We start from the raw sequence: 50,808 nt of genomic DNA on the forward strand, positions 1-50,808 counted from the left end.
CCTCAAGAAAGACTTCTCCAGGAATGAGTAGATTACATAATATGTTTATGTCACCACCTAAGGATGCCCGGGCAGGATAATATTCAGTGTGGTGAGTTGAAATGTCAACTAAATGACCAAGCCTTTGATCCAATCTTGCTGGTTATTTAAGGTAGGGATTCTTTTTTAAAGGCATAAAACAAGTTGGTTTGTTTGCTTTGTTTTGTTTTACATTTTAAACAGTCTCTTCAACATTTTTCAGAACTAAATCATTCAATTGCTGCTGTCACATTGTGCAGCTAATTTATTAAGCAGAGTATAGAATTATTTGGGTATTAAGCAATGGGGCCATGTTAGTTCATAGTGATGCTTTCATAATGTTTTCCATATTTTATTTTAAAGACACAGTATTCTTGATGACTCTGTAATGGACCTCCGAATGCATCAGATCCATGCAAAATATTTTGTCTCTGAATTTAAGGTTTGTAATAAGTCCAGCATTAACACCCACCTTCGCAGGAGCATAACCATTTTGATCAGCTTACATTGAAACATTTAATTCACATTAAAACATTAATTACATTAAAACATTTTCACAACACAGGATTAAGTAGATAAGGTCCAAGGATTGAGCCCTGAGACACCCCATGATTCAGAAATGAAGAGGATGAAGAGGAGACAGCAAAGGAGACTGAGAAGTGAAGTAGAGGGAAAACTAGGAAGTAAAGTGAAATACTTTAAGAAGGTAGGTGGAATCAATGAGGTCAGGTGCCACTGATAAGTCAAATAATAGGACCACTGGGACCATTGGTTTGAACAATGTGGAGGTCACTTATGTGTCTAAGAAACTGAGAGGTGTAATTTATTGCATTTATAAATCTAATTGGAAATATTGTTGCTCAAGAGTTGAGAAAATGCCTGAGAACTTATAGGACACATTGCATGGAAATTTTCACTTATTTGTGGTATTTCCTAAAATGGTCCCATATGACCTGGACTCCACTGATGCTCCGACCTTAACTCCAGGACCTTTTTCTCCCCCACCTCCCACTCATATTTGCCTTTGCTGTACTGGCATCCTTGATGTTCCTCAAGCATACTCCCACCTCATGGCCTTTGCACTTGCTGTTCCCTCTATCTAGAATGCTTTTCCTCCAGATATCACCATGGCTCAATTTCTTCCTTTATGTTTCTGCTCCAATGCCGTCTTATTGAAGAGGATTTCCCTGACTCCTTTCACTAAAAGAGTACGCCTAGCCACTGACCCCCTAACCGTTTATTCCTATTAACTAACTTTTTATGTAACCATTATTGCCATATTATAATTTATCTATTTATCAAGAATATAAATTCAATGAGATCAGAAGCCAAAACAGTGCCTGACACAGTGGTTATTCAATAAATATTTTGAATGAACCTTAATTAAATAAATGAAATGAATGAAAAATAACTGGCCAGGATATTTTCACAGTAACTAGATACAGCATAATTATTCATCTGCTAAGAACGGTGAAAACACCAACTTTGGTTAAGGGGCATATTTTTAGAATCTACAAGGCAAATGTCTTGCAAACATCCCCCCCCCACACACACACTTTTATCTATCAAGATGTAAATGGCTACCTGAGAGCATTCTTTTCAAAGCTCTAGTGTGAATTCTTTCCCATTTTCTGAAGACCATCCAGTAACAACTGTTTCTGAAGTTTTTGATTCCATTTAGAATGAATAAGAAAATATATACTATATAAGCTTTTGTTTAAACACTGGTTAATAGAAGAATTATACAATAATAATGCCTATATATTCCTTTCAATTTTCTTTCTTTTTATATGGTAATTTGCCTAAGTTAACTCTTTAATAAACTATACATCCAATATCTTATTTCAAGGTTTCACTATAATAGCTTCCCTTTAACTTTTTTCTTCACTTTTTTTTTTTTTTTTTTAATGCGGTACGGGGGCCTCTCACTGTTGTGGCCTCTCCCGTTGCGGAGCACAGGCTCCGGATGCGCAGGCTCAGTGGCCATGGCTCACAGGCCCAGCTGCTCCGCGGCATGTGGGATCTTCCCGGACCGGGACACGAACCCGTGTCCCCTGCATCGGCAGGCGGACTCTCAACCACTGCACCACCAGGGAAGCCCATACCATAAGCTCTTTTAAAAAAAGAAGTTTAAGTCAAATCCAAGCTTAGGATTTTTTCAGCCTTCATCCCATTGCCTTATTTGTGATCAAACTGCGTGTTGGTTTTCTACTTCTAAATTACACAGGATTACAAAATTACCGTCATAATAGCGGTGCTTCACCGATGGAACATTCGAGATTCTATGTAGTTAAGAGAATGAGGACCAGTCAACCTTGCTTAAAATTAAATGCAGCATAAACAACCTTAATTGTGTGCCTTATCTCACCCAGAAAATATGTTTTTTATAAGTGTTGTCTAAAAATTTGGAAACTGCCCCATATATACTGAATCATTACCATTGAAGAACTTTTGCTGGACTGTCTCACCAGGAGAATGGCATAACAGGCAAAGGGCAGAAGTCTCAGAAGACAAAGGCCCAGTCCACACCAAGGACAGAGCCAGCCTTCTGGGTTAGTCAAGGAGGTCGCTGCGTATTTGTGATGCTTCTGGAAAGGTCCTTCTCCATCAAAAGGAAAATAAAACTATTTGAGGGTTGAGTTGAACTTGGTGTTTCTTGAAATGGAAGTCACAACCGATTTTTCTTTCTTGATGTACATTTTGCCATTCTTTTCCCCACAGAAACCTCTGTTTCTTATTCTTTATAGCTGAATTTTCTCTATCATATTTCAAAGAATGGCCAGGACAAGGAGGTTGGATCGTCATGAGGCATGTTATCAACATGAGAGCACTAAGTAAGAGGACTCTTTTATCCAAGAATAATCGGTACTAGGAAAAGCCCATTTAAGGAGATGCCACTTGAAAATGGGATCAAATTTGATGGTGAATAGTTAAGAAATTTTTTTGATTGGGACTTTACCTTGAAAACTTGAATTATAAAGTAAGAAACTATCATAGAATAATAATTGTGATAGGCAGGATAAGAGCCCCTTCAAAGACATTCATATCCTATTCCCTGGAACCTGTGAATGTATTAGGCTACTTGGTAAGACTCTGAAATAGAGAGACCACTGGATTATTCAGGTGGGCCCAATGCAATCACAAGGGTACTTAACTGGGGAAGCAGAAGACAGAAGAGTCAGAAGCAGGCAGATGGCGTCAAGTGGCCATTTTTGGCTTTGAAAATGGAAAGGGATTCTGAGCCAGAGAATGTGAGAAGCCTCCAGAAATTCAAAAAGGCAAAATAAAACACAGCTTGTCCCCCTAAAGCCTCCAGAAAGGAACGCTGCCCTGCCAACACCTCGATTTTAGCCCAGTGAGGCTCATCTGGGGCTTCTAACCTCCAGAATTATAAGATAATAAATTTGTGCTATTTTATTTGTTTTGATTTTTTTTTTTTTTTTTTTTTTTTTGCGGTACGCGGGCCTCTCACTGTTGTGGCCTCTCCCGTTGCGGAGCACAGGCTCCGGACGCGCAGGCTCAGCGGCCATGGCTCACGGGCCCAGCCGCTCCGCGGCATGTGGGATCTTCCCGGACCGGGGCACGAACCCGCGTCCCCTGCATCGGCAGACGGACTTTCAAACACTGCGCCACCAGGGAAGCCCTGTGCTATTTTAAACCATTAAATTTGTGGTAATTTATTACAATAGCAACAGGAAACTAATATAATAAATTTTTATTGAAAGACAACATACAATTAAATTCAAAAAGCACATTAATCTTAAGTGTGCCGATCAAAATTTTGTCTTCCACATATTAATACACAACTCCCAGTTATAGAACCTTCCAGCATCCTATAAGATTCCGTCCTGCAATTTCCCAGATTATATACCACACCCCTAAAAGTAATCAATATTCTGAGTCTCATGAACATTAATTTTGCCTGATCTTAGACTTCACATAAAGAGAATCATACAGTATATATTCTTTGGGGACCAGTTTCTTTCTTGCAACATAATATCTATGAGGGGAATCCATGCAGGGTAACAATTTGAAATATTGTCAGAGCACATTTTATTCCTGGCAATTTTTATTACTCCCTTAGGCTCTTCAGAGGGGTGAGCAGAACCCAGCTACAGAAAAGGGAAACAGTGTTCAGCTTTTAGTTCCAAACTAGGCTTTTGATACCCATTTTCGAGATAATAGTTACGAAAGCCAATGTTTTCATTAGCAAGTGCTCGGTTTTATTGGGAGAAGAAAGGAATTTTATGTTCAATTGAGTCAAAGCTGCAAGACGAGATGGAGTTCATTTAAAAGTTAACTAGACACAAGGGAAATCTCAGGGTAAGGTATAGTAGGACATTTTCTGAAATGCTTTTTCAAAAATCCATATAGGTAGGCCAGATACCTTTCCCCAACTGCTGTGGTGGTGCATAGACACCACAGCCCTCACACAGGCAGATATCACCTTAGGGAGAGGCAGGGAAACAGCCCTGAGTCTGAATCTTGAATATTTAGTGCAAATGAAAAGAGAATCCAGGGATGATTCTTTTTTAAGGACCTAATTTTTGTGACTAAAGAGTATGTTTGCATAACACAAGATCCTTCTTTTCAGTTTACTTTTTCAGCATGAACTTAAGGTGTTCTGTAGAAATCTTTGTGGCCTCAACATTTTGATCTTCAAATCATTCTCTTTTGAAGTGTCTATCTCGCATCAACACCGCTGAATTTTGCATCTTCCAATATAATCTTTTTTTAACATCTTTATTAGAGTATAATTGCTTTACAATGGTGTGTCAGTTTCTGCTTTATAACAGAGTGAATCAGTTATACATATACATCTGTCCCCATATCTCTTCCCTCTTGCCTCACCCTCCCTATCCCACCCCTCTAGGTGGTCACAAAGCACCGAGCTGATCTCCCAGTGCTATGTGACTGCTTCCCACTAGCTATCTATTTTACGTTTGATAGTGTATATATGTCCATGCCACTCTCTCACTTTGTCACAGCTTACCCTTCCCCCACCCCATATCCTCAAGTCCATTCTCTAGTAGGTCTGCGTCTTTATTCCCATCTTGCCCCTAGGTTCTTTACCGCTAGCTTTCACATTCTTTGAGCCACTGTTGAAACGCTTTTATCGGTTTCCTAGAACCCTGCATCCTTTGGGATTCCTGCAATTTTTTTTTTCACTCTATTACCAGATATTTATCCCAGCCAACATCCTGGCTGACCAACAACACACTCATGTGATGTGAGGCCATGGACATTAATATTAAGTGAGAAGGATGTTTGAGAGGCATAATTTTATAAACGGTCTGCTTTTTAGTTAAATTTTTGTGTTGTATTGGATTTGTATCCAGTAGAACCTTCTGGATTTGGTGATTGAAATAAGCAGTGCTTGACTAACGAGGACTCCCCATAGTTCACTAGTGTTTATCACAGAGTTTAAGCAAGGGAATGGTTAGAGATGAGGCTGAGACTTGGGAAACGGGTGGGATTAAATTTTCAAGAGTCCTTCATCCTAAGTGGAGGAGTTTAGAGTTAAAATAATTGACTCTGTAGGTACAGAAAATATGTTGAAGGGAGCCAATAATAAGACAGCAAAACCAGTTAGGAGGCTCTTGACAAAATCCAGGCAAGCTAATGACAAGAATTGTGAAGATGGAGAGAAGAGGGTGGCTTCAACGTACATTAAGGACTTGGCAATAGTTGGACTAGGATAGGCTCAAGAAGGACAAAAGGGGTTGGGGGAATGTGTCAGTTATCAATTTGTTCACTCTCAGCCCCAGATTCACCCTTCATTGCCTGCTCCGTGAAAATGGAATGGTCCCTTTAAATGATTTTCTTTGCCAGCTGGTGTGATGCTAAACTTTGTCAGCAGAAGGGAGTGGACACTTAGGTTTCCAGTGTGTTCTCTCTGCAGGTTCCTGCCACACGCACCCTATCTCCAGCATCAGGCACCTACGTGCAAGATGATCAGCAGTGCCCTTTGGCCAGCATCTTGCCCTAGAACCACCTGCAGGCCATACCCTAGCAGAATCCCTCCTCTGAGACCTCCCTGTGAACAGCTTTCCCCAGCATCCTGGAGGGTGGATTTCCAGCAAGTTCTACCAGTGGGGCACCTGAGTGAGGAGTGAGGTTACTCCTCTTCCACCCCTTGGTTCTCAGACACAGCATCATATAGATATCTCTGATTCAGCTGATATTTGGTATCCTTTTATGGACCCCATCTTTGCAGAGTATTACCTCTGAACTGTCATTTCAGCTATGTTTTAGCAGGTCATTCCAATGTTCTACCACTCCAGCAGCTTCTGGATAGTATAGCATGTTATATGACTAATGGAGCCCATGGCCATGGGCCCATTTCCTCACTTGCCCCACTGTAAAGTGGGTCTACTGGTTGGATGCTATGTTGTATAGGACCCCATGCCTCTGATCAGGTACTTTGTAAACCCTTGGATAGTGATGCTGGTTGAGGACTCCAGGGTTAGAAAAGGGAAACCCACACCCAGAATCAATGCCTGTTTGTATGAGACTAAATCATTGGTCCTTCCAAGATAGAAGGTGTCCAATTAGTCAACTTGCCCAGTGGCTGGTTGGTGTCCTTGAAGAATAGTGTCATACTGGGCACACAGCATCATTCTCTGTTGCTGACAGGTTGGGCATTCAGAGGTGACATTAGCTAGATCAGCCTTGGAAAATGGAAGTCAATACTGTTGACGCTATGCATAGCCACCATCTCTGCCACCATGGCCACCATCTCTGCCACCATGACCACTCTATTCATGTGCCAGTTATGCCAGTTCTGTAGTGACTTTAGACAAAGACAGGCAAACATCAACTGGCCAACTAATTTTAGGGTGGATGCTCTTGGGGTGTTGACATACGTACAGAAATCTTCCCACTTCGGGCCACTCCCATATGACCATACGCCACTACCCCAGAACTTCTTGTCTCTGATCTTCCAGTCTTTTTCCTTGCAGGACCCTGACTACCTGTACAGGCCATTTGCCACTGTTCACGAGCGCATATGTATCATCACCTTGGGCTGTTTCTTCTTCCACATGAAGCTCAAAGATCTGTCCATTGACCACGTCTTTCAAGGCCACCCTAGACGGATTTGCATTGCTGTCTGAAGGCTTTCCTTACCCAGCTCTGCTTTCTTCTCCTTTTATCTTTCATGAGATTCCGCCCCCTCCTCCCCAGTAAACCTCCACCACTCCTGATTCTGTCTCAGTTATCTGCTTTCCAGAGAACCCAGCTGATGCCTTAGACCTTTGGCAGCGGGGTGTGTGAGGGAATGGAGGAGGAGGAACTGTGCGCACCTGTAGGATGAGGCTGTATGTAGACAGTGAATAACAACTGCTGTATTTTAGGGGGCAGGTGATGAGACCTAAGACAGGAGAAGAACTCAGAATGAGAAGGGATGAAAGAGTGGCAGTCTTCTCCCCTACCCTTGAGAATTTTTGGAAAAATTGGTGAGGTTGCTAAAGAAAGTTATACAGGGTTAAGTCATTTTATTTCGCTGCTAAAAGAAAGGGTAACCTTAGAGGCTAGAGAATTCCTGCTACAGTGGAGGCTAAGGAAAGCGATGCATTTGAATGACATGCCCAGGAAGAGTGTGAGGGGTAAAAAAAAGAGAAAACGTAACATTGATGAAAAGTGCAAAATCTGGGTTTGAATCCCATTTCTGCTAGTCTAATCGTGTAACCTTACTTCACCCTTCTGTGCCTCAGGTCCCTCACCTGTAAAATGAGCATCATAGGAGGAACTACCTCAGAGGTTTAGAGGGAGTTTGAAATAAAACAATCCTTGCAAAGTCCTTAGCAGAATTCCTGACCCAGGCTACATATTCTGTAAATGGCTGTTATTTTTTCAAACCCTAGGAAACTCCAGTATCACATGTGTCACACCTCAAGGAAAAAAATGATAGCGTGCATTTTCCCCCAGAAGAACTGCAAGCATGTGCTTAATATAGTGCCCACCCAAATTGTACCACCTTTGCCCTTGCAAACAAATCTGCCAGTCCACAAAATAACTTCAATCCGTCATTCGTCCCCCAAGGAAGACAAAGGACATTAAAGAAGCAAGACCAGGATCCTTCATTATTCTCTCACGCATATACACAGTATCGCTATAGCTCAGGCAGAGCCTATAATCGGACGAAATTTCAAAAAGAAGGACATATTCACTAAATGTCTTAGAAGGTATGCATTCTTTCTACCCTACATGTGCCGCATGGCAATTTAAACATTTCATGTAGCCTCACACATCATTACTTTGAACACGTAGCATAGTGTTTCATCAGTGCTCATTTAAATGTATGGACACGCCACCATCAGGAAATGGGAGATTTCCAAATTGCTTACCCTCTAGTCAGGGGCAGTGGAGGGCAGCTCATTCCCTTACTTCCTGATTTTTCTGGTTTTCATTTGTAACCGGGTTACTACAAAAGCGATTTCATTGCTGCTATGGGCTTATGTAACAAAAAGAAAAGATATAACAAGTAAAAAGTTGAAGAGGCTCCAGGAAAACTTTGAGTTCCATCCCAGGACCTGGGCTTTCCCTCTGTTGCTTCTAATTATCCACATCAAAATTTCCACATCTTGTTCGCCTCTGCATAGACCTTGGTTTTTGTTTCCTCACCAGCGCCTTCAGATCAGGGGTGTATCTTGTCTCCTCAGTCCTCCAGGGTTCCAGGGTTCTCCTAAACTGGCATGGCTGGTGAGGACCTTCAAGGCAATAGTCTGTACCTGAAGTGGCCCAAAGACCTCCAAGCAGGAGCATCTGTTACATTGTGCTAAAAATTTGCTTTGTTAGTGATTTCTCATCCTGGTACAGTCTTATTATATAATGATAACTTTTTTTTTTTTTTTTTTGGATTATGTGCTGGGAACTGTCCTAAGGCATTTACATGAATTTTTTTTTTTTTTTTTTTTTTTTTGGTGGTACGCGGGCCTCTCACTGTTGTGGCCTCTCCCGTTGCGGAGCACAGGCTCCGGACGCGCAGGCTCAGCGGCCATGGCTCACGGGCCCAGCCGCTCCGCGGCATGTGGGATCTTCCCGGACCAGGACACGAACCCGTGTCCCCTGCATCGGCAGGCGGACTCTCAACCACTGTGCCACCAGGGAAGCCCTACATGAATTTTTAATGGAATTCTTACATTTATCCTATGTGCTATTATTTGCATACCCATTTTTCTGATAAAGAAACTGAGGCTAGGGTAAGTAACTGACAGAAGGTCACCTACCAGGAAGTAGCTGCTCTGCGGCTATACCACCTTCCAGGGATACTTCTTGGGGGAGACGGAACATCTGAGCGACCCTCCCAGTTATTATTCTGTTCATTCTACTGCTGGAACAGGCCCTAAGAATGTGGCTGAGCGTCCGCCTCTCTGCACATATCCATATTTCCCACTTCTAAAACAAGAGTATGTTCTTTTTTTGTAAATTTTTATTTTATATTGGAGTATAGTTGATTTACAATGCTGTGTTAGTTTCAGGTGTACAGCAAAGCGATTCAGTTATACATATACACATATCTATTCTTTTTCAGATTCTTTTCCCATATAGGTTATTATAGAGTATTGAGTAGGGTTCCCTGTGCTATACAGTAGGTCCTTGTTGATTACCTGTTTTATATATAGTAGTGTGTATTTGTTAATCCCAACATCCTAATTTATCCCCCCCACACCTTTCCCCTTTGGTAACCATAAGTTTGTTTTCTCCATCTGTGAGTCTGTTTCTAATTTGTAAACAAATTCATATGTACTATTTTTTATATTCCACCTAGAAGTGATATCATATAATATTTGTCTTTCTCTGTCTGACTTACTTCTCTTAGTATGATCATCTCTAGGTCCACCCATGTTGCTGCAAATGGCATTATTTCATTCTTTTTTATGGCTGAGTAATATTCCAGGGTGTGTGTGTGTCTGTGTGTGTGTGTGTGTGTGTGTGTGTGTATACCACATCCTCTTTATCCATTCATCTGTCAATGGACGTTTAGGTTGTTTCCATGTCTTGACTATTGTAAACAGTGCTGCAGTGAACATTGGGGTGCATGTATCTTTTCGAATTACGGTTTTCTTCACACATATCCATATTTTCCACTTCTAAAACAAGTATACGTTCTTTTTTAAAATCAGAAAAACATAGATATATGTAAAAGTAAAATATATTAACCTATAAGAAAGATCCTCTGATCTGCAGCAGAAATACACAGATCTTATTTTTAAAAGTGTTTAACCTTTGAAAGCTCATTCCCTAGAGCAGCTCATTACAGATTGTAATATGCATAGGACATCACCTGATGAGTCTAGTTAAAACTCATGTTCTGACTCAGAAATTTGCGTTGGAACTCTAGCTTCTGCATTTCTAACAGACTTCCAGCGGTACTGATGCTGCCAGTCCGTGGACCACACTTGTAGCCACACTTTCACATCTCTACCCCACAGAGGATTCACCCAGCATTTGCCTACATCAGGAACCTAACCCCTCAGCCCCACTCAGCACACTGAGGCTCTTCTGGCTACTCCAGATCCCCTCCCCGGATCCCACACATGTCCTTAACCTAGTCTATCAACACGCCCTTGACCTCCTTCTAGCGTCTCTACCCCAACCTGTGTGCCCAGGTCATTTCCATTGGATTCCTTGTTCTTGTCTAGGGTCACTAAGGACTTCTGAAAGATGTCAGTTGCTTTCCTCCCTCTTTGCACTACCTAGAGATTGATGCTCTTTACTCTCAACTGAGTCTCCAAAGTACCTCTTCCAAACCTCTCTCCTCAAGCTCCCAACAGTTCCTCTCACTCAAATCCCCCTCTGCAGGTGACTTCTTCTCTTGCTTTAGAGAGATGGCAAGGGCAGTCAGCATAAGCTCTACCCTCTTTCTTCCTCATTTCCTCCTTTCTTTTCCTCTCCAGCATATTCCTACCCCCAGTCTACGATTTACAAATATTCGGTGTTCCTCTAAGAAAAAATTCTTTCACTTGGTTTTAACCAGTCCTTCGGACCTCACCTCTACTTTGATGACTCAGAGCATGCCGCATGTGAGCAAAATGAAACCCCTGATGCTACCACACCCCACATCTGCACTTCCCCCAGTCTCCCCATATCAGCAAATGGGTCTGCCATTTGTCCAGTCTCTCAGGTCAAAGACCTAGGAGTCATCCTTCATTTGTCTTTTCCCCTTGTCCTAACGTCGTTTAGCAGATCTTAATTGATCATCCTACCACCAAAACATATCTCAAATCTGACCCTTTCTCTCCATTTTCAGTGCTACCCGTCTCGTCTAAACCAACCTTACCTCTTGCCTGAACTAGCCGGCAGCTTCCCATGTCTGCAAGCTTTAATTCTTGCCTTCTGTAGTCCATTCTTGATGAAGCCAAAGAGAACTTGAAAGTTGTCAATCTGATCATGTCACTTCTGTAAAATCCATCAGTGACGTCCTCTTGCACTTAGAATAAAACCCAAGTTCTTTCCCTGTCTCTCTGATGTCTCCTATCACTTCCCCCCAGTTTATCAAGCATCAGACACACTGGCCTTCTTTTTGTTCCTTGATCATGCGGCGCTCAATCCTGCCTCAGGATCTATACACTCTCTCTTTCCACAGACTGGAATGTACTTATTCCTTGCCTTGTTTTATTTTCGTCAATAGCGCTTTCAGTATCTGAAGTTGTCTTGATTGTTTATGGACTATCCCTCCACAGTAGAATGCAAGCTGCCTGATCGTGGGGATCTTGCCTGCCTTATTTACCTAGCAGTGAACAAGCACTAGTGGACTCTAATTAATATGAGCCTGTTGAACAAATAAATGAATGAGTTACTATGAGTTACTATACTTCTGGAAGCTACAGCCCAATCCTCTACCCTGTAACGCACTGTAACAAACTTCTAGAATGAATCAATCATCTGCAACCATTGCTTCCCCTTTTAACTACCCGCCCCATTTTCTCTGTGTTGCGACTTTTCCCCACACCATCCTTCTGAAACTTCTCCCTTGAAGGTCACCATGTGCTTTCATGACCACACCCAACTGCATTCTGGAGGCCTCGGCCTTCTCACCCACCGTGTTTTGACGCTGTTGAAGGCATGTCACACGGGCCTTCTTACGGAATCACGCTTCTCCCTAGGCTTCTGACAGTCTTCTTCTCCTGACCACACCTTGATCAACCCTTTTGCTGGCCCCTCTTCCTGCTTCTGATCTCCATCCATGGCTCTTCCCAGTTGCCCGACATAAAGCTGTGTTCATCTTAATTCTACATGTTCCCCTTTGGCGAACCCACCTCCTAGGACTGCAGGCATTCTTTGCTCATGACTCTAAGCAGACCTACATCTCCAGTCTCTCTCCTTACAACAAACTCATGTCCCAAGGCCACCCTCATGCTATGATTTTCTTTTTTCTGCTAATGAACTGCTATTCTCAGAGGATCGAAATACTACAGTCCTCTCTGAGTACCTCTCAACTCTCACCATCTTATTCAGTCACTACCATCTGTGGATTCTTCCTTTGAAATGGTTGTGTTCATCCTTATTTCTACTGCCTACACTCTAATACCTGCCATACAGATAAAGGACGAGAGTCCACTAACTGATTTCCTAGCCCCTGAGTCACCTGCCCTCAAGCTACCTCCAATCCAGGCCCCCTTGAACAAATGGCTCCCCATTGCCTCCAAAGAAAAAGGGAAAACTCTAAGTCTTTCGTTATTCATTCAGTATAAACAGAGCTTCAAGCCGGTGTTCTAGACTTTTCTCAACCATTCCACTTTCTTACTTTTTATGGTATTAAATGAAAGTATAATCTCGTCACAGGGATCATCTATACAGTTCACGCATAGTAAGCTTTATATACAGATGCTGTGGCCCAGAGGGCATGACTGGGTCTTGACTCTTCTGCCCCTGCATAAGGAGATGGTCAATTAAAGTTTGTCTAGCAAGTTTCTTTTGAAGCAGAAGTCTTCTATGTCCATTTGCAAAACAGAAAAATCAGGTAAGACATAGATGTGAATTATTATTATAATCATTAATAAAGATTGAAATTTCTGCAGATTTAACAACTACGTGTACAATCAACTGAAATTTTTAAGCTACATTTCTCTCACTGGCAAAAAATTCTTTTTCACGTGTAGGCGAAATTCAACTAATTTTTCAACTACATAAAGTCTCTCTCATCCTTAAAGGGTGTTCTCTTGGTTTTCTATCCCATTTCTAATTATTAGCTATTTATCTATTTCTCTGCACCATCAAGAGTCTTGAAAGAAGAGTCTATAGTCCTGTTTGTCATTAAAGTACTGACCCAGGCTGAACTCACATTTCTTCAGTTACCACGAAGTGGACACACAGTAAACATTGAATGTGTGAGTGAATGAAGACACGGGCTCTTGTTCTCCCTGGACATTCTCATTCGTTATTACAGCTTCAAATGTACACAGACAAGCTCATGACTCCAAAACCTCAAATTCTACTTTGACCCTTCTTCTTTGCTCCTGTCCTGTAGATCCCTAACTGCTACTGGGCAGTCATTCTTAGATTCTAAGTAGGACTTTAAATTCAGTATTTTTCTATCTAAATAGAAAAATTATCCTTTCCACTAACTAGGCTGGGTTTTTTTGTATTTCTTACACTCATCAATGAAATGATCATCTTCCAGGTCGCTAAGTCAGAAACTGGAAATCATCTTAGATTTCTTACCTTCCTGTTGGTTCTTCCTCCTAAGTATCTGTCAAATCTGTCTCCTACACTCTTTGCCTACTAAATCTTATCCATCCTTCAAAACTTCACTCAGTTATCACGATCTCCGGGAAGTGTTCCCTAAACAGCCCATTTCCCCTTCTTTATCCACCCATAATAGCACTCAGCAATCACAGGGTATTGAAATCATCAGCTTAGGGGCTCTCTGAGGGCAGAGAGTAAGGCTAGGCTACTTCTCATGCCAGCACAACTCCAGATATACGATGGACCTTTTGTAAATATTTGTCCAACTGTTGACTGAAATGAACTCTCACCTGCTTTACCTTCACGTGAGGCTGTGATTCAGTTACCTCTCACCTGGATTACGATAACAGGCTTGACTGCCACTGTTCTCTCAGGGATACTCAGCTCCAAATACCCTCCACACTGCGGTCAGAATGAGCTTGCAAAATGCTAATGCAAACACTTCACAGAGAGGGCCTAGAGAGCAAGAGGAATAGGAAGGGAGGCATAACAGAAAGAGTGGGCTGTTTATCCAACTGGATCACTCACTGTGGCAGGAAACAAATGACCAAACTGGGACACTGAGTCTTCGGGCCTTATGTTGACCTCATTTACTAACCCAAAGACGAGACAAGTGGAAGGTTATCTTCCTGTGCGTCAAGACACTGCCAAAAAAGAAAAATCCACACAATGTTATTGGATTTGCCATTCTCTTCTAAATGACTGCTAGACCAGAGTCCACTTCAGAAGACAAGGAAAATCCTAAAAGATTCTGACATTTCTGGTCGTTGATCATGGAGATGTGGAGTCCAAAGAAGAAAAAAAACTTTCATGGAAATTTGAGAGGATAGGAGAGTCAGGAAATTCACTTCTGCTGCCTTTTCTTTTCCATGTTGACCCAATCAGAACAGCTAGGTTATTAATGCTGCCATAACAAACAACCCCAAACACCAATGGTTTAAAAGAGCAAACTTTTATTTCTTGCTTATACTACACATTCATTATGGTTTGACTGTAGGAGCTTCTCCATGTTTTTGACATCCGCACTTTAGGAATCCTCCAGGCTGATGGAGGAAACACACTATCCAATAAAAACATTATACACTTTGCTGTACAGCAGAAATTAACAAAACACTGTAAATCAACTATACTTCAATAAAATAAATTTTTAAAAAACATAAGGCAAGTCACATGTATATTTAAAATTTTCTCATAGCCATATTTTAAATAGTAAAAAGAAACAGATGAAATTACTTTAAGGATATTTTCATTCAACCCACTATACTCAAAATAGTATCTTTTCAATAAGTAACAAATGTAAAAATTATTAGTGAGATATTTACAAGAATTTGGGTGCTACTAAGTCCTTGAAATCTGATATGTCTTTTACATTTACATCTCAGTTTGGACTGGTCACTTTCAAGTGCTCAGGGCTTCCATGTCACTACACAGTGGCTACAGGGTGGATGTGGACGTTGATAGAGAAAAGAGAACTCCGGAGGGTCTTACACCACAATGAAATGCTCCATCCAGAGCAGGTCACATGACAATACCCAACCCCGAGGGGCTGGGAAATGGCAATCCTACCAGGTTCCTGGAAAAGAGAGAGCAGGGACTATGCAGTGAACAGCCTTCAGGACTGTCACATACGCCTTTAGGAATAATATCTTCCTGTCATAACCATAGCTACTGTAACCATTATGTTGGAAAGCTGGTCTTGTAAGAAGCAAACAGAATAAGTCTTTATTTTTTCTCTCCTATAACCCATTCAAATCAGTTCTCTGTTTACAACAAATGCTAAAGGAACTTCTCTAGGTGGGAAACACAAGAGAAAAAGACCTACAAAAACGAACCCTAAACAATTAAGAAAATGGTAATAGGAACATACATATCCATAGTCACCTTAAATATAAATGCTCCAACCAAGAGACACAGACTGGCTGAAGGGACCCATATATATGCTGTTTACAAGAGATCCACTCCATACCTAGAGACACATACAGACTGAAAGTGAAGGGATGGAAAAAGATACTCCATGCAAATGGAAATCAAAGGAAACCTGGAGTAGCAATACTCATATCAGACAAAATAGACTTTAAAATAAAAGCTGTTACAAGGGACAAGGAAGGACACTACATAATGATCAAGGGGATCAATCCAAGAAGATATAACAATTGTAAATATTTATGCACCCAACATAGGAGCACCTCAATACATAAGGCAAATGCCAGCAGTCATAAAAGGGGAAATTGACAGTAACACAATCATAGTAGGGGACTTTAACACCTCACTTACACCAATGGACGGATCATCCAAAATGAAAATAAATAAGGAAACACAAGCTTTAAATGATACATTAAACAAGATGGACTTAATTGATATTTATAGGACATTCCATCCAAAAGCAGCAGAATACACTTTCTTCTCAAGTGCACACGGAACATTCTCCAGCATAGATCACATCTTGGGTCACAAATCAAGCCTTGGTAAATTTAAGAAAATTGAAATCATATCAAGCATCTTTTCTGACCACAACGCTCTGAGATTAGAAATCAATTACAGGAAAAAAACTGTAAAAAACACAAATCAGTTCTCTGGGGCTAGAACTTTCCCCACCCTGGCTGGACTCTCAGGCCGGTTCCATCATATTTTCAGTCTCTGGGGTAAAGAAAAGTCCTCCAGTCACTTCAAGTCACAAAACCATCTCAACTGAGTAATTAAAATGTAGCCTTCCGTACAATACTCTAAAACGCATTTAGAGGTAAGGAGTCTGCCTTTCACGGATCAGGCCTGGGGGCCTTGAGAACCCTGCAGGAGAAAGGGTGACAGTATGGCAAGTTCTGCTCCATTTCTCTGCCTCGTACCCCTGCCCCTGCTTCTTCCAGCTCCTCCAGAAGTAAAAAGGGTTGGGAGAGGGGTGGTGAGGAAGGCAAGGGACAGGAAAGGTTCTACTTTCCTGTTACCAACCTTATCTTGTGTTACTCTCCTCTCAACTTGTGCAAGTTCAAAGCTGCCTCTTCAGGGAGGTTTTGGTGGGTTCCCAAAGACACTGCCCCCCATCTACCCCAAGCAGCATTAAGATGCACTTCTCATGAAGCTGGCCATGTGTGTTCCCATGGCTGGCTGCCTACATTTTCTCCTTCAGCCCCTGAGGATCCAATGGTCCATTCCATTTGTTGAGGTCATATCCCTCCTGTTCAGGCAGTCCTCTCTGGCAGAATCTTTTAAAGGCCCACGTGGCCCTGTGACCCACACTGGGACGCACTCATTCAAACAGGCTTTGCCCCAACAATCCAGGAGTAGAGGATGATTCCAGAGTAGCCTCTGTTCCTTGTCTCTGCCACCAGGGCACACCAGTCACAGCCTCTGGACTTAGGCTGTTTCCAGGCGTGATCTGCCACTAGCTTCCGGGCTACATGGATTCCATCGGATACAGGTCAAGGTCAGAGACTTCTTAAAGCCTTTCATGGTCTACTTAGGCTGAAGGGAAATACCCTCACGCCACCCCCATGGAGTCAAAAGGAAAATTCCATTGCGTTGCAAGTGCTTTCCCCAAAGAAGCAGTCTCCCTGATTTCCAACTGATCTCTCCAAATTCTTCTCGTTTAGGTCTTCCAGATGGGAGAAGAGCAAAGTGTTGTACATCTGGCTTTCATCCTTCCTTTGCAAGTCCCATGTTGTTTTGTTTGTTTGTTTGTTTGTTTTTGCAGTATGCGGGCCTCTCACTGTTGTGGCCTCTCCCGTTGCGGAGCACAGGCTCCGGACACGCAGGCTCAGCGGCCATGGCTCACGGGCCCAGCCGCTCCGCGGCATGTGGGATCTTCCCAGACCGGGGCACGAACCCGTGTCCCCTGCATCGGCAGGCGGACTCTCAACCACTGCGCCACCAGGGAAGCCCCCTATGTTATTTTGATGTGGGAGTACCTGGACTTTTTAAGGGCATCAGCCAAATAGAGCAAAAAAGAATCCCATTTTAACATCTTGCTAAACTATTGTATGTTGACCATCCATGCCCGCCTAAGTCATTTTACTTCCATGATCTCATTTAATCCTCAGGTCAACGGTGCAATGTTGGTGCCAGCCTCCCTATATTACAGATGCATATGCAAGGCTCCCTATATTACAGATGCATATGCAAGGAACTTGTGAAGGAGGTCTGGCATTTGATCTGCCTACTGACTAGGAGATAAAACTCCCTTCTGTAGTAGGGGTAGAAAAATTCACAGTCATTTAAAATTATTTGACTTCAGTGGGTTGATCTTCTGTCAAAAGTGCCCTGTTAGAAGGAACTACAGTCTTCCTTGTCTGAACATGAAGCCAACCACACTTCAATTTTAATGTGAGCTCATCAGCTAACCCATCATTTTTTCTGTCATTCTGGCCTTTCTTGGAAGTGTGTTCAGCTTCACAGATTTGCACACATCAGACAATCTATTTCCTCTGAGCTGCCATTCGAAGGGAAATTTGATTATGGGAATTATAGGAAACACTTTGACTGGACGAGACCCAACTGATCAGCACTCCAAAATAACAGGAACTTTCTTCCATATTACAGTTTAAAATAAAGACACAAGTCACAAGACAGCAGGTCAATGTGAGAGATTGGGGGCGGAGAGGGGGCATGGGGTGTTTCAGAGAAAGCTTCCTAGTGGTGCCCTGACTCCGTCCAGTTGCAACCACTTCCTTCCGCATTTGCCCATTCCCTTCTCCTGCCCCACCCCCGGCACCGGTAGCTGAAGCCCAGAAGGCCCACCTCCATTAAGGCAAGCTCCAGAGTCAGCAAAGAGAATCTCAGGCAGCTTCACTGCACTTCTTAGGAAGGCAGGAGCCTGGCCTTACAGCTTTAGGAAGGTTATCAAGTTAAACACTTGATATTAGGAAGCTGCCCGCTTAATATGCAAAGAGCAAGAAATCTGCATTCGCTGGAACACTCCCAAAGCATTCTGGGTATCCAGATTGTACTCTCAGCTGCTCCTCGTTCCACTAGGAAAGGAAACAAGGGAAGGTGCTTTAAATTCTGCTGACTTCTGAACTAGCCCCTCAGGAGTGCTGAGAGCAGGGGGGTCCAGCTAAAAAAGTCACGAGCAGCTACTCATGCTACAGGACACTTGTGTCTGCCAAACCCCAAATATAAAGCCTCTCGTGTGCGAAGCATGGCTTTATTGAGATAAAACTGACATACAAGGAGCTGCGTACATGTAAAGTACACAGCTTGGTAAGTTTTGACCTATGTGTGTGCCTGCGAAACCATCACCACAATCAAGATAAATGGACACATCCGTCGCCCTCAAAAATGTCCTTTTCCCTTTGAAATTCTTATCCACCTCCACTCCTCTCTGCCCTCCTCCGCGTCCCCAGGCCACCACTGTTCTCTGTCACTGTAGATTCATTTGCATTTTGTAGAACTTTATATCAATACAGTAGGTACTCTTTTTTGTCTGGCTTTTTCCACTCACCACACTTATTTGGAGATTCATCCATGTTGAATATTCATTTCTTTTTATTGCTGAGTAATATTCCCTTGTATAAATATACATCATTTGTCTCTTTATTAACCTTTCATTGTGTATCTGGGTTGTTTCCAGGTTTTGATTATTACAGGTAAAGCTGCTATGAACATTCCTGTATACGTTTTACATAGTCATATGCTTTCATTTCTCTTGAAATATATCCAGGAGTGGAATGGCTGGCATATGTTTAAGTTTCTTAGAAACTCTCAAACTGTTCTCCAAAGTGGCTGCAAATATTTTACTTTCCCACCAGCAGCCTACGAGAGTTTCAGTTCCTCTGCACTTTTGCCCACACCCGGAGTGGTCAGTCTTTGTAATTCTGGACATCCTACTAGGCCTGCCTTGGCATCTCATTGCAGTTTTAATTTACGTTTCCCTCATGACTAATGACTCTGAGCACCTTTCCATGTGCTTATCTGTCAACCACATGCCTTCAGTAAAATGTCCCCCTTTTTATTATGTTTTGCTTTCTTATTATTGACAAAACATGGCTTTTGACCACATAGCAGTTTTTCCGGTGATACACCCGGTGATATCAGTAGAGTTAGGTTAAAAAAGTTTAAATACACAAATAAGCGCACAAGTATATATGTGTGTGTATATACACACACATATAGACACGTACACAGTAATCAACTCAGGAAAATGTTTCGCCACATGTAACATTAGAGGATACAATCCTCAGAAGCCTCAAAACCAATATCAAGAGGGCAGAGCTATTTGCATAGCTGTATCTAACCACAGAGGTTTCCCTTTAGATAAAGAAAAGCCTAGAGGGTGGCCCTGGCCTAACGGGAAATGTTGCTGCAGCTGACACAGCATGCGTGGTGGGTGTAGTAAGCTGGGTGTTCCCATGGCAACAAGATAGAGCGTCAAATGGTGGTCAGAGCCAGATATATCCATGACAGAGCAGAGCACTTGAGCACCAGGATTCAGAAGCCAGGCTGACCTGTGTTTGAATCTCACTGGGCGACCAGCTTGGGGCCCTTGAGCAATATGATTAACCTCATTTCCTTCATCTGCAAAATGGGGACGCAGCCCAACAAATGTCTACCCCATTTCCAATTGTTCCTCCACTCTCTGCCAATGGCATCACTTCTATAGCATGCAACTTCTCTCTTTCCCTGCCGCCCTTCTTTCCAATCAAAATAATGCCCTTGGGCTTCCCTGGTGGCGCAGTGGTTGAGAGTCCGCCTGCCAATGCAGGGGACACGGGTTCGTGCCCCGGTCCGGGAGGATCCCACATGCCGCGGAGCAGCTGGGCCCGTGAGCCATGGCCGATGAGCCTGCGCGTCCGGAGCCTGTGCTCCGCAATGGGAGAGGCCACAACAGTGAGAGGCCCGCGTACCGCCAAGAAAACAAAACAACAACAACAAAAATAATAATAATAATGCTCTCCATTACCTGTAGATTAAGTATAAGGAAGCTAATATTTATCAAGAGTTTAGCAGATTAATTCGGAAAAGATGATGCAAAATAGCCTTCATCTAGACAAAGGCAGATATGGAATCACAACATGGTTGGGTTAATTCTAAGTGGGGTCATTCTACCATAAACTGCTACTAACTGTAGTGAAATGATGCAAGTTAAAATCAGAACCTGGACTCAAATATATCTCCCAGTTTTTTTAAAAAAATTGATTGTTGTACAAATTAAGTGAAAAACTTGTGTGGTATGTAGCCAAGTTCCTAGCACTCATAGTCAGCACTAATTAAACTTCAGCTCTTATGAAGGGGAAGTCTGAAGTAGGGGTTAAAAGCATGAACTCTGGGGTCAACCAGAGCTGGCTAGAAGTTCAACTCTGACAATTTCTAGCTGTGTGTCCTTGGACAAGTCCCTTCACCTCTCTGGGCCACAATTTTCTCATCCGTAAAATGGGAATAATGTGGGATAAATGTCCTAGAGTTATTATGAACATTAACTGAGTTCATGTCTGCAAAGTCCTTAGAATGGCGGTAGCAGACAGGAATTGTTTGCTCTTACAGCTTCAGTGATCTCCCTAAGCTCAAGGCGATGTATCAGGAGCCTCCTGACTGTGACTAGTGATTACTTCATTCACATTACTTAACCAACAGCTATTTATAGTGTGCCTGCTATGCAAACCACTCAACTAGGTATTAGGAGGGATTGAAAGAGTTGTAAGACACAGGTACGTTTCTTACCCCAAAGAACACAAACCCTAAATCAGGAACCATGGTTGGTAACTTCAAGCAACACAGTATGCAACTGTTCCTAAATGCTTGATTCAAAAGATGATGGAGAATTTCAGAGGTGAAAGGTCTACCATGGACTTGGAGAGAAGGACAAGGGAGAGGCGTGGGGAGCTAAGGCACGGCATCGAGCTGGATCTTGAAGGAGGAATAAGAATGAGAGAGCCGGACTTCCCTGGTGGCGCAGTGGTTGAGAGTCCGCCTGCCGATGCAGGGAACGCGGGTTCGTGCCCCGGTCCGGGAGGATCCCACATGCCGCGGAGCGGCTGGGCCCGTGAGCCATGGCCGCTGAGCCTGTGCGTCTGGAGCCTGTGCTCCGCAACGGGAGAGGCCACAACAGTGAGAGGCCCACGTACTGCAAAAAAAAAAAAAAGAAAAAAAAATAAGAGAGACAGGGAGCAGGGTGCTCTATGCCTCAGGGGTGCCCTTGGGGGTGCTGGTCTCCCAAGGACCAGAGAGAGGGCAGGTGGAGATTAGGGGGCAAAGGAGCAATCAGTTAGGAAAGGTAGGTGGAGGCCGGTTCTTGAAAAGTCTTTAAAGCTAGGCTATTGCTTCAATGTCTACACTAGAAGCAGTGGGGATTGAAGGACTTTATTGGTAGTTTTTAACTTTAATGTTGATTAAAATTACACGTCTCGTTTTTGTTGAAAAGTAGAAGTGCAAACTTATAGATCCCACTGCACACTTAGGAAATCAGAATCCCTGACACTGAGGCTCAGACAAAGAATTCCACAGGCTGTTCTGACATTATTCGAAAGTTGAAAGCCGTTGCTACAGAGCCTTGAAAACCTGGATTACCACGAACAGCTTCTATGGCAGAAAGGTCAGAAGGAAGGAAACTAGGATTTGCTGAGTACCCACACGTGCCAGGGGACTGACAGGTATTCTTTCACTGAGTCCTAACAACAGTCCTATTAGGGGGACGTTATGATTCTCATTTTAGGGATAAAGAAGCCAATAGTTGGACGTGTTGCAAACACAGTAAGCCACAGACAGGGCTTTCAAACCCAGGTCCCAGGCTCCAGGATGACTGTACTTCCCACTGTATCACCTGATTGCCCCAGAAACACCCGTGTGCGTCTTTCTCCTGAAATTTAGTGCAGGTCAAACAAAGTCCAGTAGCAAATGTGGTGTCATAAGCACTCTTCTCCCATCCTCATTTCTCTCCTCCAGTGAAATCTGAATTTACCTTCCCTTTGCCCTGAAGCTGGCCCAGAATCACTGAGGGCCATCATTTCAAGCGGAGTTTATTCTTGTAACCGAGCTTCTTCTAACTTTCTTTTTCCTCCACCCTTTCCTTTGTGGTATCTCCTAATTCACCCTGTGCAGTTTTGTTGTCTTTTATAAGTTTCAGGTGTACAGCATTACAGTGTAAAGTAAAACTCTGGAGAACATCAAAGGAAAATGGCCATGCATTTGCTCTTTCATGTTTTCCTACGATATATTAAAATAAAAACAAAGTATCAGTCTCTTCACAAGTAGTAATTTATATTCTCTGGATTTTTTCAGCCCACAACAACTGGATTCTCTTTTCTCTATACCCTACAGAGTGATCACCATGAGTCTAGTTAACATCCATCACCACACAGTTGACCCTCTTCACCCATTTTGCCCATCTCATAACCCCCTTCCTCTCTGGTAACGGCTAATCAGATCTCTGTATGTAAGAGTTTGTTTCTGTTTTATTTTGCTTGTTCATTTCTTTTTTGGTTCCACATATGAGTGAGATCAGACAGTATTTGTCTTTCTCTGACTTATTTCAATCAGCATAATATCTTCAGTGTGTATCCATGTTGTCGCAAATGACAAGATTTCATTCCTTTTTATGTCTGAGTAGTATTTCACTATATATATACACACATACGTACATATACACACACCATATCTTTATTCATCCATCAGTGGGCACTTAGGTTGCTTCCATATCTTGGTTATTGTAAATAATGCTGCAGTAAACATGGGGGCCAGCACCCTATGCAGTTCTGAAACTCCTCATTCATAGCAGAACACACAATGAAATCTTAAATAATTCCTTTTGTGGTTTCCTTTTTACCCTAAGGGTGACGTGGGGTGGCAGCTGGCGGTGGAGGAGGGTTTGTCCATAGGAGGCTTCCCTTGAAATCCACAGGAAATGATGGGGATGTGCTGTTTAGCGTTCTCGAACGTCTACAAACAAGCCCTGGGACACTGGTTGTTATTTTCAGCTAAGCAAGTTCCTCATTCTGCTTTCGAAAGCCATCTCCCTTTGGTAGGATTTTAGTCACTGTATGTGTGTCTATGAGACACTTAACGTCTTTCCTTAAATTAGTACTCTGTTCTCCACCTGAGTGGAAGATTCTCACCTTACAAGGCCTCCTTCTACTTTTTTTTTCCCAAAAGGGTGTTAGATTTATCAGAATTAATGCTTTATTTTTCTGACTTGCTATCAGTCACATGACGCAAGAAGCCATTTCCCCCCTTTATATATTCTTTCCTAATTCTCCCATAAATGATTCTCTTCCAATTTATTTTTCTCCCCACTCTAAATTGGAACCCTGGGTAAATGCTGAGCAGCCCTTTTTCCAGCTTCTAATGTTCTTCAAATGGAATTGACAGGTAGTACTTTCCTTGACCCATATCACTGAGGGCAATCTCTGTCTCTCTGGGGCTCAGCCCAGTGTGGGTTTGCTTATTTCTGTGCTGAAGGGGCCTGAATATGATTTCTAAGCCAAAGGGGTTCAGACATAATATCTATACCTATACTCTAAGTATTTACTTTGGCAAGTGACACCTTCATTCCAGTTGCCCCTGTTAGGAAGCCATAATGATGCTTTGAATTCTCTGCAGACCACAATATATAAATGTGCAGATTGTACAATGCAAATCCCAAGAGGTGACAATCACCTAGACCACAGTGTGACTAATGCTCCCTGGAGTTAAGCAGTGCACACCCTGCACAACCATACTTAGAAACTTCTTTTCCTCTAATGTAAATCATTTTCTGCCTTCTTAAAAATAATGGTCATTTATAGACTCTTTTGCTTGCCTAAACATTATAATCAAGGTCTCATAAATTTAAAATTACTGATAAAGACTTAGGGAATAGGAAGATATACTGTCTGTATATCTTCCTTTTCCCTATGCCTTATCTTTATTTTCCCCATATTTTATTTTCCCTATCATCTTGCTCCCTAGAATACACTTTGTTTTTTAAAAAATTGCAAAGTCATTGGGATAACTTGAGAGATGACAGATGGTGTTATCCTCAGTAAGGGAAAGTAGGTGGTAAAAAGGGGGAGTCACTAATGTCAGGCAAAACATCAGAGTCATGGTACCAAGAAGACGCTAAACATGGTAACATTTATTTCAAAACTCAAAACTGATTCCATATTAATAAATACTTTTAACACTGAATATAGAAAAACTACTATGCATGTTCTAATACAGTTTACTAAAGAATCAGAGAAAAGGTAGTCTTTCATCTCTCGGCCATTGAGAAAACAGTCTGGAGGTAGGAATAGCTTCAAGGATATTGTGTAGAATTGGGGGAGGTAAAGAGAGGAGCTGATAAAACCAGGAAGAATTTTCTACTCTCCTTTCCTTACTAGGGCCTTAAAATTAAAAATCTGAAGTTGGAAAATACACCTGCACAACGTACCAGATTTCCTTCTCAATTTTGGTTTAGAATCACTAGTTGGTGGACGGGGTCAAAAATTGGAAGCAGGTACCCAATTTGAATCTAGGTCAGATCCCGCTGGCTGATGATGGGTCCATGAGGCCCCTCAGAGGCCAAGCAGGAGACCGGACAGCTTGTCCTTAAAGCATCTGCTTTAAGGCACAACCACAGTATCTTTAACTCAAAAATTGAAGGCATGGCACAATGTGACGGCCACCTCCACGTGCTGTCTAGATGTAAGTCCTTTCAGAGCTGTCTTTGTATAAACTCATCAGCCAATCAGCTGGCCTGTGATCCAGCTCCTCCACCCTCTGGAGCTGGGGGGACACTTCAGGCGGGCAGCTGTCCAGCCCCTTCACCCATGGAGAGACCCCATAGAGAAAACCCCTCTGGCCACTTTTTTCTGCAAACACTCAAATGAAACAGAATCTTGCAGATTTGGAGTTCCTGCTCCTAATTAGAAAAAAAAGGTAGAGAAATGCTCTGGAAAGGGACAAAGATAGCCCCGAGTCAGATCAGTCTCCAGTGCGAGTGGAACACGTCTGCTTTGGGCAGCTTCAGGACGTGGAGAGGACCCTGGTTTCCTCGGGTCTTTTTCTCAGAAGACATAATTTTCCAGGCTGTCGTCACAAGGCTTCAAGCTAAAGCCACCACTGCGGCGCTGGCTCTCAGGAAGTTTCTGGGTAGGGCAAGGAAGGAAGAGGGTTCTCCTTGACCGTGATATATGATCTTGTGGCCAAGAGCAAGGGAAGGCAGCAAAAGGGAAAAAAAGAGGTTTGTACCTAGTGCTCTTAGTACAGGTGGGCAACAGTTTTAAAGGGAAGAGTTGTTTCAGGTTCTGAAGGCCACAGAGGGACTCCAGCTGCACTGCCATGGGTCCTAGAATCGTGGGGCTTTTGAAGCTAGGGAGGACCTCAGGGCTCTCCTAGTTCAACTCCTTCATTTTCCAGAGGAGGAACCTGAGGCCTGGAGAGGGTAAGCAACGTCCCCAGGCCACACAGCTTGTTATATCTGCCTGGGGGACACAGAGAGCGGCAGAGAGGCTTCAGTGAGCAATGCGGTCGGTGTAGGCGAACATCACGCAGCACGTGGTTAGTTACATTCAGGACCCCCGAAGATGACAATGTCCCACCCCTGGGCCCTTTCTCGCTGATCTGTCGCAGAAGTGGCCAGGTCCTGGACCGAGCTTATCCATGAGGTTCCCTCGGGAAGCGGGGTGGTGCAGGTCGCCGGTGTGTCCTCACTTCCCCGTCCGGAAGGCCACCTGGATGGCTTTGATCCACTCGGTACGCTCCTTGGGGGTGGCCGCTTGCAAGAAATAGTGAACTTCATCAGCCGTGATGATCTCAAAGAGGTTCTCGTCTTCACTCTTCTTGCCTGGTGAGAGAAAAAGTGACGGTGGGCATGGACACCAGAAAGGCCCCTAGTTCACCCTCCTTCTGCAAGCAATGAAGTCCCCATTTTTCAAGCGTTCCAAAAAAATTAAATATGTGATTTTCAAACTTACTATCACTGTATGATCATACATATTCATGATATGATTATCTATATAGTGCTTATATATACAGGTATGTAGTATGATTTTGTGCTTGTGTGTGTATGTGTGTTTAAGAAGTAAAACCTTCAAGGAGAAACATTTTATAGTTTATAAGCAAACTAAATTTCTCACTTTTGCACACAAATAGTGTTTAACCCTGTAATAGTGTCCAGTGAGTATCTTTCCTCCACTCACAATATAAACCAAGAGCTGACCTCAATATATTTTTTTAAAACATCAAAAGAACCCCAGATTCACCACCAGTGCCATCAGTATAGCCTGAACTGGTTTTTATCAAGGGCTAAGTGAGACTCTTTGCTGAAAGATCGGAAAGCAGCACACTTTCCAGTACTGTGACAAGACTTAAAACACATCCATCTCAGATCGCAAAGCAGCACGCTCTCCACCCCAACCCTAAGGAAGACCCTACGGGGAGAGGCGAGTGAGCAGATCCAGGAATAGTAAAAATCTCGGCTTTTGCAGCTGCAGTGTTTTCCTGTCAGCCTCTGTAACCTCATAAACCCAAAATGACAAGGAGAAACCAGGGTCTGGATGTCTGAACCACATCTTCCCACTGACACCACTCCTCCCTACACCTGAGGAGACACGGTCATTTCATCACCAAATCATAGACTTGTGACCAGGACCCAAGGGTCATCTGGTGCGACTCCATCATTCTCGGAGGAGACGGGAGAGCCCAGATTAGTTACACAACTCAACGCAAAGTTGTACCACTCACTAACTAGCCTAGACCTAACTCTAACCCAGGAGCAGTTCTTGCTCCCCACACTGCCTCACGGCGCAAATGTTCCTTTTGTTGTGGGATATTTCCTGGTCTGTAAAAGGTCCCCTTTAAGGAATGTCATGGCTCAGTCTCAGGCATCAGGAGGTAACAAATGTCTCCATCTAAGCCGGTTCTGAGGTGATGGATTTTTCTCAGCATTGCACTAGGATTTATTCAAGGCATCCACAAAACCACTCCAAGTCCCCGAAGCCCGGAGAGCCAGTGCAGCAGTTGGGAGAGAATAGCTTTGGGTCTCTCTAAAGTTTTCAGACAGTAAATTCATTCATGCCTGAGTGAGGGAGTGATGGAGTGAGTGCTGTTGACTCAGGGTGCCCAGGTGTGGGAAGGGAGCCTGGGTAGACACACCTCTCTCCCACAAAAATTCATTCTTACCATCTGGGTTGCTCTCCACTGAGGTCACCACACAGCCTCTCAGGCGAATCGCTCCCAAGGGATCTTCCCCCTAAGGAGAGAGGAGTCCTTCATTATGTTTCCAAAGTAAAATGTATGGGTGTACTTTATGCTGTTGGTGCAAAAGCCACACAGACTCACTGTGGAGTAGATAAGAGCAGAAAGAGATGAAAGAGAACCCCTTCTGGAGCCTCCATCCCTCAGTTCACACAGCGGGGGGGTGTGGAAGCTGGAAGACGAGACACAAGTCAATCTGAGCTTCACATCTGGAGGAAAGTGACAGGCAGAGGAGGCAGTGAGCCTGAATCATCACGTCCCATGAGAGAAGGACCACACGTTTCCAGAGCCCTTTGGCCCTAGGCAACAGGCGTAGTAGTATAACCTCCACAGGAGGGAATCGAAGAGCCCTGCACTGCAAGCAGAGGCTGAGGACCCAGTCCAGATAGACATGCTCATTGTACTGAGGAAAAAGCCCTCTTCTGAATAATCAACAGCCCAAATGGCTGGACTCAAACAATGTTCTCACTGAAGTAGGCCTAGAAGAGGAATTATCACTTTTTTGCGTATTAAGCGAAGAGCACAGTGTTGGATTGGTTGAGCTCCTCTGAAAATATCAGATTGGGGCAAACAAAGAAAATTCTGTTGAGTTGACCAAATAAATGACCATATAGTGATATTTTCTTCCATCCCTGTGATTCTGCTGGCCTCAAAGCCTAAGATCTCAGATCTTTGCAATAAGAAGGGGTAGGAAAAGGTAGAGGAGGGTGAGGAAAAAGAAGAGGGGAGCGTGAAGAGGAAAGGGGCTTCAGCAGAGCAGAAAGGGGCCTGGGAAGCCCAGTGGATAGAAGCAGCAGAGGCTTCTAGTGGGATGGGTTTATCGAGCACAGCCTCTCACCCCAGCAGGGTCATAGTAGTGCAGATACGCAGGGTCTTCTCTCAGAATGAATTTCCTCACTTTCCAGTTCTTCCGCCTATGCCCCTGTATCCAAGATCAACACAGAAAAGGAAAGGATGAGTTCTTCGCATCAGTCAGTACACCTAGTACCTACGTGATAAGTCTTGTTGAGTTGAAATAAGAAAAAAATAAAGATGAAATCCTAACTCCAGGAGAAACCAGGCTACAATCCAGACCTTTGTCAGAGAGATAGCAGTAGATAGATGTTATTAAATCATGGATTAAGTTATTTCTAAGATTGTCTTACAGCTTTAGAATTATATAAGACAGTACTATGTACAGTGTACTGTGTTAGGTAATGGGGCGCTATCAAGAGATTTAAGACATGGCCCTGTGCTTCCAAGAGTTTATACCCTATGTGGAAATATAAAATAGCAAATGTCCAAATCAAATAACATGTATAGGTAATGAGTTTCAAAGAATTCTTTAAATATTTATTGTTTATTATTTGGAAAGTTAATTTGGGGTTTTTTTTGGTTTTTTGGGTTTTTAAAATTTTTACTGAAATACAGTTGATTTACAATGTTGTGTCAGTTTCAGGTACACAGCAAATTGATTCAGTTATGTACACACACGTATATATATTCTTTTTTAGATTCTTTTCCATTATAGGTTATCACAAGATATTGAGTATAGTTCCCTGTGCTATACAGTAGGTCCTGGTTTCAAAGGATTTAAATGAAGGGTATGTAATTGTGGGTTTGGGATGTCAAAGAGAGCCTCATAAAAACCTACGTTTATCCACGTGGGACACACAGGAGTTATATAGGTGAGAAAGAGGTGGGTGGGAAGACCACTGACAACAAAAAAAGCAGCGGTGGGAATGTCCAAGGCATATTCAGACCCTGATGAGTAAGACCAGTCAGGCTAGAAGGCAGGGCTCATGAGGAACAGCAGAGGCAAGTTTGGAAAAGTGGAAGCAAACCGTAAAAAATGAAACATGGGGGTATTTTCATTGGTGGCTTTTGAGTTGGAAGCGAAAAGATTACAGTGACATTTTAGGAAGATTAATATGGTGACAACATACAGGATGGACCAGCTGGCTAGATTAAAGATAAGCCAGGGGTAAGATAATATGGTAATAAGAAGATCATCAAGAAATGATTGCAACAATCCTGGCATAAAATCATTAGGGACTAACAATGGGTAGCAGCAATGGAAATTGGAAGCAATAGTGGTTGTGACAGACATGATGAAGAATAGGACTTAGCCCTTCCCCATAGAATTAACCGTTGACATCATCTAGACTGTGGGTTCTGAGGCGGGATTTGTGTCTGTTTATCTTTGTTTCTCCCACGCCCAGCACCGTGCCTGGCACACGGGAGCCCCTTCATATCTGTTTGTAATTGCCTTGAATTACCCAGTTATTTCAATTCGCTGATAGCAGTTGTTTAAAATGTTAGGTTAAACCTGATCCTATGATTTCCCACAGTAAATTCAAATGACAACTCCAGAAGCTAAAAAAATTAGATTAGAAAATACATAGTTTCTATGTTGCCAATATGAAGAATATTGTCTGCTATTTCTGAAGCACCACATGTTAAGAGGCACATATACAAATTTTCCAAAATTTTTCACTGCGCTTGTGTAGAAAGTGATGAAACGTTTGTGATTTTAGCAAACTGTGCCTCCTTCATAATGCCAGGTCAGAAGAGTCTAAAGAGAGCTTTCAGGAATGGGTCTAAGTTATTTGGCAGGTCGTCTGGTCAAGGAGCTCAGCTCCAAAGAACCTTTTACTTGCCTGAAGCATGGAGCGAGGAACGCTGTAGAGTCATATGGGAGAACAGAGAACATTTCTATCTGCAGTATCACATACAGAATGGCTTTTGTAAAGCGTCAGTTTCTAGAATTCTTGTTATGAGTGCCTGCTCTTTGCCTTAGCTGATGCTGCCCACGGGCTGAGGACACCAAGGCTTCTGCCCCACGCCGTTTCCTCCAGATCCACGGATACACAAGTCCAGTCCAGCTGGGACTCTGTCTACCCCTTTTCAACCTTCATGTTCAGTTTCCTCCGGGCTCCGCTCTAAATTAAGGCTCGTCAGATCAACTAACTCAAGAAAAGTCCTTCATGGCTGATAACGATCTAGAACTATAGAAGACATCAACAAAAAGGAAACAATGAAACTCCTTTAACAGCCACCTTTCAGCACCTGTGATGAAAGAGCCAGATAACGTAGGAACGTTTGTCAGACAAATGAGAAATCAGGTGATGGACAAGCTCTGCCTATGGGCAGCAGCCAGATCCTTCCCTGTATAAGGCTGGCCCTGCTCCTATGCTCGTCCTTTAATCTAGTCAGTGAGCACCCTGTCATAAAAGTTATTAGAATCGTCTAGAATCCTTTCTAAACCGTGGCTGTATTATTCCCTAGGACCTCGTTCTCTCAAAACCTGATGTGAAGGTAAGTTTTCCACACCAATGCCCTACTTCCCCTAGTGAAACTCAAAATCCATATCAACGTTCTCTTTTCTAAGTATAAATATACGTTCAACTTTGGTTCTTCTCTCTTCACCCTGGAAGTTCAGGGTCCTATTATAAGTCAAGTCTCTCAGTCCCACGGGACCTATAGACAATGCATGGAAATCTCCTTACAGCAACCAGATTCTCTCTGCTACGTACTGAGAAGTGCCTTTAAGACAGCTCACGGCACAGCCACGAGGGCAAGACCTTGGCCTTAAAAAGCGGCTTTGGCTTCTCGACAACATATACTAGCCTCAGTTGTTTCACCCTGAATATTCGCATATTTTCCTGTAGAGGTGCTGGCCCTGAGTTCTTCACTCAGCTCCACTCCTTGTGTTCTCTTACCTTTTGGCATCCCGTGCCTTGGAGCCCGGTAACTAACCAGAGCTCTTCAGCTCACCCCAGCCCCTGCCTTCCAGACTGACAGTGGCCAGTACTGGTGGACACCTGGTCATGACTGAGTCTGTGCCCTCTGAGCAGATTTGACCTTTGTCTGCTGCTGCTCTTGCAGAGCTGGTCTGGATTTGGTCTCACCGTGACCCACCCACAGGCTGAAACGGTACTTCCGTGCTCTCAGTGGTTTATGATGTTCCTCTTCTGGGTGTGGCCTGTTCCTATTTCCTGGTTACTTTGCAGGGAGGAGGGATAGGCCAATGGAAGTACTTTCACCATGAAACATCCCTGTCTTTTGAAGGCATCTCTTAGCCAGCTGATATCCTCCAGCTAATGAAAGGGTCAGCATTTTCTTGAAACATTGATAGAAGAAGAATTTCCCTATTTTATTTATTTATTTTTAATTTTTTGGGCTGCGCCACACAGCATGTGGGATCTTAGCTCCCCAACCAGGGATCAAACCCACGCCCCCTGCAGTGGAAGCGCGGCGTCTTAACCACTGGACTGTCAGGGACGTCCTGAATTTCCCTATTTTCAGGTGCTTCTGCCCTGTCTGCCTCAGTCCTCCTGACCTAATGCCACGTTGATCATCTACTTAACTATCTATCTATCTTTCACTAGGTGGGTGTCATTTTCTAATTGACTATTGACCAAACAAACAAAATCCCATTTGGTGATTTAGAATACAAAGGACTTGGTAAGGGAGAAAGGTTAGAATGGAAGAGTAGTGACCACTCACCTGCTTCAGTAAACATCCCTGCTTGATAATGACCCCTCTGAACTCTTCTTTCAGAATCACATCATCATCACTAGAATTCTCTTCACAGAAGAACCCACTGTCTGGCTATTGGGGAACCAAAGAGCAAATTTATTTTCCAGTCTTAGGCATATTGCTACGTATACCATCTCCATCTCCCTCTCCCCTCCAGCCACTCCTTCCCCCTGTGGTTTATTGGTTTATTCCAACCTGAACTTTAAAGTTTCTGGGTTTTTTTTTTTTTTTGGCCTTGCAGCGTGGCATGTGGGATCTTAGTTTCCTGATCAGGGATTGAACCGGCGCCCCCTGCCGTGGAAGGTCAGCGTCTTAACCACTGGACTGCCAGGAAAGTCCCATCTAGATGCTTATTTCTTGTTGCTAGATGCTCTCTTGTCTCCGCTCAAGTGTGGTTTTTATCAATATCCTTTCATTTTCTTGAGTTCCCCAAGCTATATTGGAAGTCTAGCTCAGCACATCTTTTTTCAAAGCCTTTCTTCTCTTGGGATCTTATGGCCAAATCCCTGAAAGCAGAGTTGGCTAGTTTATAAGACACTGTGCACACGACACAATCTCCACAACGCCCTCTGCCACTCAGCTCCTCCACTTTGAGAAGACCAAGAGCACGTGTCCAGCCACATCCTCTGAGGTCAGGAGGGAACTGGGCCTTGCTCAGCTATAAGAGAGCAATGAATCACACAGAGGAAGAGGAGCCACTGCGCTGGGTATTTTTAGAGTTCCACATTTAAATGGCTATAAACAACCAGATCAAAATTCTGAAAAAAAAAAAATTCTGACAGGGGAACGTCCCCAAAGTGAAATGAAACTCTCTCTGTGACAGTCACTTCATTTTTATAAGCAGCTTCCTTACTTCTGTGCTCTGACCCCAAATAGAAACAAAATTGCCAGAATCCCCCTAGAAATCCACTTTGCCAGATTTCTCATGTAACCCAAGATTAAGTCCGTATTGTGCAATACAGTGTTTCCCAATCTGTGGTAAGCATGCCACCGGGGATACTCATGGTGCAGGGGGAAGGAACCTGGATGAACACATTTTGTATTGAGTCACATATTTTAATGTTTATTTGGAAATATAAAACTGGCCCATTCTGATTTTACACATCTCCCTCTAGAAAGGAAGCTCCCAGAGGGCCATAATTTTTGCCTGTTATTTTTCTTTCCACTACTGTATCTCCTTTGTCTAGGTGGGTGCCTTTCATGTACTTGGGCCTAATAAGTTTTTTTTTTTTTTTTTGTGGTACGCAGGCCTCTCACTGTTGTGGCCTCTCCCGCTGCAAAGCACAGGCTCCGGACGCGCAGGCTCAGCGGCCATGGCTCACGGGCCCAGCTGCTCCGCGGCATGTGGGATCCTCCCGGACCGGGGCACGAACCCGTGTCCCCTGCATCGGCAGGCGGACTCTCAACCACTGCGCCACCAGGGAAGCCCCTGGGCCTAATAAGTTTTTATAAAAGAATTCTTGCTTAGAATAAGAATAGATATAGCAAATTTTTAAAAGTAAATAAAGAAAACTATTCAAGTGAACAATATTTTCCTTTAAACAATCTCACTGGATGTGACAGGCATGGTGGAGGGGGACAGCTGTCAAGTCAGGACATGGATCAACGCTGTAGGGCTGGGCTCTTTCTTTCACGGCGGATATGAACTGAGACCAACCCAGAACCCGCCCAGAGCAGCCCCCAAGCCAGGAGGAGTAGGTGGGGAGCTCTCTCACTCACAAAGTAGTAGAAGGCGTCGGGGTTGTCGAGGAAAGGGTTCTCAGCAGTTCCGTCCACCGCGTATTTGGAGAGGTCTCCAGCAGGCTGCAGGTACCCTTCGTTGAGCAAGGAGGAGGCTATCACCAGGCCCTCCTGGCGATTCCGAACAGATTTATTGGAAACCAGCCAGTCGATGACACAGTTACCTGGATGGGACCATCAGAGGGAATGTTAGCTCTCTTTACCAAAGAACAAGCCACTGACAGTTGCCCCTGGAGAGCTCCGGATGACCCAAGTGTCGGACTTGTCTCATCTTCCCTGTTACTCCAAGAAGGAAAAATGAAATCCGCGGGACAGATACCTGGAAACAAAAGGAGCCATGTAAAATGTTTTGAAAAACATCTACATGCTCCTCAAGGAACAAGGCGTGCATAAAGAAATGGTTTTTACTAACCCACTCATTTATTCCATTAATGACCTAGAACTTCTGCTAGGAGCTAAGTTCTGTGATGGGTACTGGGGAGGCTTCCTCAGGGAATCTAAAAAGGGGATCTGCGTGATAAGTGTTGTGACAAGTGCTTTGCTGTGGATGGATACAGGGAGCTGCTGGGTCAAATCTGCAGGAAGGCGTGGAGGGGTGGGTGGGGGAAGGGCTACCGCGTGCGTGCGCGCCATCAGGAAAAGTTTCACAGAGGAAGTGACACTGACTGGATGCTTGCCAACCATCTACTCAGGCAGGGGCCGAGAGGAACCAGCAGGGGCTGAGGGAGCTGCAGTGTGAACAGACTCACACAGGCATGAAGCAGCCCCGCTGGTGGGTGGGGGGAGGAGTTGGTGGAAAGAAGGCAAACAATGACAAGAGAGAGAGAGGAAGGCCCAGTGTGAGTGGGGAGAGCTTTGATGGTACATTAGGATATTTGGCAGTGAAGAGCTATTGCAAGTTTTTAAGCAGAAAACACCATGACAGTACGTGTATGTCCTAAATTCGAATTTGGCGATGTCCCTTGCACCGAATGTCACACCTTAGACAAGGGTCTAGCAGAGACCCTGAGAAGCCATTCAAACAGCCTTCTGCCTCAAGAGAGGATGGCAAGGAGCCATCAACTGGATTATTAGCAGGTTATAATGAAACTTTTTATGAAAAATATTCTGTACAACCAACAAGGTCATAGCACAGGGCACTATACCCAATATTTTGTAATGACCTATAAGGGAAAAGAATCTGAAGAAGAATATATATATATATGTATGTATAACTGAATCACTGTGCTGTACACCTGAAACTAACACAATATTGTAAATCAACTATATTTCAATAAAAATAAGTAAATAAATAAAACAAATTTCTTTCAAACATTTTTTATATATATATGTATATATACACACACACACACACACACACACACACACACGTAGTCTGTACAAATGTAGTCAACCAGGGAGCCAACATAACAGGTCCCAGGTCATCAAAGCAAGAGCAGTAGGATACGCCATCCTTGAAACAAGAGTGAAAGCAGTTGATCAGTGTACCTTCCATGAATTTCATATACAAAATGCTTTGCCCACTTTTCTTTCTCTAGAAGGATAAACTAATTAATACTGCCTTTCTGACTTTAATCCTTGTAGTGACCCTGTAAAAGAGGTAGGGTGGTAATTACAGACCTCTTTTAAGAATGAGAAAATTAAGACTCAGAGGGTTTAAGTGACCTTAGGCCCGCGTTAACACCTGCCATGGGCCTTCACTTACGTGTTCTAATCCTAGATTCCATATGTGTTCAGCTAGGCATGCCGAAGCTCAAAAGACAATTTCGGTCTAATCTCCCCATCGCCTGACATTCAAGGTCCTCCATCACATGTCATCAGTGCCTGGGTCCCAGTCTCGGCCACAGACTTGTCTCTCCGCTGAGACCACCCGAGTCCCACAGGAAGGCTCAAGCCACCTGAATTTCTAGAATCCGGTATGATCTTCAATGGATAGAACTTAAGTAGTTCAAGCCCAGTACTCTGGGACTCAGTAAGACATTTCACAGGAAATAAGTCTGACCTGGACCTTGTGCCCAGATCCATATCAGAACTTCCCCTTGGTTTCTTTTTCCAGAGGCTTTGTCTTAGTGACCTCGGTCCTACTTGAGTTAGGGCCCTGCCTTATTCTTGGTATCTGGATTCCAAATCTCAACCCTGGCTTTTCTCATGCTAATGGACTACTGCCTTGACTCTCTGAGGCTGAATTCCCCTGGGATACTACCCACCCCCTCCCCCCATTACCCCAGATCACACCCTTTATCCTCCACCTTCATAACATTGACCTCTACCGTTTTTGTGCATTATCTATTGATTGGACAGCCCTTCGGATTCCATCTGTTGTATCTTCTCAGTGTTTTCCTCTCTTGACCTCTATTGCCACCGTAAGTCAGCCATGTCTGACATCTGACAACCTAGTCCCGAACTGTACTTCCCATTTTTTTTCCCCTAAGGAACCATCAGTCCTACCAGGCTGGTCATTTTCTTTCCCTGATGAATATTCTGGAAATCTCAGCCCCATAACTTTGTCCTCACCATCTGCTCAGCCTAACTATCCTCATCAGAATTCCCTCCCACAAACACTTAAAGAAACTCTACCCACCTTTCAGAGTAGAATTTAGGCACCATCTTCTATTCATCCCAACTACCCCAGAGTTCTTTCTCTTTTCTGAACACACAGAATTGATTGTCTGTGCAGTCGTGTGACTCCTTAATCATAATAACTGCATTGAGAACCTGTACCATATAGTACTTAGAGTGTGTTCTAAACACATTACAGTTACAGCAAGCCTTAATGTAGGTGCACTACGATTATCCCTATTTGATAGACAAGGAAAGTGAAGAGAGGCTAAATTGTTGGCCTAAGCTTTTACAGATAGTACGCTGAAGAGCTAGAATTTGAACCAAGGAAGTCTGCCTCCAAAGAACATGTTTTAAACCACTACACCACCTCCCTAAACCCATAATGCATAATGCCTCACCCTGTGCAGCCTCAGACATCCCGAATGTTTCCACCTAAACTTTACATTGGGTATCTTGATTCCTGTTTATCACCTTATTCACCTCTGTGTCTATTTCCACATCCTGCCATTTACTGGAAAACAAAATATGACCCTTTGATTGACATAGCTGGAACTTCTGAGATTTTTATCTTGAACGACAAAGTTTTGTTTCACCCTTCTTTCTCCTTCCACGCTGGGGAAGTTCAATGATCATGTCCACCAGCCTGCATTCCATGACCCCACTCCCCGCCCCCATGCTCTACATCCATCACCCACACGTGAGGCTGAGCGAGGCCTCCATACCGCCTGCCCCAGAAGCCCCACTTCAGACTCACAAGGCCTTTTACCTGTGAAGCAGTGATTGAAAATCTTCTTGTCCTTCTCTAGGTTCAGCTCTTTTACTCCTTTTTCAGTGTCTTTCATGGACAAATACAAGGCACTGCACAGAGGAAAACACATGGGTGAGTAAGAGCTTTTCAGAATGGCCAGTCCTCTCTGGGATTTGCCGCCTCGAAGGGGCTGCTTCTGAGTACAAGCCTCCCCCTCCCCAGGTGAACCCTGAGCCTAATCTCTCCAGTAGATCGTAAGTACATCATTAGACGGCAGAGTTCATAATCGCATAACTTTGTGGACTGAGCAACATTCAGCAAAACGTACTGGGAAGGTACTTAACGTCTCTTAAATTCGCTAAACTCTGCTGGTTTAATTTTTAGTGTCTGAGATGAAGAGTTGCCCCCAGTTAGGTGCCCAAGATGAAATGTTCTTGGGGCTCAATCCTCATGTCCCATTTCTTTGTGTCCTTCAAGAGACCATCTGGTATAGACATTTGCCTCCCAGAAAGTGAATGTCTTGACTAAGCTTATCCCTTTATCCTAAAAATTAGGAGATAAAGCAAAACAGCGAGACATTCTCATTTTTGTCCTTGAAGTAATAAACTAAAGATAGCCTTATCAGAGAAATTGCAAGCAACAAAACCCAAGGCCACGTTCATGGATCTCGTGGCTCCACATAGCACAAGCATCATTCGCACTTAGCTCTGACAGCTGTGGTTAGAAATGTGGTCACTTGACCACCCCACCCAGCAGCTACAGCTAGACTAGGCAACTCCTCTTGGGTCTTTACCAAAAAGCTTTCTTGGTGAGAGAAAGTGCTCATTCTCTCTAAGCTCAATGCACAAATTTCATCAGACTCCTGTGACCTGCCACGTCCTACAGGAAGCATGCACAGGACTTTTTTCAGTCCCCTCCTAAGGACTCCCCTCACCCATTTTGTAAACCAATATGGAATTTAAGTAGCCAATATGGAATTCTTCCTGGCAGGGCTCCTGTTACAGGATATGTTCCACATAAAAGCAAAAACCAGCAAAAAGTAAAAAGACTCCTAGAGAAAGGGGCTCATGTGATATCCACCTTTAGGCAACAACCATCACCTGCAATTCCAGGCCAGTCAACATCAGAGGTCATTAATCTAGGCCAAGGCACAAATGGCTTCCGGCTAGGAGAGGTGTTCACCCTTGCTGAATGTGTGAACTTGAACTTGAAACCTTACCTGCTAGGACACACAGCCCGTGCCTTTTCCTACCTACCTATAGACCCTGAAGCTTTCTTTTAAGAGTAACTTATTATGGCTACTTCATATATACAATGATGCATCTCTCTCTCTCTGTCTCTTTCTCTCTCTCTCCATCCCCCATCTCTCTCTCTGCCAAGATTACCCAAAATGAGGGAACTTAAATTCCACTGCCCCCTCTCCTCAGCTGCTAGACCTTAGAGAAGCCACAATCACTCCTTCAGACCCAGGTAAACATCTTAGTAAACCAAGGGCCAGTACTATGGACCTGGAAGGGTGGATACAGCCTTCAGAGGTGACCAAAGCAGGCCTTGGAGCAGGATCTGTTGTGAGATTTCCTCAAGAAGCAGGGTGGGAGGAGGGAAGAGTGAAGGGAAGCAAACATAGAAAATCACCCTATGGAATGAAGTGAGAGAGTGGCATGGACATATATACACTACCAAACGTAAAATAGATAGCTAGCGGGAAGCAGCCGCAGAGCACAGGGAGATCAGCTCGGTGCTTTGTGACCACCTAGAGGGGTGGGATAGGGAGGGTGGGAGGGAGGGAGATGCAAGAGGGAGGAGATATGGGGATATATGTATATGTATAGCTGATTCACTTTGTTATACAGCAGAAACTGACACAACATTGTAAAGCAATTATACTCCAATAAAGATGTTAAAAAATAATTTTTAAAAAAAGAAAATCACCCTAAGTCAATGGTTTCTGGCAGTCGGATGGACCTCCTGGTAGATTTCCTGGCAAACTTCTGACCTCCTTCAATGCATTTAATGGCCTTCTTGATGTCCCGAACCCAGCCATCTCTCTCCTCCAGGAAGGCTGCCTGGAAGAAGTGGTCCTGCTGTTTGGTCGTAGTGATCTTAAACACAAACTGAAATCAAAACACATCCCATTAGGAATGACTCCTTTCAAGGGGCTGAGGTCTCTTATGAAGCACAGCAGTTGAGCCAACCCTGTTCTGGAAGTGCTTGGCCAAGAAAGACCCAAATGCCCAGGGTAGAGGGTGGGTGGTGTGGAGAGGGACTGGCCCAGGAAGCTCCATTCACATTGCAGGCTATGCATGGTCTCAAGGGTCAGCCCCTGACAAGGTATTCATGGTGGTTAACGACATCAACTCACCATCCTTTTGCCAAAGTCCTGGCAAGGGCTAGTCAGAGTGCTTCCTTTCAGGGGAATCATTCCTTTGGGGCTGTTATCACTTTTCTTCTTATAGAATTCAACTCCATCTTCTAACAACACAACCCACATGGGTTTCCAGGTGTTGAACATGCTCCCCTGTAATGACAACAGAAAGAGCTGGGTAATGATGTTTTCTAAAACTCTTCTATAGGTGGCAAAGGGCTTGATAAATAGCCTAGCTTTGGCCAGTGTGGACACAGGCGACCCGCATTTGTAACTCAGAGCACAGCCTTGTGTACAGGCATGGCTAAGAGGTATGAAAATCACCTGCAGAACCGTCTCTAATGCCAGCATGATGCTGTCATGTCAGTGTAGCCTTTAGGAATATCCTTACTTAAAAAGTTTTCAGTTTGGATTAATGCCAACTGTCCCTTTATCAACAGATAACCGTTCTGACTACATCAAGGAAGTCTCTCTTTTTTATCTATATTTTGGGAGGGTTTTGGAAAAGGAAGAGAACAGGGTTCTATGCCTCTTATCTTTGAACCCACGATGTCACCCTGTCATGACTACCACAAAATGGGGTTATCATCCAGTTCCCAGAAGATCCTGTTGGTTATCTTAAAATACAAACAGCCTCTATATAAAGGTCCAGTTTCCCAAAAGGAAGACTATTTATGCAAAGAAGATAAATACTTGTGGGACTATCATTTTGCTTGTCCAAGTGTTTCCTTTGTTTTAGTGACTGAAAAAAAAGTGTTAAATTAATACACACTATCTCTTTTCTGAACATGCAGAATAATTATTCATGCTAGCACTGAATTATTTCCCTTTTTGAAAAAATGGGCAAGGTCAGACACTATGCCAACACATGAAATAATTTCAATCAAATGTCCTTCTGTTTTACATCTATCAGAGAGAAACTCAGAATATAAAGAGTTCCTGCAAATCAATAAGAAAAAATACAAATAATCTATTTTTTTTAATGGGCAAAAGACTGGAAGAGGCACTACATTAAAAAAAAAAATCTCTGAAAAAGTGTTTAACATCATTATCCATCAGGGAAATGCAGATTAAAACCACAATGAAATACCTCTGCACACCCACTAGAGCATCTAAAATTTTGAAAGCTTGAGAAGAGCAAGACTTGGCAAGGACGTAACTGGAACTCCCATACGTGGCTGGCAGGAGTGCAAAATGGTACATCCAATTTGGAAAACTGTGGAGAATGTTCTAATTCTTAGAAGATATATTTTGACATATTTAGGCATGAGGGAGCATGATAAGCTGACTTATTCTCAAATATCTCAGCATAAAAATATGTGTGTATATTTATATAGAAATACAGAGATAAGACAAATGTAGCCATGTGTTAACAATTCATAAACCTAGGGAAAGAGTATATAGGTAGTCATACTATTTTCTCCACTTCTCTGTGGGTTTGAAAATGTTCAAAATAATTGGGAAAAATTAATAAATAAATGAACAACACATGATACTACTACATACTAAAATTTGGGATGTGCTTTTAGGGAAATCTATAGACAAGTCTAAAAACTTTTAAATAAATGAAATTAATAAAAGATCTATTCACAGAGCTAGGAGTAAGAAGTTGGACTAGATGACTGCTGAAATGCCTTTCAAGTCTCAAATTTTATATTCCACTTCTGACCTATCAAAGATTTATAACTGCCAGAGTCACTCAGGGCTTTTGACCTTGGAACCGGGATAAAATTAGGAGACGTCAGCCAGCACTACATTCCTTCCGTAGACCATTAAAATAAAACTACTCCCGGGCTTCCCTGGTGGTGCAGTGGTTGAGAGTCTGCCTGCCGATGCAGGGGACACAGGTTCGTGCCCCGGTCCTGGAAGATCCCACACGCCGCGGAGCGGCTGGGCCCGTGAGCCATGGCCGCTGAGCCTGCGCGTCCGGAGCCTGTGCTCTGCAGCGGGAGAGGCCACAACAGTGAGAGGCCCGCATACCGCAAAAATAAATAAATAAATAAAATAAAAATAAAATAAAACTACTCCGGAGCCAAGTATTCAAAATGAGTTTGTGCTTTACTAATTCAAATGCAGCCTCAGGGTCTGACAGCTCACTGGGTGGAGGATGTGTCATTTGGGATTCAGGGGCATTGAGGAGGCTGATACTTGGTAAAACAAGGGAAATCGGACAGCTTATAAAGTGGGACTTTGTTCCAGTCTTGGTAGTGGTTAGTTAGGTTAGGATGATGGAATTCTGGGTCATCTTTCTCCTCTGCACCTGCTGGCTTCTCCCTGGATAACCTGACAGCACCTCCTCTCCATGACCGCTATATTTACACTTCTCTGTCCTTAACCTTCTTGGTGCTCACCCAAGAGCAAACCCAGAAGTGTGATCACGGACTGCCCATGCTAGAAAGGCATTTAGGATCATCTACCAACAGCCTCATCATACACGTAAGAAAGCTGAGGCCACTTTAAGTGACTGGGCCTAGTACACCTGACCAGTTAATGTGGGACTGAGATTAGAATCCAGGCCTCCTGATTCCTAATTTTATGTTCTTTCCACTTCCCCTTAGACGCCATCTTCATTTTGGTTCTCACTGAGTCATTCTTGAATCTAAATCAATTTTTAGGCCACTTAGCCAGCTATATATATAACCTCATATATGTGTATATGTGTGTACATAAAATCATAAAACATATCTAAATTGTAAATCACATCATAATATGATCCTATATAATAATATGTTTTATGATATTATAAATATATAAGGTTTATATATGTAAGTAAATATATATGTGGCATATGCCTGCTTTCCTCCATTATAGGCCCAAACCTATACAATTACATGTCAGAATGGGCAGGTTTTAAATGTTGAGTCAAATTTAAAGTTTCCAAGTGAGTCACTGTACATCATCATGGAAGTGGTTAGTTTAGTGCGTAAGAGTCTGACGTTGCATGATACCAAAAGAAGAAATCTTAAAGCTCAAGATATTTGACCACTTAAAAAAATTGAATTTCTGTACAGTAAAAAAACAAATGAACAAACAACAACAACAAAAAAAACCCTGAACAACTGAAAAGCAAATTAAAAGGTATGAATATTTATAATATAGTGTCATATAATTAAAGGTTAATATCCTTAATATATATATTTTTGGGGGGGGGTTACGCAGGCCTCTCACTGTTGTGGCCCCTCCCGTTGCGGAGCACAGGTTCCGGACGCGCAGGCTCATCGGCCATGGCTCACGGGCCCAGCTGCTCCGCGGCATGTGGGATCCTCCCGGACCGGGGCACGAACCCGTGTCCCCTGCATCGGCAGGCGGACTCTCAACCACTGTGCCACCAGGGAAGCCCCTTAATATACTTTTTAACCCTTTAGAATTAATAATAAATATACAAACCCTCTCAATGTTTTTTTAAATGGACAAACAATAGAAACAGCCAGTTCTCAAAAGAAGAAATGCTTGGGTCCAATAAACATAAAAATGTACTGCTTCAACAGCATTTAAACAAATGCAAATTAAACAAAATATAAACTTATTCTTCAATACATTTTTTTAAAAGATTTATAAAATGTATTGGTGAAGATTTGGGAAAATGGGCGTGTGGGGAAAAAAAAGGAGCTCTATTGGTCAGCAGTTTGATGTGGGCTATCAAAAAAACTAAAGTCATTTGTAGGCTATATAAATAGAAGCATAGGAAAGTAACGTTCTAACTTTAAATGGAGCATCACCGGTAGGTGACCATGGAGCTGGGTGGCCCAGGCTTTTTTTTTTTTTTTTTTTTTTTTTTTTGCGGTACGCGGGCCTCTCACTGCTGTGGCCTCTCCCCTTGTGGAGCACAGGCTCCGGACGCACAGGCTCAGCGGCCATGGCTCACGGGCTCAGCCGCTCCGCGGCATGTGGGATCTTCCCGGACCGGGGCACGAACCCGTGTCCCCTGCATCGGCAGGCAGACTCTCAACCACTGCGCCACCAGGGAAGCCCCTAAACCTCGTTTTCTACATCTGGCAAATGAGGATAATGCTATCACCTATTTCTTAGGATGATTGGGAGATTAAATAAAATAATCCACGAACATTGCTTAGGGCAATATCCAGAACATAGGGAGCACCCAATAAATAGTATCTAGTCCCTGTAATTCTGTACTTATGGTTGCACCTGGAGAATGAACTTGACCTCAGGAAACCTCAAAGCTACAGATAAAGTGAAGGCTGTTCAAAAGAGAGTGACAGGATGGCATCTCTCTTGGGGAAATTGTTGGAACTGGTAGGTTTTAGCCCAGAAAGGGACAGGCAGGGTAGATAAGGACTGTCTTCAAGGGTGTGAAACATTTCGATTGTTTTGAAGTCTCAGTAGGTGAAAGTTTCAGAAGAAAACAGTTTGCTGCATAACTTAAGGGAGAAAGTTAAATTAGTGAGTTCCCTGGCACAAGAGGTCTTCTAGCACGCTTGTGAACAGAGTAGTAAAAGAAATTCAGGCCACAGATGAGAAGTTCAGTTAAATGCTTATCAAAATATGTTACATTCCTTTCAATCCTCAGATTCTACACGTCTGTTCTAAAAACGTGTTATTACTATTATGCCTTTAGTCTTCTAATTCCAGATGCCCTTGCCTTCATCTGAACACTTGGGCTTCACCTGCAAGCAAAAACAAAACAAAACTGCAAAAAAATCCCCTCAAAAACATATTTAACATGAATACCTAAAAATGACCCCATTAGAAATTATTTTTTTAAGTTACTATAATATGAACCCCCGAGATTTTTTTGGTTTCTCTACAAATAATGAAAGATAAAGCAGCTCCCATGCTTCAGACACTGGCCTGGGTGTTGGGGTATAAACATGAACAAGACGCCATCTTTGCTCTCAAGATGTTCACAATCTAACAGGGGAGAGAGTGACCTGGACCTGCAACTCCAGGGCGGTGTGATGAATGCACAAACTGAGACAGGCCTTCCTGCGCATGTGTGTCTTCACAGAAAGAAGCCATGACTCATTGCCGAGGGAGGGGACAGCTTGATTGTGGTGCCGAGCCCCTCCCAGACATCTCCCACCAAGTGAAGACACCTCCTTTCACTTCTCCTTTTCTTCAAACTTCTCTTTTCCTATGTTGACATATAGCTAGAATTTAAAGGAAAACTATATGATGGTCAAAATGACATATTGAACAAAAGCAGAACTGTGAGTTAGTATCATCTATGCTCCCACACTCATGGGACATGTTATTTTAAGTTGGTGTTGCCTCTATGAAGTCCTTATTTCTGCTACATCATAAATTGCTTCATCTAGTTGTCCAACCTGATCTATGACATCACTTGTATAACATCCCAGATCAATGGTCATTTTGTGCCAGTTTGAATACTTTGAAGGCAAGGAAACGAATCTGTTCAGTAGAATATTTTTTACATAAAAAAACTCTTCCAGGTTGGACAATTTCTCAATAAAAACATATTAGGTTAGCAATAGAAAAATGACACAAAGTGTCTTAACAGCATGTTTTCTGGAGTCTTAGGGATTTCGTTTCAAATTTCAACTTTGCCTCTTCTAAGCTGTGTGACCTTAGGCAAGCTACTTCATTTTTCCAAAACTTAGTCTCCTCACTTATAAAATGAAAATAATAATACTACCAATTTCCCATTGTTCTAAAGATTAAATAAGATAATACACTTAAAGGGCTGATCACTATGCCTAGCTTGTAGTAGGTGCTCAAAAAATGGTAACCATATAGGCAGATAAGATGACACAGTTTTGTAGGCAATACTATGAAGTCATTCTGGCCTAAGGTTCTCCCGGGCACCACGTATCACAGCAACAGTGCTTTGGAAGAGAAAATCACTGCAATCTGAGCCCATGAGGGCCACGTATAACACGGTTAGGCACAGCTCTCTGTGACACTGGGATCACACTGCTGGGTTCCAGTCAATTTCGGCCACTGAATAGCTGTGTGACCTTAGGCAAGGCCCTTTGCCTCTCTGTACCTAACTTTTCTCCGTTGTAAAGTAAGGGTAATAGTCGTACCCACTATATATATATATATATATATATATATATATATATATATATATATATATATATATTGCATTAATGTATTAAATGCTTAGATCTGTCCCTGCTGCAGGGTAAGCTCTACATATGTTGGCTACTCTGATGACAATGAATCAATGTGTGCGAATCAAGAGGGATTATTTCATGGTGTCTGGAAGGCAAGGTAGCCGTTCGAAAGAATTGCTGGGCAGAGACCCCTGAGTCCTGCTCTCTGTTTTGCCCCAGGCTTTCCTCCTTCTATCAGAACATCAGCTTTTTTGCAGCCCTTTTCTTTCCTGACCAAGCCTCTTGTCCTTCTCTTTCTCACCACCCCGATTCCTGTGCTTTCCCCCAGCCTCACAGGCCACCTAAATTCCTAAAACACTCCTTGGGTCAGCCCTGCCACTCAACATGCTGGCTGTTGTCATAGAAACGACAGTTGGCTGCATAAACCTCTAGGAATGAGACTGGTTGGTGACGTGACTTGGTGGAGTCTAGGTTATTGGTTGCATGTAATCTGCTCCTCTCTTTTTTTAAGCTATGATTATAAACATATCCAAATCAGTAGTATATTTTCAAGGACCTCCAAAATATGTTTATTAGCTGGAAGTAACCCCCTAATCAGAGGAAAAGGGAGGTTGAGGTCACTACACACACTCTTGCCCACAGTACAGTTTGTCCAGGCCCCACTCTGGCTCTGCAAAGTTCATCTCACCTCCCTTTTGCTGGCTTGGGAAGCCTGCTTTTCAGAAGGCTTCCTGGGATCAACGAGATGGTGGGCTTTGTGGTTGGGCAAGCCTGGGTTTGAATCCCAGGCTGTCCTCTTACTGGCAAGCCACTTATTCTCTCTGAGCCTCAGTTTCTCATCTGTAAGATGGGGATAAGGGTATAGGGTGGATAGGATTGAATGAGATGGAGTTCATACAGTGGCTAGCTGCTACATGGCAGGCTCTAAGTGCTCTTTTTTTTTTTTTTTTTTAAGTCAAAGTGGCAAGACTTTGAGGCAAGAAAATCCGGGTCTTCTTTAGAATGAAAAAGCTGCAAAATGACAGAATCATGTATTTTCCCTCCTGCTCTTAACCATCAACTCTATTTAAAGATCTCAGGAGGGAGGCAAAGGAGGAAACCTGAATTGTGAAATGTGGACAGTTATCTTGCACAGAAGAAAAGCAGAAACATTATATAGTCGATACCATTGACTACCGAGCCCAAGATTACTGACTTGACAAAATCCTTGCACTAGCATATTCTAATGTTATATTTTTTCCACCCAAAACATCTTTATATCCAATAAAATTATTTCATAAAACAAGAATAAGGAGAAATATATTCTCTATTACCACCCAGATATCTTAAACGGCGTAAGAAAAAAAGGTGAACCGAGGGAGACATATATTATCGCCTGTCGTGCTTTAACATCAATGACTATAGTCAAGGCATCTCCCAGCCTTGTCAGAGAAAGATCTTCATGCTCTTTTCTTCACTATTAACTTGGCAACCAATCCAGGAAGCAGGGCATATGACCAATAGCGTCTAAGAGAGGACTGCCTATCTACTGAAGTATACAGCAATACTGATATTAATAATCATTGTGACTTAGGTACCATCTACTGTGTGCTAGGTTCCTGACAAATACTTTTTAACTCATGTATATGAAGTATCTGAAAGAAAAAAAAAATGACGTCTAAAGAAGTTAGGAAGTTTAGCACCTTACTGGGAAATTCTGACTTCAGTTCTGCAGCTGACAAAGGGAATCTCTGAATCAAGTATTTCTTTAAAATAACAAATTAGAGAATCCTAACACATTATAACAGAGAGTGTTCAAAAGGCCCCAGAGAAAAATGCAAAAAGTATGAAGATGTAAATTGTAGACATGAAAATTATGGGAGATATAAACTGGAAAAATAAATATGAAATCTCACCAAGTTTTTTTCTAGGTACTTTTTCTAGACTGACTTTTACAGGCTATGATCTGAGAGAATTACTCTCACTGATTTAAAAATTTATTAATTTAAGTCCATATGCTTGCCAACCCTAACTCTTTCATCGTCATATTCTAGTGGGGCAGATTCACTTATTAGAGATTGAGTCTTTTAATCATTTGTAATTTATAGAGTTTAAAATGTAAGTATACAATATAACAGCAATTTTAATTACAAAATGCTTAAATTGTTTTTTTAAAAAAACAAGAAAACAAAAAACCTTTGCAGAAAATGTTTCCATTCACCTGTTCTTCTCAGGATACTAGCCTAAGTGACCAGGAAAGAAATGTCAACATTAATTACTGTTGGCTCTCAAGAGAGTATTAGTGCCTATTGCAAACAGTCTACATACACCTCTGTGTATATACATGTGTCTTTTCCAAAGGATGTTTCAAAATATGGCTAGCTAGAAAGAATACCAGCTGAGGGCTCATTTATTCTCTGGCATCTACTCGTAACTCTCACGACCATAGACACATTACAAACCCTAACTTAGATTGAATTTACTCAATGAAAATCCCAGTGTACTGGACAGAGCTCAGTGCCAGGAGTCAGGGAGTGAGTTTCTGGTCCCAAATCTGTCACAGCCATGTGACTTGGAGCAGTCACCCAGCTTCTGGGTCTCAGCTTACTCTTGTGGAAATGAGGGAATGAGGTCAGACGGTCTAAGGCCCCTTCCAGATTTAAATCAAAACAGAATCAGGCAGCACTGTGAGCAGTTTAACCTCCTCTTAGTAGAATTTTCAGGTTAAAATGTTAAACCATGGATGGCCTAAAACAGAGTCCCATTATGCTCTCATTCAATTAAAAACTGGAACGTACTGAATTCAGTTCACTTCTAACGCCCTGAACTCACTTGGGTGGGTGTGAGTTACATGTTCATATAGGTGTTGTCCAACAGGATGCCAATGGGCCCTATGTGTGAACTCACCCTCTTGGGGAGTATCACAGTGACACAGCATACACCCACCATCAGGAGAAAAACCAGCAGTGCTAATGAAATTCAATTTCCTGATGCCACACCAGTGAAACCAAGCGTTTTTGAGTAAACTTGTGTCTCTGTTTTCTAATCTTTAAAATGGTTAATCTACCTACCACCTTAACAGCACGTTATACAAATTCACTAAGAACTGTGAGTGAAGAGATTTCAGTCCAATAAAAAAAGGATGAATAAGCTACCATTACTGTATCATTATATCCGCTCATCTTTAATATTTTCTTCTTCCTCTTTTCCAAAACAAAAAAAGAGGGGAAGAAGAATTTAAATAACAAATGAATAGTTTCTCCTAGTAACCTCTATAGAAGAAGAGTTTCAGTCTTCTAGCATAACACACATGTGTGACTCTTGAAAAGGATGCTTTAGGTCCTGAAGGATTTCCAGACCCTGTCGTCTAGAATTCTCAGCCCCACAAAATCAAGCTGTGCTGACGTCTGAGCTGGATTCATTCACTTTTAAGAACCACAAGGCAATGGAACACGTACTGGCACCTCTGCACCACTCCAACCTTCTACAGGCTGCGATGCTCTCCCGTTTCAGCCCAATAGTTTCAGCAGGTAGAGAGTGCAAAGCTGGACTCCAATCCTCCCCCACCCTATCTCCAGGGACACCCTTTCAGGTGGCACTTTGCTTACCCTCTTCACAAGGTAGCCCTCCCTGATCCGCTTTGGTTCCATGTCGGACGGACAAAGAGATGGCCGAGTCCCGCCGCAGAAGTCGCCTCAGAAGCTCGCCCTCCTCTGAGAGCTGGGGCCGTTGTGGGCTGCTTTTCTAGAGCGAGGGCCCTTTCACAGTTTCCCCTCTGCTGGCAATCGCGTGATCACATCCTCTTCCCCTCACCGGGGTGGAAGTTTAGAATAAGGAACTGCAGAGTGAAACAACCCATTCTTTGCTAACATTGGAGATTTGTCAAAAGTACAGTTGGGTCGAATATTTACCTAAGGTCAATTTTTATTATCATAAAGGAAATAATTCTCCTAAAGAGAAAAAAATGGTGAAAGGAAAAGGAAAATGAACAAGAAAACCCTACTGGTGGAAATTTTCCTGGCTTAGGAATTATATCTAGAAAGGCTGAATCAAAATGCCCAGAAATTCAGAACTGTCTGGTGAGCATAACAAAGGCAACTACTATTAAGTGAATGTCTACTTCTGTCCCAGGTGTTCTCCTAGGTGTGTTTCAGCCTACCTCATTTAGCATAGTTCTTATAAGAAACCCACAGGGGAAAGGATATTGTTGCCTCTATCTTAGACATAAGGAAACTCATGCTCAGAGAAGAAAGCAGTTGTCTTAAGGACCAGAAGAGTAGGGAGGGTCCTTAACAGGGTGCTGCTACCTCGCATCGGGCCTGTGATCTGTGTCACACACACCACTAACCCCACAGTAGAAAGAAGTTCATACCCAAACATGTTTGAGAAATTGTGTGTTACAGTCCCAGTTTGCTGGCTCCCTTTCAGCTTAACAAATTAAAGACCCTCCCAAAGCACTACAGCCGAGAATCCTACTGTAATGGTGGTTAATCCTGTGTTTTTCAAATTTATTTGACCACATAATTCTTTTTTTGAGCAATTGCTATCAACATTCTTTTGACAAGTTAAAGTGGAAAAAACCCCTCAAAAACATATTTAACATGAATATCTAAAAATGACCGACCCCCAAAATAAGTCCTAACCCCCAGTACCTTAGAATGTGACCTTATTTGGGAATAATGTATTGCAGATGTAATCAGTTAGGATGAGGTCATACTGGAGTAGGTGGGCCCTTAATCCAATATGACTAGTGTCCTTAGGAGAAGAGGAGTGAGACACACAGAGAGAAACAGAGGCATAGATGGGAGGAATACCTCTACATGCCAAGGAATGCCAAGGATTGCCGGCAAATACCAGAAGCTAGAAGAGGCAGGCCGGGATTCTCCTCTAAAGCAGCCATAGCGAACATGGCCCTGCCAGTTGATTTCAGACTTCTAGCCTTCAGAACTTTGAGACAATACATTTCTATTGTTTTAAGTCACCCTGTTTGTGGTGTTTTGTTA

At 42.9% G+C, this 50,808-nt stretch overlaps 1 protein-coding gene across 1 annotated transcript; it reads right to left on the reverse strand.

Annotated features, from left to right (window-relative positions):
* Nucleotides 1-24,728: 24,728 nt before the first annotated feature.
* On the reverse strand, nt 24,729-49,571 carry PLEK (pleckstrin). Its single transcript, XM_012535664.3, has 9 exons — nt 49,414-49,571; nt 39,786-39,941; nt 39,356-39,537; nt 37,442-37,533; nt 34,093-34,277; nt 32,341-32,445; nt 28,691-28,774; nt 27,778-27,847; nt 24,729-26,440 (listed from the first exon to the last, which is right to left on the reverse strand). Exons 1-9 carry the CDS (start codon nt 49,453-49,455, stop codon nt 26,304-26,306), a joined length of 1,053 nt encoding a protein of 350 aa, XP_012391118.2. The 5' UTR covers nt 49,456-49,571; the 3' UTR covers nt 24,729-26,303.
* Between the last annotated feature and the right edge of the window lie 1,237 nt (nt 49,572-50,808).

Source organism: Orcinus orca, chromosome 13 (genome assembly GCF_937001465.1).
Source record: "Orcinus orca chromosome 13, mOrcOrc1.1, whole genome shotgun sequence".
NCBI lineage: Eukaryota > Metazoa > Chordata > Mammalia > Artiodactyla > Delphinidae > Orcinus > Orcinus orca.

Excerpts from the sequence above, each read along its gene's own strand:
- PLEK (XM_012535664.3), bottom strand. The coding sequence starts at position 49,455 with ATGGAACCAAAGCGGATCAGGGAGGGCTACCTTGTGAAGAGG. Across the intron at positions 39,538-39,785 it reads AGGACTTTGGCAAAAGGATG|TTTGTGTTTAAGATCACTAC; the intron begins GTGAGTTGATGT and ends TTTTGATTTCAG. Across the intron at positions 27,848-28,690 it reads ACTACTATGACCCTGCTGGG|GGGGAAGATCCCTTGGGAGC; the intron begins GTGAGAGGCTGT and ends CTCTCTCCTTAG.